Genomic DNA, 72,089 nt, shown 5'->3' on the forward strand with positions numbered 1-72,089 from the left:
CTAATTCCAGGATTTCTAAAATTAACTTCTTTGTTTTTATGATTTCAGGTGTTCATATTCCTTGCCCTAATTGTTTGTGTTGATTTGGCTGATCCTATGCGAATACCTTATCCTCAAAACAATTCCTCTGCAGCAACGACAGAGAGGAGAGAACATGCAGACAGCTAACATTTTGTGGGGTAAGTTGTTATTGCGCTACAAAATTAATTCTTTCTCTGACGTTTTCTACTGGTTTTGTTGTGTGGTGCTAATGTTTGGATCGAAATCCTAGAAGTTGTTGAAGTGTACCTTAGTTGATTTACCTTTGTTAAAAGGACAATGAAAAATTTACTGCAAGTTGATATATAGTCAGAAATTCCAACACAATGTTTCGGGATGATATAAGGAAAAGTAATCAATAAGTTTTTGAAGATTTCCTTTTTTCCAAATTTTAAATCTTTATTTATGACTTATGGCTGACTAGATGGACATAGTTCTCTGAATAGATCATTGTTTGTTACCCTGACAACTTTCGGTTCAAAACTGTTTGTTTTAATTTTCCTTATTTTTAGTTTTAAAGTACTATTTAAGTCAGTGTTAGGATTATCGGCGTCACTGTTAATTAAAAGTATCTGTGTGCTGTTAGGCGTATTTGGGTTTCTATTAACAGAAATCAGACAACAGTACACATGAAGATACAGTCAGATATTTGACAGCGTATATGTTTCATGGATAATAAAGAAATAAAAAAAAGAAATAATGTTCAAGATTGTTCGTCCACATGGTCATTGTTGGTGGGCTCCGATTTACCCGACCTCAGTTTCAGGGCTAAACAATCCACATGGGAAGAACCTATCATACAATCAAATTTTTCATTTTTACTACAGTCTTCCGACAACCCAGAGGACAAGGCCAGACTGATCGCTGCATCGTCCATTGAGGCAGGTGCTTGGCTCAAAGCTTTGCCCTCACGTCCTCTAGGCCTTCACCTGAATGATGAATCTTTTAGAATAGCAATTGCGTTAAGACTGGGAGCAGATATTTGCGAACCCCATAAATGCCAAGCGTGCAAAAATCCTGTTGACAAAAAAGGACTACATGGTCTCTCCTGCGTAAAAAGCACAGGTAGACATCCTCGACACTCGAACTGCAACGACATCATTATGAGAGCACTCATCTCCGCAGGTGTACCGGCAATAAGGGAGCCAAATGGCTGTAGTAGAACAGATGGAAAAAGACCAGACGGGATGTCCTTAATTCCTTGGAAGAAAGGTAAAGCCTTAATTTGGGACTTCACATGCACAGACACTTTTGCACCTTCCAACCTTCCTTTCTCTTCAATCCAGGCGGGCAAGGCAGCAGGTCGGAAAGAGATAGAGAAAAGAAGAAAATACAACAACCTTATGGAAAAATATCAATTCGTACCAGTTTCAGTTGAATCCGGTGGCTCGTGGGGAAGGGAAGGCCTAAACTTCATAAAGGAAGTAGGAAAACGCATCACACAGTTATCCGGTGATGAAAGGGCTACCAGCTTCCTAATTCAAAGAATAAGCATGGCGGTGCAGAGAGGTAATGTAGCTTCAATACTAGGAACCATACCTCCTGGTAAAGCACTGGAGGAGATTTTCTTACTTTAAAAACAAGAGTAATGTGTCCATATTGTTGCATACTAATTATTTTTCATTGTTATTCATTATTGTTTCAACTGCAACAATGTAATTTTAATTTACAACTGATGTATTTGGATGAATCTACTGTCCAGAATACTGTTTCTTATGAAAAAATAAATATTGAATGTGTTAAATAAAAAAAAAACAATATTTTGTGAGGTAAGTTATTATTGCGCTACAAAATTAATTCTTTCTTTGATGTTTTCTACTGGTTTTGTTGTGTGGTGCTAATGTTTGGATAGAAATCCTAGAAGTTGTTGAAGTGTACCTTAGTTGATTTACCTTTGTTAAAAGAACAATGAAAAATTTACTGCAAGTTGATATATAGTCAGAAATTCCAACACAATATTTTTGACACCATCAAAACTTATTTTCGTCGATTTTCTCGAATAATACATACCAAAATTTATCTTCATTTTCTTTTATCAGATTCGACGTTATCTGTCTATTTACATACTTCTCATTTTTTACCAACAGTAATATTATAATCAAATAGAAATTAAAGTTTACTTATTAATCATTTTTTTTTGGCTACATCCCATTAAGCACACGCAATACTCTAGTTTGTCATGTGTATTAATAAAAAGCATAATAAGGATGTGATTCAGTATTAGTTTGATCTTAGAGGTCTCTCGTGGCGAAGAGGCTAGCATACTCGCATTTTGCGTGGGAAACCCCTTTCAATTCCCGGCATGAACTTAAGTGTTTCGTATTCTACGTTGAACTGTAGGTCAACATCTCATATAGCCCAGCTGCTGATAGGACACTAAACTGAAAATCAATCAATGAATTAGTTTGATCTTAATACTTGACTTTCTTAGTGTATAGTATTGCTTTACTGGTGTACAAAATAAATTATTTTTCTCGATCTTTGTTCGAAAATTGTGCTTAAAAATTTACAGTAACCTTTAAACTTTTATTCAGACCAATAAGATCGATTCATTAGTATATATACCGTTAAGCACATTTTCTTGCTACTGAGTTACAGTTCTTGAATGTTGAAAACTTTTAATGCAGCCTGAAAACCCGTACTTCAATTTTTAATTGTTTTACACAGACACAAATATTGTTTATAAATCAGCATTATCTGTCTCTCAAATAAATCTATTGCTCCTATGGAAAATGCACAATGAAATAAAAGTAGAACCATTTGTTCATTCGTAATAGTCGAAATTTTACAATGCAATATTACACTTTTATCTTTCTTAAAATGCAAAATATAACTGAGGCTACAAAACAGCATAAACTGTATTGCTTGGTAAATATCTATTTAGTAAAGTTGTTACAAGAAATATTGGTTAATAGAAAAATATAATTCTACAGTAAATAACAAAAATGAAACCTAAGTCTCATTCAATGTTGATATGAATCCTTTAATATACATATTAGAGTATTTTGAGTACTTTTGTAACTTTTTAAGTTCTAGAGTAATATATTTTATACTATATAGTATATACTGACTATATACTATATATACTAACTACTGACTATATACTATAAAATATATGTATATGGTAGTCGTATCTAAATGCATATAACTTATTTTATTCCAAAAATATATTTTGTAATTTTGATGGTTGCAATCCACGAACAAATAGTTTAATGCTATCTTCTTTCGTTTCAGGATCCCCATGGTTCTGGGCATATACCGTACTAAGTGATTGATAACTTACCATAATGCAAGGGCCAGAGAACTTAAGGATAAAGTATGAGCATGTCTGTGTAGGTTTTATAATCATATAAATGTTTGTTTAGCAAATTCTAGTCATAAAAAATGTTTCTATCCAGAGAATGGAAAATTTCAAAATTACATCTTACTGTACTACTTTCTGTAAGAATTAGATGAGAAAATAAACGCAAGTAATGTAAATTTCTACTTATAAATTATTCATTCACTTTATTTCCTTCCATGTGGAGCTGAGTTGGCGGCTTCATTTTTTCATGCATACATTACCCTTCATCTCGTATGTTTTGGCAGGCCCTCTGAGCCGCGAATACCTACAAAGCTCGTGGATAGTTGAGGGAGTGTTGAAAAGTAATTAGTCCGTGCATCTTTCTTCAATCTGGGGTAGACATTCACCCATCCTTGTTTGTGTGTTGACCGGTATCGAAGGTTTTTGAAAATGTTAAAAATAAAATTAAAAATCAAGACATAGAAGACTAAAAAGTAATAAAAGTGCTAAACAAAAATGCACCTTTTGTTCTCTTGTAGGATGGTGGGGGCCTATCTTTCCCTTTCGATATGATTTCCTTTTTTTTTTTTATTTAAGTTCCAATCCTTCTTTATCCGAAGATATGCGTTTCTGTCGACAGGAATGGTTTCCTTACGTCTACACTCACCATGACCGTGTGAGCTCCACGCTGATCCTATGGTGAAGGAGTGCTTAAGGGATATTCAGAGGAGTAGCATAAGTTATTTCTCTTAAGCTCCCTGGTGTGAAGCTGCGGCGTTCACACACATTAGCTACTTATAAATGCGTATATAATAACTTTTTCCGGATACAAAACATCTTTATTATCAGGACTGAATTTACCCTTTTGTAGAAAGTTCAAAACAAGCTAAAGCGAGGCAAACTCTCAAGTTTTCGATACTGTGGAAAAAAAGTACCCTGACGCATGTAGCTCGATATATTGTAACTAAAGATAAGATGTCCATAGTGCCAATGTTGAATCTAAACGTTTAATATCTATTATGGACTTGCTCCCTTCCCTCATTAGTAAAGTTATAACGCCAGACAAATTAAGGAAGTCAAGAAATTATCGAATGGCATTTTATTGGTGGAAATGGTCTACTAGAAGCAAACAGCAAAAGTACTCAAATTAACCTCCAATAGACCAGTAAACGTGTCAGTAGAACCCCATCGTCTACTAACTGAAAGTCTCTCGCAGTGGGATATTCTAAATGACACCGAGGGGGGAGATTAAATAGAAAATGGCTGTCCAGGCAACATGTTGTACATGTAGCTCTCCTCAAAAGTAAGAAATCAAGTGAACTCGTTCCTATTCAGTCACTTATTCTTTTTTCACTTTGAATATACTTCCGGACTACGTGATGTCTGGTTATTACCGACTTAACGTACGTCCCTATATTCCCAGTCCCCTGCGTTCTTTCAAATGCCAACACCTCGTGCTCACTAGCCCGTTGTGGGGTGCGAGTACTAGTCTTTGTGTGAATTGTGTTTAGGTTAATTATGCGTTTATGTAAGCTGCAAGGGCAAACATTCTGCTTGGTCTCTAAACCGTCCAGCCTTTCAACATAAGAAATGTATCTGAGTGCTGATGGTTGTTAAAAAGAACTGTGTTTTGGATGCTAAGCATACTTTAAAGCGAAGCATGCCTTCTTCGCTTTCTGTGCTCTTTGCTACTGCCACAGGTTTCTGTAAATCTGTGGCAACTCAGACGTTCGACGTTTCTATCCAATCTAGTCTTGGTGCTGACACAAGTCCAGAAATTCCGACGTCAGTCACAACGACAAGTGGGAACTCAAAATCCGTAGTGCTTCTATTAGCGTTGGTCTTCGGCAAACACCAGATCATCGCCTCTCACCATATATGGCCGGCTTAAAATTTAGCCAATATATACGCCAACTCAATGATACGGCCCTTTCCCCGAAAATAATAAAATCTCCATTTGCTCGTCAGCCACAGTAGTATTTGCGTCAGTTCAGGGAACTTTTTGGCCCCTTGGTCCCTGCCTCAGGACCCATGGTCCCTGGCCCGGGGTCAATGACCTACGGGTACCATGGCCCACCCCTTAATTTTGGCAGGGGTACATAGGACCCCCTAGGACCCATGGTCCCTGGCCCGGGTTAATGATCTAGGGGTACTTAGGACCACCCCCTCTAGAATTTGGCAGGGGTACGTAGGACTTCCCCCCCTTAAATTTTGGAATTGCCAAATCTAAAAATTTGGTGTGGTAGCCTAGGACCATAGTATGTACATTTATTAGTATTGAGGGTCTATGTCGTTTCCTTTCATGGGTAAAAAATTGCCAAAAATTTAAATTTCGGAGGTTTTTGACCTAATTTATCCCCTTTGATGAGGTATTATTACCCTATATGGTTATATGTGCATATACAGGAGTTTATTACCTTTCATAAGACATGGGTATATTGGTGCACCCCTTTAAATTTTTGGGAGGTGTACCTTGGCTCACCCCCATTAATTTTGGAAATTGCCCAATTTAAACATTTGGTACAATAGTATAGAACCCTAGTATGTATTACTATAAATTTGGGTGGTCCACTTCGTTTCCTTTCACGGGTACAAAATTGCCAAATTTTAGTACAACCACATGTTTGGTTTTTTGGCTCATTTTATCCCCTTGGATGAGGTCCTATTACCTTATATAGTTATATGGGTGTATACAGGACTTCATTTCCTATTTAAGACATAGGTACATTTGTGCACCCCGGGAGGAGTATCTTGGCCCACCCCTTAAATTTTGGAAATTACCCAATTTAAACAATTGGTATAATAGTATAAAACCCTAATATAGATTACTATAAATTTGGGTGGTCTACCTCGTTCCCTTTTAGGGGTATAAAATTGCCAAAATATAAACCTAAGCAATACGTTGTACCACGTGTTTGGTTTTTGACCTAATTTATTCCAATGGATGAGGTTCTATTACCTTATATGGTTATATGGTCATGTATAGGGGTCCATCCCCTATTATAAGACATAGGTACATTTGTGCACCCCTTGAAATTTTTGGGAATGGTACCTTGTTCCACCCCTTTAATTTTGGAAATTGCCAAATTTAAACATTTGGTATCATAGTACTGGACCCTAATATATATTACTATAAATTTGGGTGGTCAACCTCGTTCCCTTTTAGGGACTATTTTGTTCCGCTTTAGGGGTGAACATGGATACAGTGGTCAACCTCGTTCCCTTTTAGGGGGCATTTTGTTCCGCCTTAGGGGTGAACATGGATACAGTGGTCCACCTCGTTCCCCTTTAGGGGGCATTTTGTTCCGCTTTAGGGGTGAACATGGATACCTTGGAATCGTCCCTAGTTTGATTCTTGGAAATGTTGAATTTAACGTCCCCCGCGAAACGGTGAGAAATGATAGGACGAAACATGAACTTACTTGACTGAGGATTGAAGCAGGGACCTCATACATTAGAGACAAGCGCTAAACGACCGTACACGTGTGTTGATTACTATGCAATGGTCCCGAGTTTGATTCTTGGTGCTAGTGTTAGGAAATTTTCACACCCTTCGAAGCTAATTGAAAGGATGACGATAAGAAATGGTGAAATGAGAAAACATCATAAACCTCACACATCAAAAATAAGAGCAAAGTCACCGTACTCCATTGAGAAGTTCAGTTTGTTGATTACTATGTAATGGTCCCGATTTCGATTTTTTTTGTGTGTATGTGTGTTAGTTTCAGGAAATGTTGAGTTTTACGTCCCCTTGAAACGATGATTAGAAATGATAGGAGGAAACATGAACTTACTTCGTTGTGGATTGAAGCAGGAACCTCACACGTTAGAGACAAGCGCTGAGTCACCGTACTCCATTCAGTGCGAACAGTTTCGCGTATGAAAAGAAGACGAGCAGATTATGTTACATTACACATTTCAGTGCGAGCAGTTTACACTAGGTTTATGTTTCATATAGAAAGATAGAAGATCTGTGTTGTCATCTTTTTACTTCGTGTGCGACTTTGACCTTGAAGAAAACCTTGCTGACTCAGTGCTAAGCATTGGCGTATACACATAATCTTATCGTTTAGTTGGCTGTATTTAGAGATGAATCACACATTTAAGGTTGTTGGTTCGAATCTAGTTGTGTACGCTTGTAACTCAGTGCCTGAGCGATACTTACCGAAATTTTCCAGTGTTGCCAACACTATCAGAATGAATTGATTCATTTAGTCGGAGCAGTTTCGTGACGAAAACTGATTTTTGTTTTGTACACAATTTTTTTTCTGAAACAGAATTTTGTTTGTACATATTTTTTTTTCTGAAATAGAATTTTGGTTGTACATAAAATTTGTTTTCTGAAACAGTTTTTGTTTTGTACACAAAAAATTTCTGAAACAGAATTCTGTTTTCGTACACAAAAAATTTTTTCTGTAAACATTTTTTTTCGTACACAAAAATTTTCTGAATCAGTTTTTGTTTCGTACACTAAACATGTTCTGAAACAGAATTTTATTTTGTACACAATTTTTTTTATTTCGTACACGAAAAAAAAGTTCTAAAAGAAAAGTTTAGTTTGATTTTTTTTCATAAAACATTTTTTAGAAATTTTATTTTATCGGTAAACTGATTCAGAAAAATGAAATTGAAATCGCAGTACATGAAAAGAATTTGATTTTAGGATGTGAAATAAAACACAGAATCATGTTTTTATACATTTATTTTTAGCAAGTGAAATAGAATACAGAATTTCTTTTTTCTTCAAAGGAAGACGTGTTCGTGACGGGTACAAATTCTGTAAAGAGAAAATAAAACATATGAATATGCATGATAATATTTATTTTGTTTCCTGTGAAAGAGGAAAAACAGATTATTAACATCGAACTAACTGATCAAGAGAGAGTGATATGAGAAAAGAAAAGCAAATGAGACGTACCTGAATTCCTTTTTTTTTTCTACACTGGTTTCTGCAAGGTGATGTCATCTGAGTTTTGTCTCCGCTGTGGCCTCGTTGAAGCATGTCCCGTGTTGCGGTTGATGCTTTGCCCCGTCTTTGGGAAGTGATGTTGGTGGGATTAGGGAAAAATATGGCTGTTATTCTGCTCTGGCTTTTTTATACCCATAGGGCAATGTCTCGTATGTGTCTGGTATTAATCGGCGTTTTTTATAGTTGAAACTGTACTTCTTTTCTTCAGGTTTTGTGACAAGATGATGATCGTGGGTTCTGTAAATTTTGTGTGGCGTGCTAATGGAGATTTTTTCACTCGAATGATTTATGATCATTTGCTCCAGACTATTGAAATTTAACTTTTGACTTGCAGTATAATTGAGTGTAAACCCACGAATTTTGCATACATAACTGGTTGATTTCGTGTCGGGATCGTAGATTTCCAAGACGTATTGTTTTGGGCCACCAGACACGAATTTTTTAATGTATGCTTTTGGTCCAATTGATTCCAGTTCATTTGACATTGAACCAAGAAATACTTCTGGTTCTATTGTGGGCTCTGATGGTCGCTGCGTGAATATTACGGAATCTGTATCGAAATATAGTACTCTTTCTTGCAGCAATTCCAAATATTTGTAGAGTTCCAGACGAGCTTGACACGTTGTAAATGCTCCAAGAACAACATTAGCATTGTGATTTTGTACTGGAACATCATCTTCATACTGCCAATAAAGGTATAACAACGAATCATTAACAGGTAAGATTTGGTTGACTTTTATATCTGGAGCAGTTAATTTCTGATACAGTTCTTTGGGGTCGTTAATGATGGTCGTTTGGCTGAAATTGTCTCTTATAGCGAGTCGTCCCCAGAAGGCATTCAAACAGAGCTTTGCAAGACTACGACGTGATGAATTTGTCATTATATTTGTGGCATCCAAAGTTATGCCTTCCCGTTGTTGTACCATTTGAATATACTGCTGCCTTTCTTCTTCGGTGACGCAATTGGCAGGCCATCCAGAAGCTTCCAGCTTCGATTTCAAAAATGTGTTAATGTATTCGCTGAATAATCCGCCAGTCTTGGTTTCTGGATCATATACGGTGATGTCGTAATCCCAAATTTCGTAAATTTCAATGACTTGATACCCAAGTTCAATGGCTTTTTGAATTTCATAGGACACCCACGTTCCTGTTAGACTTCGTTCACTGTCCGAATGTGCACATTCAGAATCTTGATTTAATGCTGTGGCACAGGCAGCATAAAGTGGAAACAACAACTCCTTATTTGAGCGAAATGGCAGCACTGGATGAAACACATTTCTGCTAGGCAAAATCTTCAACTTGACTAATCCGTTGACATCTTGAATGTCGGGCATTTCTGGATCTCCCTGTAGATCTATTCGTGGATGCCCTATTGGATACCGTTCACATTTATTCACATAAGGATACAGGGAAACGATATCCAAGAATTTTATTTCTTCGCCTTCATTTTCATTTGCGACGTGGTACAATTTAATGGCATTAACACGGCCACCATAGAAACTGTCTCTTGGATTTAATGGTGTCTTATTAGTATAAGGATGTGTGCTTAAAGAAGAGGCCAATGCTGGATTGGATTTTAACACTTGACGAAATTCACATTCCCACATTTCATGTACTTTATATCCCATGGATCGTAATAACTTCATTTTACGCCGTGTTCTCTCGTAGCGATAGTTCATCGTTTCTTCAGAGTTCTCATAAATGGGCTGATCACGGCCTGTAGGGACACATAGAGTACAGCCATGAATTCTGCAACCTTGAAACTCATACACGTGTTCCTCTTTAGTGTCAGGATCTTGGTAGTAGCCGTCCAGATGAAAACCAGCAACATAAACTTCTTTTCCTCTCGCAGCATGTAGAATTGGATGACCCTCTTTTTCCTCCATGTAGGCAAGCCACTGCAAAGCAATTCGTGACTGATTGTTTCTGTGACGGTATCCTCGTGCAGGGAGAATGCTAATAGTATTGGGTTTTAAGAAATTTCGTCGAAATACTAAATTGCACGCACTCGCCAAGGTGATAGTCTCCAGGAAAGGATTAACGTGAGTTTCTTGTTCAAAAGTGGTCATGAAAGATATACAAGCCATTCGAAGTACGTTGACGTCCTGGACACAATAGTTCACCAATTCTTCTTGGAAAATAAACGTATCGTTCTGATGTTCGTTGTACCATGTCATGAATTTTTCTCGTTCATCCACTTTCATTTCATCTGCACCATAATAATGGATGTCCGGTAATTTTCCCACATACGTTTGATTTGCAGCAGTATTAAAAAAGTGTGGAAAATATCCTTTGGTCACTGGTAAATGAAATGCCTTGGATAATTTACTTAATGCCATTGGCATGAAATTTAAGGAGTAAATAAACGATAAGTGATTCACTTTCATGCTTAAAATTTTTGCTCCGTTCAAGATTAAGGTAGGTTTCAATTCATGTTCTTCCACTAAAGATTTAAGAATAAAATGACCATCATATCCCTTAGAATTATGTGCCAAAGATACAATAAGTTTGATGTTGGGTCGTGGTTGACGTAAATACGCAAGAAAGGCATTGATCGGATCATCTTCAAAAATATGTTCCGGCTGTCCACAAACTTCACACGGATGATGTATATCTTCATCTTGAACACAGTTGTAACATACTTGTTGGGACTCCAGTAAATTGGGCTTATGAATGAACGTGTCTTCATCGAAGAAAGTATCCTGTGTGGCTTCGATATCATAGAAAACAATCATAGCCTTCTTGGCATGTAACACTGATGGAACTCCAGGCTTTAATTGAGTCGTATCAGGCTTCATGTAGCATTGGTGAGTAGACGTAACGTGTTTATTGCACACATTACAAAAATAATCTGTACAATCATGTTTTCTTTCCCCTGTATGGACAAACGAATAAATGCGTAAACATTTGGAACACTGTTTCACCATCTTGCATATTGGTTTGCCCTTATGATATGGCACAGTCAGATAATTTGTATAGCATGTTTCACCATAAAATTCACGATTGCATTCTGGACACTGTTTCTCCGTGTTGGTCTTACTGCATGGTGGTTTCTGCAAACATTTCTCACACATGGTCGAACAGTTCTTGACGTGTGCAGTGCGATGATCATATTTTTTGTGGCATGCTACACAATAATACACAGTAGAGAAAACGGCCGTTAATGACGTGATGATGTCATAATGAGAATTGATGCACATTAAATTGATTGGAATCTTGTCTTCGCCACCAGGCCCTTCATACAGAATATCTTCTCCGGAAAAGCTGGTGTACACGGTAAGTTTATAATTTGTCAAGTAACGTTGCAATTGTCGCAATTCTTCCACGGATCCCCCATGGTCTAAATTCACTGATGATCTGGATGAAAGTTCATGTACTTCAGGGAGAACAACACACTTGCACTGTTTGCGATATTGATCGTAAACTTTTTTATTTGTATCCTTATATTTCTTCAGTCCAATAGCAATCACAATCGCATAAGCCAAACATTTCTTGTCGGTGTTTTTCACTCGTAAAATGCCTTTCTTGCACTTTAATAATTCGTCGTTTAATAAAAGACCTCGACGCATTCTCCCAAATCCACGGGGCACATCCACATGATGAAAATGTACAATAAAAGGTTCGTTCATGAGAAAACTATCGTTACTTTGAAGGATGCGATCAAAGGAAGCCCATAAAGTTTCCACTGTCAAATTACTTGCACGCCGAAAAGATAAATAAAACGGTTTGTTCTTCTCATCGTGGGATAAAATCGATAATCCAACCATCGATAATTCGTCGACATTTTCCAATAAGTAATCCAACATCTGTTGAAAGGAGGCCTGAACCCATTCAACAATATCGGTGTCACTGGCCGGAGCATTAATTTGAATTTCCAGCATTCGTCCTTCAAGATTAAAACGTCGATAATGTCTATTGATTTCTCGCAAGACAGTAAAGCCAGAAGTAGCCATATTCAAATAGGAAAAAAGATAAGGTAAGCAGAAAAGGGATAGGCAAAGAAAACAAATATCTAAAACGAGAAGAGAAAAAAAGCACGAATTAAAATTGAATTCAGAGATCACTACGTTATCAAAATGACTACACGATCAATCCTAAAAGAATTATCTTATCTCAAATAGTTTTACTGTTAAAAATTTTTATTGTCGTCATACTGGAAATCAAACCCGGGACCAACATGTAACTGACCTAACTTTCTGTAGTAATAAAAAGAATGAATGAAATTGTTTTTCTAACGTGCTAAGAGAATCATTGTAGTAAGCATTTTTCCTCTGACACTAAATTTTAAAACGTATAACGAACATGAAACGAAAACAAAAATCTCATGCGCTTGCTTTTCTCGAGCTAAGAAAGACTCGAATTCGTTTCTCGGCGGGAGATCAGATCCCACATTAAACTGCAAGTCCACGTCTCACGTTGTAGGGAACAAAATCGTGCGTAGTTTCTTTGTTTACGTGAATGGTAACTTTCAGAAACTGAGCTAAGTGGTTAGCGTACCGCACCTCTGGCCCGGGTTCAACACCCAGTATGCGCTCAAATTCAACATTAAGCTGTATTCCTAGCCTCACTACTGAAGGGACGCTGAACCAAAATCAACAAATTTCTCGTGCTTACTTCTAATGTGTGGATGTGGATCGGGTTCAATACCCAGTATGCGCTCAGATTCAACATTAAGCTGTATTCCTAGCACCCAGACTACTGAAGGGACGCTAAACTAAAATCAACAAATTTCTCGTCCTTACTTCTAATGTGTGGGATTCCTAATTCGATCCCCGGTCAAGTAAGTGAGGGTTATTCTTCCATTTGCTAAATATTTCATGCTAAAATAAAAACAGTGATAACAATGTTATCCTCATGCAAAAGCACTCCATTGATATTAAGAAAACGCGGTTGATACTTACCTCAAATTCAAGGAACGGAGTAAAGTCACGCTGTCACTAGAGGTACACCTACGTTCATTCACGATCTTCGTGGAAGTAGAACTTCAAAATGAAATTAAGAATTTTATTTAGGTCTGAAACGTGTTCAAGTATAAAGTAACAACACTATCAGCCAATCAGAAATGAGGAAAATGAATCAGTGACATCACGGAGAACCAATGAAAATACAGCTTTCACCATGTATCATGAGCCGAAACGGGATGTAAGAAGCAATCTGATTGGTTGTGACATTATTCACGTTTTTTCTCCTTACACATCAATCGTTACGACATCTAGTATCGCAATTTTGATCATGACATCATACCGTTGACTCGTTTGTTTCTTACGACATTCAATTAACACATCTAAAATGTGATTCATTTTCCTTAAACTTAATTAAAAAATGTAACACTCATCGATATGTTACGAAACTGTCTTTGACATGAATCTAAAGTTGCGCTTTAAAAGTCCGTCAGCTGAGAAAAAAAATGCTGGTGTAGTATAAGCAGATTCTGCAATTTCACAATAACAAACTTCTATGCGTAACAAAAAGCAGAAATGTGTAGTAATGTAACATAATCTGTCCATGTTCTTTTCATACGCGAAACTGTTCGCACTGAATGGAGTACGGTGACTCAGCGCTTGTCTCTAACGTGTGAGGTTCCTGCTTCAATCCACAACGAAGTAAGTTCATGTTTCCTCCTATCATTTCTAATCATCGTTTCAAGGGGACGTAAAACTCAACATTTCCTGAAACTAACACACATACACACAAAAAAAATCGAAATCGGGACCATTACATAGTAATCAACAAACTGAACTTCTCAATGGAGTACGGTGACTTTGCTCTTATTTTTGATGTGTGAGGTTTATGATGTTTTCTCATTTCACCATTTCTTATCGTCATCCTTTCAATTAGCTTCGAAGGGTGTGAAAATTTCCTAACACTAGCACCAAGAATCAAACTCGGGACCATTGCATAGTAATCAACACACGTGTACGGTCGTTTAGCGCTTGTCTCTAATGTATGAGGTCCCTGCTTCAATCCTCAGTCAAGTAAGTTCATGTTTCGTCCTATCATTTCTCACCGTTTCGCGGGGGACGTTAAATTCAACATTTCCAAGAATCAAACTAGGGACGATTCACCCCTAAAGCGGAACAAAATGCCCCCTAAAGGGGAACGAGGTGGACCACTGTATCCATGTTCACCCCTAAGGCGGAACAAAATGCCCCCTAAAAGGGAACGAGGTTGACCACTGTATCCATGTTCACCCCTAAAGCGGAACAAAATAGCCCTTAAAAGGGAACAAGGTGGACCACCCAAATTTATAGTAATATATATTAGTCCAGTCCTATGATACCAAATGTTTAAATTTGGCAATTTCCAAAATTAAACTGGTGGAACAAGGTACCATTCCCAAAAATTTCAAGGGGTGCACAAATGTACCTATGTCTTATAATAGGGGATGGACCCCTATACATGACCATATAACCATATAAGGTAATAGAACCTCATCCATTGGAATAAATTAGGTCAAAAACCAAACACGTGGTACAACGTATTGCTTACGTTTATATTTTGGCAATTTTATACCCCTAAAAGGGAACGAGGTAGACCACCCAAATTTATAGTAATCTATATTAGGGTTTTATACTATTATACCAATTGTTTAAATTGGGTAATTTCCAAAATTTAAGGGGTGGGCCAAGGCAACCCTCCCGGGGTGCACAAATGTACCTATGTCTTACAATAGGAAATGAACACCTGTATACACCCATATAACTATATAAGGTAATAGGACCTCATCCAAGGGGATAAAATGAGCCAAAAAACCAAACATGTGGTTGTACTAAAATTTGGCAATTTTGTACCCGTGAAAGGAAACGAAGTGGACCACCCAAATTTATAGTAATACATACTAGGGTTCTATACTATTGTACCAAATGTTTAAATTGGGCAATTTCCAAAATTAATGGGGGTGGGCCAAGGTACACCTCCCAAAAATTTAAAGGGGTGCACCAATATACCCATGTCTTATTAATGGTAATAAACTCCTGTATATGCACATATAACCATATAGGGTAATAATACCTCATCAAAGGGGATAAATTAGGTCAAAAAACTCCGAAATTTAAATTTTTGGCAATTTTTTACCCATGAAAGGAAACGACATAGACCCCCAATACTAATAAAGGTACATACTATGGTCCTAGGCTACCACACCAAATTTTTAGATTTGGCAATTTCCAAAATTTAAGGGGGGGAGGTCCTACGTACCAATGCCAAATTCTAGAGGGGGTGGTCCTAAGTACCCCTAGATCATTAACCCGGGCAAGGGACCATGGGTCCTATGTACCCCTGCCAAAATTAAGGGGTGGGCCATGGTACCCGTAGGTCATTGACCCCGGGCCAGGGACCATGGGTCCTGAGGCAGGTACCCAGGGGCCAAAAAGTTTCCTGAAATGACGCAAATACTACTGCCACCTTTAGTTTCTTTGAAGTCTGCTTAAATGGAAGGCAATATACTGAGTGAACGGTAGTAGGTCCACTTGGAAAGGTTTGGCTCAAACGTTGATTTTCGATATTTCATTGTCATTTTACTATTGTTGTCATTATAAATTTCATTAACATTACTATTATTAGCGTTTACTCTTATTATCATACAATTTCTCTATTGTTACTACTATTAGGCCAACTATTTATTGTTATATATATCACGGAATTAACAACATGTGACACTTCTGTCCTTTACAGCATGCCCGGGAATTCCTCCGTTCCTTTGTGGAATCCCAAGAGCACGAATCGGGGCGTTTTCAAACATGCACTTTTCAATAAGGTAGGTATGACTTCCTAAGTGACGTTTTTAACCACACTCTCTACGGTGTATTGTTTTTGAGCTATTGGCCTCTGAAATTTATGTTCCCACGCTTTTGACACGCTGTCACTCCTAAACAGGACGGAAATTCCCCAAGTTCACTACGACTTTTTTGCTTCTTTTTGGATGTACTATCACCCCTCCAGGCTTGTTTACGTAGCTGTTCTCATTTGACGGGGACAAATAACCTTGGTGTTCCTTCTAAATCTTGAAGAGATAGTACTAGGTAATCCTCAATTAGCAATCGATCAATTTATATGGGCTGTCTTAGTTTTGCGGTATGACTGGGTATTTTGTAACCAAGTTACTATCAAGAATACGATGTTCGGAATACTAAAACGATGAAAATTGCAGTAGATTATTATCGTGAAATAAAGAAAAGTATTTCAAAGAAACTACTAAAGAGTGAAAAAAATAATTTTCACCTAGAACATTTCAAAATTTATTGCTCCCTCTATTACGCAACTAAGTTTGAATTTTGTTTTATTGAGCGATTTGAAATTTGATTGCAGGCATACATATTTTGGATAAACAGTAGAGATAACACTGTTCTTACGTCAGAAAAATGTATCTACTACACTACAAGAATTCTGTAGCTGATAAGAGGATGTGAGGCGATAAAGTGTAGCGAGTGGTAATGATTGTGTTTTATTTTAGTCAAAAACAAAGAGTGCAGTAAAGTAGAGGAAAGTAAAAGAGCCATAACAATATGTTTTAAAAAGACAAACGAAGTGCTTGGTTCAAAATTGCAATGCACTTGGGTGCAGGCCCGTAGCCAGCCCAAAAATTTAGGGGGGGCGGTAGAAGTTAGGGGAAGCCCGACCCAATCATATTATACTTCATCACCATATTATAGTTCATTTGCAAGCCTACCGTGAAATTTTATAGGGGCATCCAAAATTTAGGGGGGGCCCGGCCCCCTCTTGCCCCCCCCCCGTGGATATGGGCCTGCTTGGGTGCAGTGCACAACAATGTTTTCAAGAACCTCATGCCAACATTTTCGCCCAATATCCAGGAACCCTTTTCCGGGAACCACTACGATACAAGATAAGCTATTATCCGTGCCATATGGTGGTCCCTACGAAACAGCGACAAAAACTGATGCACTGAAGGTATAGGACGCGTTCCACGCATGTGGTCAGAAGGTAATAGACATGGGAGATGATTACATTGAAAGAGTGTTGACAGATGTTCTTCTTTGCATAAAGCCAGGGACGAACTATAACAATGCTGCCATTATATTTTATTATCCCTTATATGTAAGTTACTATGCCAGTTGCTGAATAGTTTAGCAAAGAAATATTGTAAGGTGTAATAAAAAGTAAAACAAACAATGCACCTTATATGGGAAGTATTATTCTTTACTTTTGTGTACTACATGTATTATGTGCTTATACTGACGATTGTTTGAATCAAATATTTTTAAAAAAACTGAAATTAATACGTAATTGTACAGTAAAACAAATACTTTTACATATAATTTAGGAAAGGTAGAGGTGAGGGAAAGGTGCAAACTAACATCTCCACCATAACTTCAATTTTTTTCTGGGGGGTAGCATTAATACACCTATTTAGGTCCCATAAAAAAGTTGTTTTTCTAATTCCTTGGCCCCTCTTTCCATCTTTCTCTTGCCCTTTATGGACCATTAGTTACGCGTCTGCGGGACCGTTAGTTACGCACCTTGGACCGTTCCATACATGACAAATTAATTAAGGGGACAATATTGACATATCTCAAAAGCATAGGAATAAATATTATTTCTAGGGCCCCTAATAGTAGACACTGTTTTTACCGAAATGGTCCGACGACTCACTTTTGTTTTAACTATCTTTTGGTGCTGTTTTGTTTATGTAATATTGTGAACCTTTTGACGTTTCATTTATAATTTCATGTTCGTACCGTATATGGAGTAAGAAAATTTTGTCTTAAAATCGGTCCCCTTCGAAAGTCGAGAAGCTTTCCTGAGAAGGGGGTGTAGTTACACACTTCCCCCCACAAGTTACGGCCCTGACTGGCATTTTTTGCTACTGTGAGGGGATCGTTGATCTCCAAATTTTTGATCAGAAGTCTTTAAAATTTAATAAAGTACATATAGTTATAAATGTCAAATAAAAATTATACTATTATTTCAGGTTACATTTTTTAAAAAAGTCTTTATATTATACATATGCTTAAAATCATATGAGATTGTATACAGAATACCCCCTTCTTTCAGGTACGTAATTTGTGGCGTGTAGTAGTTCTCAAACCTCAAATAAATTCCAAGCAGTCTAATTTGGGTGCAATAATGAACACAATGTTGTCCATTTAAACTTTAAAAAATGGAAATGTATAATAATAACACACACACACACACACACACACACACACACACATATATATATATATATATATATATATATATATATATATAGGGTGTTTCAAAACAACACCAACAACAACGTTTGGGAGATGCTTCCTGACACCAAGATAAGACAAAAAGTATAGACAACTTTGGTGCACAAATGCTTCCATTCAGAGTTATAGGCTGCAGAAAACATGACAAAAATAACTGTAAAGATCCAAAGCTCCAAACTATGGGACCTACTGTAGCCGAGTCAAGACTTCACTTAGGAACTAATAGGTGCGCTATCCAAAAATGCATAGTATGATAAATACATGTTTCAGAATCCTAAGGTACTCACGTAATAATTTTTATAGAGGGAGTTAAGCTACGGGCATATAATTTGAAATACTCTCCAAGTACCTCTATAATAGTTGTTGCGAAAGTACAAGAAGATTCTGAAACTTGGATACTAGTTCCTAAGTGAAGTCTTCACTTGACTACAGTAGGGCCCAAAGTTTCGGAGCTATGAATTTTTAAAGTTCATTTCTTCATGTTTTCGGCAACCTATAACTCCGAAAGGAAGCATTTATGCATCCAGGATGGTCTATACTTTTTATCTTACCTTGGTGTCAGCAATCACTTCCCAAACGTTGTCGGTGTCGTTTTGAAACACCCTGTACATTAGACAATAATAATATAAAATTACATAGCTATTTGAAGCAATTTAAAGCGTGATTCTCTATTAAATGTACTATGTACTAAATTATAATTTGGATGCATAGAGTTGATTGGAAATTTAAAATATAAATGGAATGATATCTTCTACAATTTAAAAAAATGTAGATTATATCACGAATACTTTTTTTTCCAGTCGCCATGAATAATGTACAGAACCAGCAATGCCAAAAAGTCTGCTTTCAGCATAAACTACAGGGTGGCCCGGAAGTAGGCGTACCCTCCTCCCTTTAGTTTGAACAGTATAGTGTTAATTACGGAAGAATGTATGTACAAAGTTACCTTGAGTCTTAAGAATCCTAAGAGTCATAAATATCAATATGTTCACCATCCATATCGTAACACAGCTGAATTCTGCGCCAAGTTCTGGTAGATGTTTGCGGAAATACTCCTAAGTTACGAGGGTGAAGGCGTGTTTCACAGTTGCTTGTAATTCCTGCGTTTTGTGATATCGAGTGTTCCTTGGTCTCCAAGAAGTCCCGATCTGACGACACCAGACAATGCTCTCTGGGCTTTCATAAAGCAACAAGTAAGAAACATTCAGTATCATACAATGCAGAAATTACGAGCAGCTGTGGAACACGCCTTCACCCTCGTGACTCCGGAGTATCTCCGCAAAACATCTGCGAGAACTTGGCACATAATTCAGCGGTGTTAAGACATGGATCGTGACCATACTGATGTTTATGACTCTGAGGACTTCAAGGTAACTGTGTACATACATAATTCCCTAACTAACAATGTACTATTGAAATTAAAGAGGGTATGCCCATTTCCGGACCTCCCTATATATGTAAAATTTGATAAGTTTTCATTCAAATATTTTTTCTATATGTTGTTGTTTTCGTACTTACATCAGATTTCTACTAATTCTTCAACCCAGTATATTATACAGGAATGAGAAACGTGGCATTTATTTTGCAAGATAGCAAATTTCAACTTTATGAATAAAATCAATACAAACATGGCAAAATTTAAAATGTCACTTTTTCTAATTTTCCGATTTCTAAAAAAAAAAAAAAAAAAAAATCTTTCTCTGATAGTTGATCATACTGTGAAAAAGGGTTATAATAGCTTAATTAAACCATTTCGTTTTCAATAATGAACTCTCATTATCAATATTTTAAATTTAATTTATAAGGTTGTAATTTGCTTGCAAGCACAAACGTATATATATATATATATAGTGGCGGATCCAGGATATGATCAAAAGAGGGGCTAAAACAGGATTGAAGTCCATTTTATCCAGTGTATACCTGAGGGTCAAGGGAGGGGCTATAGCCCCCCCTTGGATACACCCTTGTATATATATTATATTATATTTCTTACGGCACCAAAATTATACTGCTTCAGTAGGTTTGAGAACTACCTTTAAGGAGGGGTATAATGTGTATAACCTCATATGATTTTAAGCATATATCTAACTGAAAGACAAATTTTTCTTTTTTTTAAAAAAAAATAACCTCAAGTTAAAGTGTAATACATTGAGAAAATAATTGTATGTGGCATACGTAAAATCGTATGTTACATTTGTAAATGCTGTAGATTTGGACTTAACGTACAGCAAACGTATAACTGAAAACGCATGTTTTAGAGTACTTTCTGTATAAGTGTTCCACCTGTACGTACTTTTCGTATGAAACAATATAGGCGGTCAGGATCTCACATACAAATGGACGTATATAACATATAGCTGACGAAGGTAACATACGAGTATATGCATGTATATGCATGTGATATACGGAAAACTGTTAGATGTCAGTCATGCTGCAACGGCATGATGTAACATCTAAGTGCAGTGCCTATATATGCTCCGTACTGATTTCAGCAGTAAGCAAGATGATTCCCTATATTTACACAATACACCGCTCTCCCGAGAACGGATTTTTCTCAGTATATTCGTTTGACATTTATAAATACCCTTGTCATTGGAAACACTTACATACAAAGGACAAATAATTTATAATGTTTTATTTGCAATCTCTGAGGTAAAGCTGGTAATGGTAAATGATCTACCATCAAACAAATGATCTAAACAGCATCACTAACTTTGTTGAACGCCAATATGAAATTTTAATTTTCATCTTTGATTACTGAAGAGAGAGATGTATCGGACCGGGAACTTCCCAACTTCGAAAGCATATCGAAAAGATTTGTTTTCAATAAAGATGCACAACATAGTGGGTTATTTCCTGAGTTATCAAAAAATGAAATCACACTTTTAATTTTTCCTAAAAATTTACTCCCTTTTCCCTATTAAGTAATTTTTTTTGAACCGTTATACACTGCAAGAGGTAGGATGCACTTAACCGGTTGCATGATGGGCCAGTTGGACCAATATATTAAAGAACGCATATTTTTCTATGTCATATATTAAATTTTATAAACTTCTAATCAAAAATGTAGAGATCAACATACCCTTAGCTGTAACAAGCGAATGTCAGTTTCCACCCCTCCCCCGTCTCCCGCACCAAACCATGCGTAAACAAATCTTTTTTACAATATAACTACATATTTCTTTCAGATTAAAGAAAAATATTTGATTTAAACAATGTTCAGTACAAACACTGAAATGAAATGAAATGGACTATTTGAGTTTTACGTCGCACGCTTATGCCGGTTAGCCTAAAGGAGATGGTGATAATGAGTAATTAATTTAGTGGAATGAAGAAAGTGGGAATAAACGGGAAAACCCCGAGGAAACCCACGCACCCGGTATTTGTCCACCACAAGCACAAACACTGAATATTACATACAAGTAAAGTATACTTCCCATGTAAGGTGCATTATTTGTTTCTTTAATTTTTACTATGCCTTGTAATGTAGCTATCTTAACTATACTATTAAGCAACTGGCATAGTAACTTACCTAAATGGGAAGATAACATTACTGACAACATTCTTATAATTTCTAGCTGTCCCCTCCATGAAGCGTCGGGGAGGAAAGGGGATGGATCTGAGAGGGCGGCTTAATTTTTTCCATCCACATTTCACCCTTCATCCAGATGTTCTCGCATACCCGCACAGCCTCGAACATCGCAACCGGATTTGGATAGTTGTCTTGGGAACTAGGTGTCCGTGGACGTCTTCCTCAATCTGGGGTGCACATGCACCCATTCAAGTTTTGCTGTTGTGCTCCAGTGGTTGGGTTTTCCGGTATCCAAGTCTTTGTAAATATGAAAAGAAAGCAAAATATAGAAAAGTAAAAATAAAGTAATAAAAGCTCAGCACAAAACATCCGCACCTTTTGTTTTCTTGTTGACTGATAGGATATATCTTTCTCGTTCGATAGTTTTATTGTTAGAGGAAAGTATATAAATATGGAATACAATCTACTTATTAAGTAATTACTCGTCACCAAACTGAAAATATCAGCAAAATATACTTTGAAAGGTAAAGTAGAATGTTTACTACAGCACTATGGAGTTACAATCATCACATGAATAAGACTAAGATAGATATTAATGATTTACTGAAAACATGCGATTTTTTCTGTTTACGTAAATGGGTCTAAATATGGAATACTTGTAATAATCTATTTACAAAACTCACAAATATAACAACATCCTCGGTCATATCCAAAACATTGTACGTGGCACCATAATTCACACGTAAAACACATTATTCGTGAGAATTTTCCACCGCAAGAGACATTCGGCATCAGGACTATTGGGATAACTTCATCGTTTGGCTGAGAAAAGTCTAAAGACGAGTCTTCGAAATTGATTTCACATTCTTTTGATGAATTGGAAGAGCTCTCTCTGTGTCGTTTTAGACGTTTGTTACTTCGTTCACGATATCTTGAGGTAGCTGTGGACTCATTTGTACTGTTCTCCTTGTCCTATACGTGTATTGTTTATTATCTGGGTTTTCATTTTCTGTTTGTTGTCTGTTGGGTTTCTTTTCTCCTGCTGCTGAGGAGCATTCTTATATGGTGAAGATGTCAAAACTGCAGCTAGTTCTGGTTTTCTTCCGATGCTGCCCAAATGCTTTCTAGGATTTCGAACTGGTATTACTTCCTCAGGACTAGTCAGACATTTATTTTTAGACCTCTTCTGCCATATTCTTAGTGTTGTCTTCGTGAAGAACTAATTTTTTCCATTAGTAATAAATATTCCACTAATTTAAATTAGCGGATTTTCCAACTCTATAGGTAATACAGTTTTGCGTCCAAATATTGTTTTGGCAACTTCCTAAAGTATAAAGTGCGGATTTTAATTTACAAACCTAAATAGATTAGATCTGGGAACATAATATTTGGTTACTTCTGACCTAGAAGATGGCTGCTTGCCCATTGTTTTTGATGACACTCTTTCTTTTTGGATGAAGGAATGTATGTATGATACAAAATAAAGAGGAAAAATGAAAGAAAATAGTGAGAGATACAATTATGGAATACTATTCCATATTTATCACTCCATTGGTATTCCATATTTGTATCCTTGTCTCCTTGGAATGTCACATTATGTAGCAATGTACAAAACACTTCAACTCTTTTCTGCTTTGTACGAAAATGATCGTTGACATTTGTCGAAATTCAGACTGCAAAGTGACAACAATTTAACTCTATTAAGAATAAGATTTACTCCACTGAAAACTTACCTACAGAACACTCAGTAACCAGAAAAAAGTATCAACAGCTGTATCACACTGGTTCTTTCGTCTAACACTTTCTACTCAGGTGTGGCGTAATATCCGTAGCTCTATAACAGTCTGCACCTATCACACCTACGCGGTAGCACCATATATCCGCTATAGGTCGGTATTCCATATTAGTAGTACTATTCCATATTTGTATCCTTTACTCTATGTTTTATAAAGTTCCAATTGTTATTTTTCTGGTGCCACACGTTTCTGTCGACGGGAATACGTTTTTTCTTTCTCCATTCCTCGCGTCGGTCCCATGCTACTCCTACTGTGAGAGCGTGCTTATGGGATAACCACGGATGCAGTGTTAGTTCTCCTGGCATGCGCCCCAGTGTGAAGTTGCGTAGTTCCTTTTACATTTGTAAATGTGTACAGTATTTAATATCAATTTTCTTTAAAATCGAGTCCCGGTTCAGTCTCTTCTATAAAGCCCAGAACAAGCGAGAACGAGACAAACTCTGAAGTTGTAGGTAGTGAGGAAAAGACAAGTATCTAGACGCCTGTAGTCCAATATCTTGTAATTAAGGGTAAATATACTGGTATTGGCAATTCTGAAACTTACCGTCCGAGTACTATTAACGGCTTGTTCCCTTTCCTCATTAGTAAGGTTATTACTTACAACTCTGAACAGGTGAAAGATATGAACAATTACGGAATGGAACTTTATTGTTGGAAACTGTTGACGAGAAGCATTCGCCAAAACTACAAAAATTATCGTCCATTGGACCAGTATGAGTCTGTAGAATTCCATTGTCTCTAAATATCACTCACGATGTGATAGCATGTTGTGAACTCCTAAATGGCACCGAGAAGGAGATAAAATTAGAATTTGGTATTCAATTATTGAAATATTCATGGCCGAAGATTTTTCACTCTGTAGAGTTGATTTGAAATATTATTATTCTTTTATTTTATGAAAATAATCTACTTTGGATGCCATCGTTTTATTAACCCGAGAACTGGACTTTTGATAGTATTTCGTTACGAAATATCCAGTCATATTATGAAAGGAACATACATAAATTTAAAGCAACAGTGCGATTAATTGTTCGAAATCCAATGAAAGAAATATTTATAAATAGAAATTTACTGTAATTGCATTTATTTTCTCATCTACTTGTTACAAAAGAAGTACATTAAAATATAATTTTTACATTTTCCTATTCTCTAAATAGAAACAATTTTTATGACTAGAATTTTCTAAACAAACATTTATATAGTTATAAACCGTACACAGCCATGTTCATAGTTTCCCTTAACTTGTTTCTCTCTTGCAGTATTTTAAGTTGTCGTTTAGTTTATCCCCAGAACCATGGGAATCCTGAAACGAAAAAAAGTAACTTTAAAATACCTGTGCGAGCGTTTGAAGCATTAAGAAGACAAGGCAATTAAATACATTTTTACAATAAAATATATGTATATATTTGGTCTAGGAATTAATTCGTGCGGGTGGACAAGAGATGGCGCAACGAACGGAGTGTCCCACAGTTCCGTGTATCCACACATGTGTTGCAAACCCCTGTCATCGCGTATCGTTCGTAGTATAGGGCAGTGGATTAAAGCGTCAACAACACCAGTTTGTAGTTAAGTGAACATGGCGCAATTTGTGCCTGATAAAGTGTTTTTGCGGGATGTCCTGCTGCATTACTTTAACATGCAGAAAAGTGCGACTGAAAGTCATCGTATTTTGGTGGAAGTGTATGGTGACCATGCTCTAGCTGAGCGAACGTGTCAGAAGTGGTTTGCACGGTTTAGAAGTGGTGATTTCGGCTTGGCAGACCAAGAGCGAGCTGGACAGCCAAAAAAATTTCAAGACGAAGAATTGACAGCATTGCTCGAGCAGGATTCGTGTCAAACGCAGGAACAACTTGCAGCAGCATTAGGCGTTGATCAAACAACAGTCTCCAAACGCTTGAAAGCCATGGGAATGATTCAAAAGATGTCACATTGGGTTCCACATGAATTGAAAGACAGAGACGTTGAAAGACGAAAAACCATTTGCGAATTGCTGCTTCAACGACAGAGCAGAAAGGGGTTTCTGCATCGAATTATTACGGGTGATGAGAAGTGGATCCATTACGAGAACCCTAAACGAAAAAAGGCCTGGGTGAAACCAGGTGAACCAGGTCCATCACAACCAAAACGAGATATTCACTGTGCAAAGGTTATGCTGTGTATATGGTGGGATATGAAAGGTGTGGTGTACTATGAGCTGCTGCAACCGGGTGAAACTATGAATGGAGAACGTTATCGACGACAATTAATGCGTTTGAAGCAAGCTCTGGCCAGAACACGACCAGAATGGGAGAACAGACATGATAAACTTATTGATCAACATGATAACGCTGGCCCACTGTCGCAAAACCGGTCAAAACCTATTTAGAAATGTCTTATGGGAAGTTTTACCCCACCCGCCGTATTCACCAGACGTTGCTCCTTCGGACTACTACTTGTTCGATTGCATGAACAACGATTTGATTGGACAGCTTTTTACTTCTTCAGAAGATATCGAAACATGGGTCTCTGAATGCATCGCTTCCAAGGATGAGGACTTCTTTCGCCACGGAATCCGTACATTGCCTGACAGATGGGCGAAAGTGGTGGCTAGCGATGGACAATATTTTTCTTAAGGTATTTATGTATTTTGTGTTTGTACTACAGCTTCAATGTGTGCGTACCAACCGCACGAATTGATTCCTAGACCAAATAGATAAAACTCTCATTTAGTGAGGTTATTTTAGAAGTAAAGAGATAGATCACGCAAATATCACGATAAAAATCACGCAAAATACAGTGCTATGAATGCTAAATGATTCATATCAGCATCAAATGAGCCTTAGGATTAATTTTTCTTTTTTACTTTAGGATTATTAACTGAAGTTGTATTATTAACCAATAATGTCGTTACAACTTTAAAGAATAGGTATTCACGCAAACATTACAATTCATACTTGTTTTCTGTTATATTTTAACTTTTAAGAAAGACAACAGTGCAATGTTATGTTGTAAAATATCACGAATGAAGAAATTGTTTTACTAGTATTTCATTGTGAGTTTTCCAGAAAATAAATAGTTTTCTTCAAGAGACAGATAATTCTGACCAATAAACAAAGTTTGTGTCTCTCTGGAACAACTGAAAATTGAAGTTCACATTCAGGTTTCGTTAAAAATATTTTACATTCAAGAACTGTAACCAAATACCAAGAAAATATTTTTAACGAAAAGATAACGATATAATTGATGATACGAAATGAAATAATGATATAATAATGATGCTAATTGATAGACCTCATTGGTCTTGGTAAAATGATATGGTTAGTGTAAATGGTCAAGCGTAATTTCGAAAAAGAATTGAGGAACAACATTTATTTTGTAAACCAGTAAAGTGACATTCTACAAGAAGCAAGTCACCTATTGATATCAAACTAATTCATTGATTTATTATCAGTTTAGCGTCACTTTCAGCAGCGAGACTATATGAGTCATGAGCCTACAGCTTCATGTGGGATGCGAACACATGAGCTCCTGCTGGGAATCGAACCCGGTTTCCCACGTACGCTAACAGCTTAGCCACGAGATAGCTATAAGGTCAAACTAGTACTGAATCATAACCTTATAATGCTCTTATTAAGACACTTGAAAAATTATAGTATTTAGTAGACCTTATGAGATATAGCCAAAAATTTTAACTAATTTTTAAACTATTTTGTTTATATAATAAAAGTATTGACAAAACATGAAAAATATCTGAATTGACAAATAACATGGAATATGATGAAAACATGACATAGGGGTAAATTTTCGTGCATAGTCTTTGAGAGAAAATCGATGAAACCGAATTTTAATCCCATTAAAAATAAGTCCTTTGTTGTCAACGAATTTCATTCAAAGTTTTAGTTGCATTTGAATATTTGTTTATATTATTTATGTACTAAATATGAAAAAGACACACTGTAAAGTACCTGATGGAATCAACATGTGTACTGTCATTTCACTTCTCTTAACAGTTAACCATATACTATTAACAGCGAGACACTTTCAACAGTGACACAGATAATACTAACTCTGACTTAAATATTAATTGTAAAACTAGCAACAAGAACATGCAAATCAAATGCGTCTGAACCTAAGTTGTCAAAGGAAGAAACAATAATATATACACAGAGAACTACCTTCATTTAGTCACTAGTAACACATAAATAAATTTTAATCTTTATTTATGTGTTTAATTTTCCTTATAGCATCTAAAGACTGTATACCAATTCTTGACTACATGTCAACTTGCAATGAATTTTAATTTCTTATATTTCAGAGTTCTTTTACCAAAGATGAAATGAAGTGAGGTGAACTTCAACAACTTCTAGAAAGCAACAATAGCGCCGACCTTCAAGAACTTCTAGGAAACAACTATCCTAGCAACAATTGCACCGGATAACAAAACCACTAGAAAACAGAAGAGGATTAATTAATTTTGTAGACAATCATGACTCACCCCACATCATGTTAGCTGTCTGCATATTCTCTCCTCTCTGTTGTTGTTGCAGAGGAATTCTTTGAGGATAAGGCATTGGCATAGGAACAGCCAATGCAACACAAACAATCAGGGCAAGGAATATGAACACCTGAAACAGGGATACAATGAAATTAATTTTAGAAAACCAGGAGTTATGGACGGTTGATACTTTTTATCTAGTCTTTACCTTTTGAATTTGCTTTGTTAATAGGTTATTTGTGTATATTTAAGGACAAATGTACTATTAACATAATGAATAAAACGAACGAAACTGTACATTGTTACCAGATATATTCTTGTATTGAATTTTGAATCAGCATTTCTACCGTAAAAGATGATACTATGAAATCATTATACGAACATATATTTTATATGGTTGTTCAGTGACTACGGCTCATGTTTTTGGTGTGCGTTCTTCCAGGTAGTGAAGAAAGGTAGTTGTTTGGTTTCCAATATAAAGAATATGTCTCGACTCATGCTCTGTACAACATGCTTAGAAGGAGTTGCATTCTAACCAAGGGATAAGTGTAACCAAATATGTCGAATAGTTGTCTTATAGACCTCTAAATTATTCTAAAAGGCTTCTACTTTTTAGAGAGTTAGGTAGCAAAAGTAGAACTGGTACTTTGATATATTTTTTGTTTTTATAATTTTCTAAATGACGTTTTTTCTTAAAATTTAATAGAAATGAATTTAATGTTGTTTATTAGTTTGAAGTTAATTAATTCCTAAATTGAAATCATTAGACATTATATTTTTTGAAAGAATGTGAGTATAAAGCTTGTAAATGTCTTTTACTCTTATTTTGATTAATAATTTGAATGTACACCCTTGTCCAAAATAAATGAAGCATATCTACAACTGTCTTTTTGTAAGAATATAATTCGATAATGATTTTGCAGGATACTTTTAATACTGATACTATGTGTTTAATCGGGCGATGTATATTTGTGGTAAATTTCATAGGAAAAGAATCATAAATACGAAAATTATAATGAGTAAAACAAAATGTTGCTAAATGGACAAAACCATTTAATTTTCCTTTTATTGTTCTTATTTACTGCTCTTTTGATGTGAAATTTGCCACTTACATATCTTTGCCCATTATACACACACTACATGTTAACAAAATGCCAATCGAATTCGTTATCAAATTATATTCCTACAACAACATATTTATTGAAATGCGACAATAATTTTGGACATGAGTGTAGATACTATTAGTTTACTTTTTAGTTTAAGAGATTATAGTTACCTTGGAAAACATTTTCTTACGTATGTTGATCTACCTTGTAATAAGACTGTAAGTAAACTTCGGAACATAACAGAATTTATACATACGTTAAACCTTGGAAAATTAACAGTTGATCAATTTTTCGTTTATATTATCCTCTTCATTGTGCTTACCTACTAATTATATTGTTTAATATATTCATTAAAGTGAGAATATACGAAATATTCAAGGCCAATTGTAAGAAACAAACAGAAGTTTCAGGTTCAATTATCATAAATAATACATATCATTTGTATGTTATTCCTTAGTGAATGTAACATAAACAAATATGAAATAATTTAAACTCCCTTCTGTCATAATAAACGTAGAAGGGTAGATAACAAAATTATGATGTAAAACAAATAATAGTTCGTTCAATAGTTACTAAGTTCAGAAGTTTTCATATTACTACATTAGATTTTTTACGTACGTCAACGAACGTTCTGCTCTAGAAATAATAATAATAATAATAATAATAATAATAATAATAATAATAATAATAATAATAATAATAATAATAATTTATAATAGTGGTAGTAGTAGTATTGGTATTAACTCCAATATGTTGATTATTTTATCATTATTTGAACTTCTAACTGATTACAAAAGATTAAATTTTGTACGACGGAAATATAGCATTAACTATTAACTATTAATGAGGTGATATTGCAACATATTTGAAATAATGTCTACCTCCTAATATTCCAATCATAAAAAATCAGCGTTTTCTACTGATAACTTTAAATATTTAAAGAGGGTATCAAGTTCAATGGTCCACTCTCCATATAAATCAAGATGACCTTGTCCGTCTCATCTTTACAAGAAAAAAGCTTAAGTCGTTTAAAGTGAATTTATGAACATAGTTAATACCTACTTGGAAAAGATATTCTATCATGTTTTTCTCAATTCAATGGTTATCTTATCCTTGGTTCCAGTTAGAAATATGAAACTTGGTGAACAAACTCCAAATTAAAATATTTAGACAATGTATTCGAATGTTTTAATAAAATGATCTTCCAAGGAATAAAGAGATCATATTTCCTGCAATTTATTTTCTATATTCAAATCGATGCTGTCTATCTCATCATCAGTGGAAAATGGCTGAATCATTTGTTGTACGTTTTTGAAGACAGCAATTGACCCGAGTCGATAAATTTTCCCCGAAATCTACTAACATTTGGTCATATGCAAAACTGTAAGTATATCGCTGTTACTTCTAAATAATGTTTACCTTTGTCAAGCAGATAACGTAAGGAAATTTCATATTATTAGAAGTTGAAAAACATAATCTTTTAGATTTGAACGTTAAAGCAATAATTCATGTTTTTTTTTTTTTTTTTTTTTGTAATTTTGTTTCTGCGTGAATTGAAGATGATATGTAGGAACATTTTTTTTTAAAAAAAAATCTCTTGGTTAGCATGCGAATACGCAACTTTTTCGCACTATTAGAATTTCATATTGAAAAAAGGGCTTTTAGTCGAGACTAGCTGAAAGAAAAATGGGAATGAAGAAATAATGAATGTTCTCAGTGCGAGAAATTAATCTCATATTGAAATAATGATCATCCTCACCGAATAATGTTCAACTCGCATATGTCATTCGTGAGCAGACAATGTCTCTCCACTATTGCTTTCCTCCGAGTATGACATTGTTTTGGTCGTACGCATCAAAAGAGATACATTTGTGGGAAAACTACATCCGTGCTTAGGTTTTGGACATCAGTGTAGATAAATTGGATAACGCTATATATATTCGCGAGTTCAGGTCGTTTAATGGATGTATCAAGTGTTTTATAAAACAGAAGTAATGGTCCTCATCCCACCTTAAACAATACATCTGTCTCATATAATCTAAGTATTGCCTACACAATTAAACTGTAATCAATCGTGAACTCCAACAATGTTTCTTGTTCCTTTTCTGTTGAATTTATCTTATTTATTCCCATATGCGACCAGATCAGTGTCGGATTTACGCATCAGCTAAACAAGCTATAGCTTAGGGCCCAAAAAATTCAAGGAAAAAAGAACTGGTTGTATATTTCCAATACACAAGATTGCAAAAACAAATAAAACCTACCTATAGAAACAGTAATATCCGTTCTGTAAAGTTTCTTCTGATATAAGCAGCAGGTCACCCGTCTATTAGCCTGCTCTCTAAAATATTACTCGTTTGCTCATTTCTATAAAATAGGGGCCTTAAATTCTGAACAAACTGGTTGCATAGCTGGATATATGAAAGGCCCATTACCTTCAATAGCTTAGGGCCCCATCAATCTTAAATCCGTCTCTGGACCAGATAATGCAGTAAGAGTGTATTCAATCGGACTGAAATTCAAATTTTGTGATTTCCCATCGTTCATACGTTACATTCTTCTTTGACTTATGTGTTTACCACAGAAAACCACGCAGATTATCTTCATGCTGTTCAGCTCCTATCAATGTATGGAAGTATAAGTATATATGGAATCTCATAAATGGATGATCATGGAAGTATAAAGCTGTACAGCCAGGGCCGGATTTCCCAATAGGCCCGGTAGGCGCGGGCCTATGGGCGCAAGATCCCAGGGGGCGCACGGCCGAGAGAAGAAAAAATAGAAAAATATCTAGAAATAAAAATAAATAGCCTTAACAACATATTTTTCGAATTGATTAAAAAAATCAGGCTAATAAATCATTCTGATTTTGAAGTTCATTGGAACAAATAATTGTTGGTTCACCAATCTTTTGTTAATACATTAACGGTAATTTGTTAAGCCCAGAACCAAGTAAATTCCTCAAAAAGCCTGCAATGATAAAATTGCATCGTGGAGTGGCGTTTAAGCAGTTCAAATATAGGCCTGATTTTTTTTAAATAGAGGTTTTTAGGAAAGTAACTTTAACGAGACTAGGGGGCGGAAAAAATATTGGGCTTAGGGGCGTCAAAATGCTAAATCCGGCCCTGTGTACAGCACCTTAGACTTTTCGGAAATGAAAAGAAAAAACTATACATTCTACTTTCGTGTATCTCTTCCGAAATACAACTCCTGAATTAAAGATGAACATTAAAGATAGTACCGAGTAAATACGTAGTATGAGAATACATTTCCTTATTTCATGAATGTGTAAAAGTATGTTTAACAATGAAGTAATACTAATGAAATTGTTTCTTTTTTTATTATTGTTTATTTATTTTGGCAGAAGTGAAACGTCTCTTTGAAATTCTGCAAACCAGGAAACTATTTTTCAATCATAGATTATAGCAATGGTTCCCAACCATTTCTGACAGGCGGCACACTTTATTACTTTGGATAACTTGATAAGAAAGCAACAGGCAGGAGAAACTACACTGTAGTTAATGTTCAGTTTATAATACGAGAAAAACAAGAAAAACTAGCGAGAAAAAGTTATTAGGGAAGTATAATGAATGAAATTTTCAATTTCTGAATTTACCACTAATTAAGAATATATTCGGTAAAATTTAATCATAGGACACTTATTTCTAAAGTCTTTGTGGCCCCGCGTAGCGTAGTCGCTAACGCTCTCACCTTCGATGCGAGCAGTCCAGGGTTCGATTCCCGGTGGGGTCTCTCGGTCGAAAAGGTTTTAAAAATCTTTTTCAAGCTAGCTATCTTAAATGAGGTTTTCCTGGGTTTTCCTCATTCACACCAGGTAAATGACTGGGTTGTACCTAACTTATATGTTCCAGGTCGCTTTCTTCCTCAATCCTTTCTTCCTTCCCTTTTCCCGGATAGTGTGCTTGCCCTGGGAAGTCATCCCTCATACTTGACTTGTTCAATAGCCTTAGATGCCGAAATTCCAGAAATCTAAATCCTGAATCCAACGTTAAATAAAATACCTCAAAACTCCTTTCAGTAATACTGTTATATGTATTAAAAGAGAAAATTAAAATGAATGTCACATATTTACGTAATAACACATTACTTTGTTTTATTTTACCTTGAAATTTACGCATCTTCGCACCTCAATGAATCAAGTAAATATTATTAGCGGCTATGTTACAAAACAGTAGCATGATTGAGCAGTCCCTCGGGCGTTACTTTATCAAGGTTTAGCTTATGTATAAATTCTCGTGTGTCAATATACCAGCATACAGTCTTATCTTACGTAGAAAGAAAGACAAATACTTCAAGCACTATGTTTACTAAGGTAAGTCATATTAGTTCATTTACTTAAGAAAACACATACTCTCAAAAATTTGAATTTATGTGTTTCTTCAAATCATATCAAATAATTTTATTCATTGATACTTTAAAATATCAGATAATACTCCCAATAAAGTTGGCATTTTCACAAATCTATGTTCAACATTGACAGGCCAAAATCATTTCCGTTAAGGAAACAATTGTATACTTAAAGCAGGATATTTGTGTTGTTAGTGCATTGTATACCTAAAGCAGGGAATTTGTTTTGTTACTGAGTCCAAATTCATATGTGTTCGCGAATCCTGCAAATGAATATGAACCTTAATATATTAAAAAAAGTGTCTGTTGTTTTGAGTTGCTGCTAACATGGTCAATTTCTTTGAGGAAAAATCGAAAACTGATACTATTTGAAAATAAAATCCGCAATCGAATATTTGGACCCAAAACTTCATAGTGAGAAACTACATAATTTCTACCGCGCACCTAGCATGATTAGGGTCATTAAGTATAGGCGACTCAGTGAGCGGGTCATATAGCCAATATGGAAGAAAATAAGAATGCTTTTAAAATTTTGACTGGAATCCTAATAGAACAAGAAACAACGTTAGGAAGACTTAGGTGGAGATAAGAGGTTAATATTAACATTGAACTCGTAGTTACACAAAGTGACACTGTATACAAAGTTAAAACTGAATTAAGGGCAGAAGTCAACCAAGAGTGTTGTGAACGCACCTTTGAACCTTTGGGTTTCATAGGCCATACAGTTAGTTAGTGATTATTATCCGTCATTCAATTATGAATTAATGTATGCTTAAACTGCCATGGATACTACATATTTCTATAGAAAATTAGAGACAATTCAACAATTAATTTTTAAATAGGTAGTTTGAATGACATGAATTATCCAATAACATTTAATCTATATTGTTTTTAATAAAAATTAAAGTTATTTGATTATATCTTCCAGGATTATTAAAAGTAAGTTACAATATTAATTGTTATATTCAATGGAGAAACTAATTTCAGAATGATACGATAATTCCGTGATTCTATTTTCCAAAATTTCAAAAATACTTTTTTAAAAACACGGAATGTAAAATTATATTTAAATCCTGCACTTTGATTGATGTTCATCAACAGGATATATGTGAACAAACACAATGTACAGTATATGAGCGGCTAGGGAGAACATATTGCTAAGTGGCACTTCCGGCTAAATTGAGTTATTAGGTGAAATGGGCTGGCATTAAACCACAGAACAGTTTGTAGATAGTTTAATATCGGAATTATACCAGCAGATGGCAGGATAAGATTGTCTGGTATGCGTCATAGCATAGAATTGCATGAGAAAATCTAATCTGTTTTTTGTTCACTTGAAAGATAGAAAATATAATATACCATTAGTTCTCCCGAGCCCATCATATATAAACTCATGTAGAGTTTATACGTGATGTAGATACATGATAACAACATGTAGAGTTTAAACATAATTTGATATTCCATCCGGCCTATGTTAAATCTTTTACATTAACCTCGTTATTTTTCTGCTTCAGGTCTTTGTATTTCTTGCCCTAATCGTTTGTGTGGCTTTAGCTGTTCCTATGCCAATGCCTTACCCTCAGAGAATTCCTCTGCAGCAACAACAAAGAGGAGAGAATATGCAGACAGCTAACATGATGTGGGGTAAGTCATTACTGTATTTTCTACAGACTTTATTTTTGGGGTATAATTCTGTATATTTGAAGCATGAGGTTAGTCTTCGTAGACAACAAAGTCAACGTCAATCCACACTTAATTAACCCTTCTGCTATTTCAGTTCATTTAATATACCATGTAAATGAGGAGTTCAATTTATTATTTTTATTTTATGTACATCACAGTTTTATGATCAGAATATAACAGATAAATATCAAGCTTTTTCTATAGTCCAGAAGGTATAACGTCGTTGGCTTAAGACGCTTGGACCTGCTCGTCACCGGAGGTGTGGTAAGAGGGTAGCCAACCACTACCAACCATCTCCTGCGCTCAGCGAGCCACGAGTAAGCAAACTGTTCACTCCCCATAAACGCTACTACACCTTTTCGCGGGAAGCCAACGACGTTATACCTTCCGTACTATAAGTTATGTTTCACAACCATCTGCCCGTTCTTCAAATTTCACTAAACAAAATTTTGTATTGTAGGCACTTTCCTCTCAGAAATAATAATTTTTCAAAATGTTTTCCGTTTTAAGTGTATATTTCTGTTTTTTTTTTTTTTTCAGGTTTTATATTTCCTTAAGTAAACACTGAAGCTTAGAAATAGTGATAAATTAACAAAATAATCTGGTTCAAAATATATTGATTTCTATTTTCCTTTTCCAAATATATCGAACGAAATTCAGAAATAAATTATTATAACAATGTAATTTTATCATATCATGAAATTTACTTAAGAGCCTGACTTACTAAAAATAATACAATATTTACAATTTTTCTTTTGCTTGTTTATTCATAAGTGAAAGGAGATAATAAAATGCAACATAATACAATCATAAATAATGTTATTCTGCAACAAAAAGTACGAACCTGAAGAATTTTCACTGTTGCCATCCATAGAAATTATAATGTTGTCAGAATAACATTTCTCCCAAACTCTAAGTTAAGGCAGCGACTAGAAGAACGAATCCAACTGCGTTTAGTTACGTGTCATGTTGTTTTGGTTTCCTGTGAACTACTATTTAAATAATAGTTGTATTTAGTTTGTAATAAACAAAATAGTTGGAACATAGAATATTAAAAGTAAATAATAATGTTATCTAATAAGTAGTTCTACGGAAGCCAAAAGCGATACGTAACCAAATGCAGTTGAGTTCGTTCCTCTAGTCGCTGCCTTAACTTAGATTTTGGGAGAAATGTTATTCTAGCAACACTATACTATGGATGGCAACACTGAAAATTCTTCAGATTTATATTTCCTGTTGTAGAATATCATTATCTATGGTTTGTGGTAAGTTGCATTATCTCCTTTCACTTATGAAAAACGAGTAAAGAAAAATGTTAAATTTTGTATTATTTTTAGTAAGGCCGTCTCTTAAGAATCATACATTATATATTAACAATCAAATCTTTCTGTACGATGACATTGTTATCACTTTTCTTATCCACATAAATTATTGTATTACTTAGATATTTTTGACTTTACTCTTTTTTCTTCAGTATGTGATTGAAATAAACATGTGTCGCTTATAGCCAACCAAACGTATTCCGTAAAAAAAAAAAAAAAAAGAAATGTTTCTAATGAATTCAAATGCAATTATTTAATGCCAGAAACTTTAGAAAAGTAATCGAGATTACAATACCTGTCGACAGGACCTCTCATGTCACGGAAATATACGCAATTCTGTGACCTAATTTAAAAAATAATTTCATGGATATGAAAATTAAATAATATAAAGCTGAAAATATTATTTCGTACAAGAAACATCTCAAAATATAACCAAGCACAAATACTAAAATTTGGAAACAAAAATATAGATATCGTCTCCATATGATAATGAAACAATAACTTATTGTATTTTCAATTCTCATTTAATAACAGTAACCTAAGTCAAAGATTTAATTGAAATTATACATTTTCCAATATGTTTTTATATGTTGGAGCCTCTAGATACTTAAAATTATAATTTTTGGTTTCAGGTTTCCCATGGTTCTGGGGATAAATCACCATAGAGGAAAAGGACATTATGCAATGGACAAATGGTTAAATAATAGGACGTACATTTATTTTAAAATTTAAGATTTCATGTCTATATACATTGAAATGATTTTTAAACTATTTTAGTCTACAATATTGAAAATATAGTTTGTTTCATTTAAAAACTCAAAATTCTGTTTCTTTATACTGCTGCTTGAAATGTATGTAACAAATAAAGATCTGTTAAATGCATTTACTGAATTCTATCAATTTGAGTTTGCATTTAAAAGTAATTCCTTGTTTCAACTGTATGTTTTCAACTACATCTATGCATTTTAATATATAATCGTGAATATTATGAACAAGAGCAACCTTTTTAGCAAAAGAAAAAAGTGGAAATTAATATCTTTATTACATACAACAGAGATTCACAATCGTATTCATCTGAGTAAATCCTACATACTTCACACAACATTTCTTCTTGCTTTTGTCCATTCGTAATTTTATGTGTGACCTGCCGGCGATTTCAATTCAAGATTGACAGTAGCGTGATTTCAGATTTCAGATTTTGGCGGAGGAGGAGCAGGGGTAAAACTGGATCTGAAAAGGTAGGATCACGCAGTCCCCCGTGCCTATCTTTGCCTATTGTAATATTTTAGAAAACATGGGGACGCCACAGATATTTTCTGAAGCTTGGGGACAACGTCCCCCTGACTTTTACCCCTAGAGAGGGGGCAAGATGTTCCATGGACATAAGAATTTCACGTTTTGTTTTAAAATTATAGACCTCTTAAATTTAGTGCGAATGTAGCCCCTATGCCCTCGCAAATATCATCTCAGGCATTGAGCTCTCAAATATTCAATAACAATAATAATAAATCTCCCAAGATTGAATCATATTAATTTCCTGTAAACCTTCTGCATATCATTTACTTCCTATGTTACTTCTACACAGCCCTGTAGCCAGCCCAAAACTGTAGGGGGACGGCTGAAGTTAGGGGTAGGACGATCCAACCATATTATAGTTCACCATATTGTAGTTCATTTGCCAGCCTACCGTGAAAGTTTTAGGGAGGGCAACCAAAATTTAGGGGGGCCTAGCCTCCCTAGACCCCCCTGGATACGGGCCTGCTCCTATACATCTTTGTTCTAATCGAACTAAAACACTTCCTTAATAGTTATTTTATATTTATACGGTACTTAATTTAACGTCTCTTTCATACAATATTAATAATATTTACAAGTTAAATAATCGTAAGAAACAAGGTAATCTGGTATTACATTCTTGAGTTCTTATAAATCACCTGTACATTGTTTAATTGCCTGTTTTATAATTTTTTCAGTATTTACAATAATACCGACATTTCCGCAATAAAAAGAAAGCTCAGGACAAAACGTAACTCCATTAAAATAAGGAGTTACTGTGAATACTAAAGTGATGTTGGAAGTTGCTTATTTGTCACGTTATATGAGCTGAGAAATACAGTGTTACAGAAAACGCATTACCTTATAAAAAGCAAGACAGCATCTATGTAAAAAATACTTTTATTGAATGAATATAACCATCACCTAAAATTAAACAATAGAAATAATGCAAATGATATTTAAAAATTTACAACATTAAATCGAATAGTATAGTGGTCGGGGGTCATTATCAAGTAGTCTGTAATTGATAACTCTCGTGCGTTCTCACGTGTTTATGAAGTCCCTTTTACACTATAATTGGTCATGTAACTATTATAAGCACTGAGCATACCCACAAGCTAAAGAGTTCCTCAATGGTCGTCGGCTTCAACTGAGACATATTGTAGGCACTGGAAGACGGTACCGTAGAAGAATGATGTGAATCGAATGTTCACAAACTGCACTGTTGATGAACGTCGATCGAATGATGATTTATCGTTCGAAATGCTAGTTCTTATACTGTTACGGAAATTATTTTGTTTTTTTGGGAAAGTTCTTGTTTTACACTTGTTTTCAATAAAGAGTAAAATGTGTTTTCGTTTTTCCTTTAAAATGATCACCTTGAAATTGTTTATATAACATATTTTTGATTATTATTGGAAAAGCCATTTACGGTTTGGTCAAAGGACTTGTTTTTGCTTTTGGGTCAGTTTTAAAAAAATGTGTTCGCTGATGAAACATCTCAAAATGCACGTGAGTATTTTATTATTATTATTATTATTATTATTATTATTATTATTATTATTATTATTATTATTATTATTATTATTATTATTATTATTATTATTATTATTATTGTGAAGATATGTGTATTTGGACATATGGAAAAGTTTCTTATTTTGAACAATGGGACATTTTATTTTAAAAGAACATTTCAGTCAAAAGCATCATCATTCATTTTAAGTTAAATCACCTATCGACTTTTTTTTTTCTAAGTTCATTTGCCTTTGCTGTCTGTCATTTACTTCTTACGTTTGTAATTTCTTAATTAATAAAATAACAGATTGCTTCCCCGTCAGCATTCCTATCATCACCTTACCTTGGTTAATCTACGAGCATGCACTTTCTTCATTGAGACGCAAATCAGAGTGAATAACCCAGCACATGAACCCGGAAAGAACGCCATACAAAATCAATTGAGAGACTTTTGGAAGGGACAGTCGACATGGAGCGAGAGACGAGTTAGAGTGTAGACCGCGAGCTTCTTTTTGAAATTTACGATTGATAGCCTTGCTCTGTCCTATAGAGCACCTTTGATTCAACGACGATGTATTACTTTTTAAGAAGAAGTTTTAAGTTTATCTAAAATTGCGGTCTTCGTAAAGTCGGTTTCTCAGTCCGGGTTTCGCCGACCCTTAACCTTGGTTATTTGGAAGAACGGACAGCCAAATAGAGAGATGAACGGACATCAGCCCGCTGGAGGAAACGTCGAGAAGACAACGATCAGACCTGCAAGTAAGTGCGAGTAGATTAACCCTATCCTGAAAGTTATTCCCTTCTTTATTTAAATGCAACCCAGGTTAGATCCCGTACCTCATGTTTTGTTAAGTTCTATATTTACAAAACCCTGGGCGCAACTTGTCGGTTCTGGCATCCCCAATTACGTTGTTTATGAGTACATTATCTGAGCTTTCAGACCGACAAGGGGCGACTGCACATGGCGGAGATGTGGTTTTAACTTGTGTGGATGCACACATATCAGCGACCCTCGATTCATTTTGCATTAGTTTGTTTGCCGCCCACCGTTAGAATTTGATGAAATTCTATTTGCTTTACCACCCTCCCTCCACCCTCTCAATTTGTTGTATTATTTTGTTTTATGTGCTTTTAGTTATATTATTTAGAGATATTTAGAGAAAATGGTGAATACTAACATTATGGCACAAGCTCGTCTTACGTCTCTAGATTCTATTGTGCGCCCCACATTTTTTCACGGCAAGTATGGGGAAGACGTCATTCGTTTTTTTGAGTATTTCGAATCTTACTGCGTCATTTATGAGTTCAATGCAGTAAAGAAGCGTCATTTGCTTCCATATCTATTACGGGACGGAGCCTTAGCGTGGTTTCTAGCGTTAACTAGGACAGACGAATTTGTGAATCTGTCGTATGTAGATATAAAGAGACGAATGATCACATTATTTGGTGGTTTTGTAGTTGAGAAGGTGACGGAACACACCATTCGTTCTAGAGATCAAAAAGAAGGGGAACCTATCATGTCATATATTTATGAGAAGCTAGATCTCATACTTAGTTTCGATAAAGCCATGCCTATTCAACAACAAATTAATTTCCTTATTGAAGGGTTATTGCCTCAGTATTTTAAGCTTACATGCAACAAATCGTTTCCATCCGTTGATGCGCTATGTGAGTTTTTATTACAAGAACAGTCAGCTGAGTTAATAGTAAATTACAAGACGCTCATTAAATCCAATTCGAAAGAACGAATCTTGCAGTTTAGTACACCGGAATTTATCGCTAAGATAGCTGATGTTTCATTGCGCGATAATTCTCATGTTTCATTTCCTCTCGAAGAACAACAGGGAAAAAAAGAAATGCTTGCACGTTTGCATTATGATATCTTATCCGCTGAGAAAGAATGCGGTGATCAACAGTCAGTAGATCCTATTCCGTCTCATCAACAGAAATGTAACTCTTTTTTTTCTTTTTGTTCCTCTGAATGTAAAAGTGCCGAGAATAATAATAATAATATGCATGATAGAATGGGCTCTGCGACGAATACCTCTGTTATGGTTAAGAACGAACAGAACAAGCGCAAACAGAATCATAGTACGTCTCACGTGAATAATAAAATACACTGTCCGGCCAAAGCATTAGAGTGCAACATGGTGCAAGTCAGGAGAAGTAATAATTGTAATGTTTTACATAGCGGAAATAGTTCAGGGAATGGTGAAAGACCTGTTTTTAAGACCCACACGATTACTACGCCTATTGTTAGGGATAGGATTCTGCCTTGCATCAGAATTACTATTGGAAATAAAGAGTATAAAGCATTGTTGGACTCTGGGAGTCAAATTTCAATTTGCACTAGGGAACTCCTTCCTCCGAACACTAGACTTGTTAAAAGACGTACTATCATCCGTGGCATCTCGGGTAAAGGACTTGAAACTAACACGTTAGCTGTGCTGAAGTTCAAAATTGACGGCTATTCATTTACGCATACTTTTAGAGTTGTTGACAAATTTGCATCTTCTGTTTTGTTGGGGAACGATTGGTTACTCCCTCAACATGTCACTATTAACCAGGATATTCACGTAGTTCATATAGTTAGGTTTGGGAAACCTACTGATCACGCTTTACCTGAAAGTCATGCGATAGGCACAGTTTCCGAACAAACAGCGAACCTTATGCAAGCGTATTTCATAACGGCGAAATCTGTTACTTTACCACCAAATTCCAGTGTTTCAGTACCTGTTCGTAAAATTAATGATTTAGTGGGACTTAAAAATGTTTTGCAACCCAATGAGAAAATCTGTTCTAAAGCCGAAATTTTTGTTAATGAGTCTAGAGTGGATCCTGTTAATCCTGTCATTAGAGTAGTCAACCCAACCAACAAAAAGTTGTGTTTAGAGAAAAATCTTCATTTAGGTGAAGCTATTGACATTAGGCCGGGTGCACATTATCCAAATGATACAGATAGTGTTCAAAATCATGGTTTAGCCAGTAAACAAGACAACAATAACTTTCCTGCTGGTTTTGATGTCAAGCGTGTGGACATTAACCCTCAACTTTCGGACGATCAGAAGCAAATGTTTTATTCTGTTATAGAGGAATATAAGGATTGTTTTTCTTGGTCAGAGGATGATTTTGGAGTGGCCAAGGGTTACGTACATGAAATTAAAATGCTAGATAACGTCCCAGTTCACACCAATCAGTTTCCTATCCCCTTCCACTTAAGAGAAGAAGTTAAAAAACAGATTGATACTTTGCTTAAACAAAAGGTTATTAGGAGGTGCATCTCGAGTTATAACTCGCCTATTCTTCTCGTGAAAAAGAAGTCTGGATCTAATAGATTTTGTTTGGATTGTAGAGCGATCAATTTACACATTGCACCAGACAGTTTTCCTGTACCGTCGATAGAAGACATTCTTTCGCGTCTTAGTAAGTGTCGCTACCTGTGCTGCTCGGACTTGCTCAGTGGTTTTTTTCAAGTGAAAATCGCGGAAGAATACCAACACGTCACTTCCTTTTCAATCCCAGGAGCGGGTTCTTTTTGTTTTACAGCACTTCCTCAAGGCCTTATCACTAGTTCCGCTGGTTTAAACAGATTAGTGAAAATGACATTGGAAGGATTAGAATCTGAACAAATTTTCGGGTACCTTGATGATTTTTTTGGGGGTGGGAACACTTTTGAGGATGTTATCAATCTCACCAAGAAGTTATTTCAACGAATTAGAGAACGTGGTCTTAAACTTGCACCAGAAAAAACGAAATTGGCTTATTTTTCATTAACAGTTTTGGGACACGATATTTCGTACGATGGCTTGCGAATTTCCAAGAAAATAACTGACTCCATTAGTAATTATGAACGTCCGAAGACGAAAAAACATGTGAAAAGTTTTCTAGGATTAGCTAGCTTTGTAAGACGATTCTTACCTAATTTTTCTGAAATTGCGGAACCTTTGAACTCACTTCTCAGAAAGGATGTACCGTTTAAGTGGACACAAAAACAACAAGATGCTTTTGAGAAAATTAAAGACCTTATCATAAAATCGCCATATTTGATGCATTATAATCCGAAACACCCTGTATACTTGTTCTGTGATGCATCAACTCGCGGTCTGGCTGCCGTGCTCAAACAACCTATATGCTCTCCAGATGACCCAGAGTTAGCACCCATTGCTTATTGTAGCCGTAGCTTAAATAAAAGCGAGAAGTCTAGACATCCCTATGAACTTGAACTTTTGAGTATTATGTATGCCTTTAGATCCTTTCGTTACTTTTTACTAGGACGTCATTTTTTTTTTTGAAAACCGATTGTAAGAGTCTTTTGTTTTTAAAGCAGACAAAAAATGTAGGCAAATTTGCTAGGTGGCTTAGTTTTATTGAACAGTATAACTTTACTGTGACACACATTTCTGGGGTATCTAACGTAGAAGCCGATGCACTTTCACGTTTTTCTCGTGCCCCCAGGGACATTTCTGATGAGCAACAAAATGAGGAAGACCCTCGAGTATTTTCTTCCACTGTTACTGAGTGTAACAATATGCTAAGTGACGAGCCTTCTCTCAGAGATGAACAAATGAAGGACCCGTTTTATAAGGATATTTTTGATTGGTTAGAAAACAAGGAAAAGAAAAACCCCAAAATTGAAAGACAGGCATTTTATTTCACGGTTAAAGAAGGAATTTTGTATAGAAAACAAAAAACATCTAGTGGTATGAAATTTTTAGTTGCTGTACCTGTTTCATTACGCTATAAAGTTTTTGATGCGGCTCATACTTCTGCCATTGGTTCAAGTCACGGAGGTTTTTCTAAGACATATGATCTTTTAGTGAAATCTGTGTATTTCCCTAATATGAAACAATATATTTATCAGAAATGCAAAGAATGTTTAATTTGCCAGTCCAGCAAAAATAAACCTGGTTCTGCTTATGGTACATTACAAACGTATCCTCAAGTGCCGCCCTTCTATCGCATTTTTGTGGACATTGGAGGGGTGTACTCCTCGAGTAATATTTTGAGACACAAGTATTTGATTGTTGTAGTCGATGCAGCTACTCGCTATACTATTTGTGGTTCATTAGCAGATATAACAGCGTCTTCTGTAAGTAGTTTTCTCTATGAAAATGTAATTTTGAAATACGGTATTTTCAAAGAATTAGTCACAGACAAAGGTCCATGTTTTACAAGTAATCTATTCAAGGAGTTGTGTGCTATGATTGGGGCTAAGATTCGATTTGTTAATGTTCAAGCTCATTACGCTAACGGGACTGCTGAGATAGCTATCCGAAACATTGAACAGAGACTGAAATCTGCGTTGTGTAATAAAGATCAAGGAAAATGGGTCGAACTGCTTCCATCTATTGTGTTAGCCCACAATTTAACTGTTAACTTATCCTCTGGATACAGCCCCTTTGAACTTTTGCATGGATTCAGATGTAGAATGCTACACGAAGCAATTTTGGACACCCCCTGTCAATTTCAGGACAATGCTGAACGTTTACAGCAACTTGGAGAAATACGAGACAAAGCCCATGATAAATGGTTCCAGAGACATAAGACGGCAACGAAATTTTATGACAAACGTCATTCGAAACCGAATTTCAAAGTCGGAGACAAGGTATGGATTTTGGACAGCACCATGAAGAAAGGATCCACCAGAGCTTTCAGTGGACGTTATTTTGGTCCAGGAATCATTCAGGATATTGACCATCCAAATTCCTATTTTGTTAAGTTCAAGACTGCACGAGGAAGATTCAAGGATGATTCGATTGCAGTACAGAGATTGAAGAAGTACTATGAGAAACAGGAGAAGGAAAACGAGGAAGAGGAAGAAGAAGATAACATTGATTTAGATGTGCAAGATGTTGAGGATGCTACTGCGAATGCATGCTGTGCCGAAGAACAGGAAGAAATACAGAACAGAGGGAAAGAAAAAGAAGAACACTATGAGATTATTTTTAACCCTGCGGTGAACATGATAGAAAAAGAAGAAAATATTCCATCTGTGAATCTTCGTGAAGTTGTGATTGCCAACCGATTACCTACTTGGGCTGAAACAGGGAAGAATTGTTCTCGTTTGAAACCGAAGTTTGGTGCCAATTCTGCAATCAACAAGAAAATCAGTGTTTTTCGAGGAGATATCGCTATGATTAAAGCTGACGCTGTTGTCAACCCCACGAATGAATTACTTATTCCATTAGGAGGAGCAGACAGAAGTATCCAAGAAGCTGCAGGAGAAGAATTTCGTAAAGATTGCGAGAAAATACGTTCTTTGAAGCCAGGACAAGTGAAGATCGCTCCAGGTTATAATCTCCCCGCTGATTATGTATTATTGACATGTGGTCCCAGAGATGCGAACAAGAAGACTTTGGAGAATTGTTATAACAATTGTTTTGATTTTGTATTGAAAAATCAGTTTGCAACTGTGGCTTTTCCTTGCATCGCTGCTGGTGCATTTCATTTCCCTAAGGAACCTGCTGCGAGAATTGCATTGTTGAGTACACGAAAATTTTTAGAGGATCATGTGGACAACGTAGACCGTATTGTATTGTGTATTTTCGACAAGGAGAATTGGGATCTCTATCAGCGTCTTTTACCTGTGTATTTTCCCTTGGAAGAAGGAAAAGGAGTGGAAGCTGTTTCTCTGCAATGAAGTTAAAAAAAAAGAGGAAAAAAGAAGACGGTTCTCAAAGGAAGATTTGATGGATTAGGAACATCTGTGAAGTTGGTAACGAATTTTGTTTTGACACTGGCCATGTCATTATGGAATTTGTTTTGATTTGTTTGTATTTTTAAGTCTTGCCGGCAATAACAATTACAACGAAGATAAGGAGAAAAAGGAGTACTCATATAGACATCATTGTTTTTTCAGTTACTTAGAACTGTTGGTTAACTTTGTAGAACACGTTCTTTTTCTTGGTCATCTTATCAACAGCTTTTAAATTGTATAAATTAGTATCTAGGCGCCAGATCAACATCTTATTGATACATTTTGTTTTGCAGAAGAAAACTAGGGAGATAGACGCAACTGTGATTTGATATGTATTTGCTATCTATGTTATGATAGTGATGAAGAAGGAATTCTTACGTTTTTTGCATTTTTCAAGATGCATTTTATGATATAAATGTGGATGTAAAGAAGAATGCAGTTTTCTTTCCCTGGATTTTTGATTTGATCCTACGACTTGTTATTAGTTATTGGGAATATAATCAGTCAATGTATTCTTTTAAAAGGAATATACACTGTTACAACCTCTTGCATGATTTTAGTAATCTTTTTGAATGATCAATTTTTCATCGCCTGCAGTGTATATAGTAAACTTGTGTATTTCATCATGAAGATGACTTGGGATTCATGTATGAGAAGATTTGTACTTATTTGATATATACTTTTGTATATTTGAAGATTTGACTTGATTCCACATTTTCCTGTGGGTATACGTACTTTTACTTTCATATAAGAAGAAAGAAGTTTCTTTTCTTTTAGCGCATAATTAGTTAGGGATTTAGGAATATGTTTGGTGATAGTCTGTCATGTTGATTTTTTCTTTAAGGTTTTAATAGCCAGTGCAGAGGGCTATAACTCTGCCAACACGTCGGTCATTGTGGAACTAAATTCTCCACAATTCGTTTTTCTAAAACCTGAAATCAACATTCTTTTGTGTTGTTTTATCTATTCTTTCTATGGGTAGCTAGATTAATTTTTCTTCTACCGCGTAATGATTATTTTGATTATAGAGTTACAATTTTATTGGAATTGAAGTTTTTATTTACTATGTATAGATATATACGTATGGATTATGATTTAGTTATTACTTTTGCATTTTTCCCCCAGAATTTTCGTCGATTTTTTTTTATTCATTCCATTATTTTTTCCAATTATTGTTCCTATTCTCATATCTTACGTGTTTTGGGCAGTCATTGACTGTATCCCCTAAATTTTTTGATGTTACTATTACATACCTGTCTACCCTACTCCTATAATCTACTTGTACTGAATGAACTTTCCAGTTGTGTGATGTGTAAGGACATTGTACCTGTGATTTCCAGATCTACATTTTGTGCTTAGTGATGCTGTGTTTACAACATTGACGTTGCTGTGCTTACGTCATTTGGCATTGACTGTTCTGCTGTCAACTGTGTTAGTGTGTGAACATTTTTGCTGTACTCATCATTTCTTATCATATGATTCTTTCCAGACTATATTTGCTGCTGTGTTTTTATCATGAACATTGAATGAAACTACAAAGATGCTTAAGTTTTTTTTTTTTTAAAAAAAAAAAAAACAGAAATTCTAAAAAGTTATTTTTTTTGTTTGTCTCCGAAATGTTTTCATTCGGGACTTTGATTTCAGGGGGGGGGGGATGTGAAGATATGTGTATTTGGACATATGGAAAAGTTTCTTATTTTGAACAATGGGACATTTTATTTTAAAAGAACATTTCAGTCAAAAGCATCATCATTCATTTTAAGTTAAATCACCTTTCGACTTTTTTTTTTTCTAAGTTCATTTGCCTTTGCTGTCTGTCATTTACTTCTTACGTTTGTAATTTCTTAATTAATAAAATAACAGATTGCTTCCCCGTCAGCATTCCTATCATCACCTTACCTTGGTTAATCTACAAGCATGCACTTTCTTCATTGAGACGCAAATCAGAGTGAATAACCCAGGACATGAACCCGGAAAGAAGGCCAGACAAAATCGATTGAGAGACTATTGGAAGGGACAGTCGACATGGAGCGAGAGACGAGTTAGAGTGTAGACCGCGAGCTTCTTTTTGAAATTTACGATTGATAGCCTTGCTCTGTCTTATAGAGCACCTTTGATTCAACGACGATGTATTACTTTTTAAGAAGAAGTTTTAAGTTTATCTAAAATTGCGGTCTTCGTAAAGTCGGTTTCTCAGTCCGGGTTTCGCCGACCCTTAACCTTGGTTATTTGGAAGAACGGACAGCCAAATAGAGAGATGAATGGACATCAGCCCGCTGGAGGAAACGTCGAGAAGACAACGATCAGACCTGCAAGTAAGTGCGAGTAGATTAACCCTATCCTGAAAGTTATTCCCTTCTTACCCCTTTTCATCCCCTTTTACATCACAGTCTGTTTCTTTTGTACGCGTTGGATTTTATTTAAATGCAACCCAGGTTAGATCCCGTACCTCATGTTTTGTTAAGTTCTATATTTACAAAACCCTGGGCTCAACTTGTCGGTTCTGGCATCCCCAATTACGTTGTTTATGAGTACATTATCTGAGCTTTCAGACCGACAAGGGGCGACTGCACATTATTATTATTATTACTATTATTATTTGTTTCATTCCTCATGTTGATGGGAACATGATAATACAGAAAGCGTGCACTTTAGTATTTACTTTCGACACTGTTAACAAATAATACAATCGTATAAAAAGCCTATACTAGTTTGAAACTAATCATTGACTTATCGATAATGGGCTATTCCTATTCTGTTTTTTAAAGAATGACGCCATCCTGATTCCGAATGCTATACACGACCATAGGCGAATATATAGGGCTTATATATTCCAACCTCGGGGGATTGGAGGGATATACCGCACAGTTGAGTATATACACACAAGCTGAAATTTTGGTTTTTCGCACGGAGAAAATAGGTTTATATTGTACCCCTTCCTTTCCTTAGAATACGCATTAGACATGAACTTGCATTTAACGGCATCGTCAGTGTCACTATTCATCTAATGGATTGGACACTAGTAACGATCGTTCTCATTTTTTTTTCACATGCTGCCTTTTCCCACTCCAGCCCATACCGACGAGGTCTACACTTGGAATTCAATGGTGTCGGGTATGTTACTAAAAATCTCAGCAAACCAAACAAAACTATGGATTAGACACTAGTATTAGTCTTTAGTCCAGGATCAAAGGGGGGTTGAGCATGCATGAAAAACCTAATGCAATTTTATTTCTGATTATTGTTATAGTCATTATAGTGATTGTGAAAGCCGATGTCTTCGACAACTTTGGGGCGGGGGAAAGGGGGTGGGGCGCAGAAAATCGTAGGCTTTCACGTTGGTGGTCCTAGTAGCCCTCCTAATTTTCACAGGGACATGAATAATACCTCGTTGGAAAGCTTATAGAACACAGATTTCAGCAAAGTAACTTTTTTGCCCCGGTGCCCAAACGTAAAAGAAAAAGAAGAAGAAAGTAAAAATTGGAAGAAAAACACATTTTTGTAAATTTTGTGGGACGCTGGCAACATTGTTGTTTGTCGTACGCAGGAAAAAATAACCTCACATCTACACCATACATTGGCGACATATAAAGAAATGAAGGATGTAGGTACAGTAGCAACACATACAATTTCGGAACTTCGTATCTCCGATGGTCACTCTGTACATAGCTTTCGATGTACTTTCATCACATTGGCAGCCCTAGCGATGCTCATAATTTTCACAGGGACATGAACTATATACTTCTTTGGTAAGCTTATGGGACACAGATTTCAGAGACGAAATTTTCTGCCCCCGTCCTCGGTACGACAAATAACCGTGTTGCCAGAGTTCCACAAAATTAAAATTATTTTTTTTCAAATTTTTAAATTCCTTCCTCTTCTTCTTTTATAAGTCGGGCATGGGGGCACAAAAGTTACCTAGTTGGGTCTGTGTCTTATAAGTTTTCCAACGAGGTATGGTTCATGTTCCTGTAACTAGAGCTGCCAGACAACGTGAAGGTAGACGCCAAATATACAAGGAGAGTGGAGAGTGGTACGAGCTTCCGAATTTTTATCGCCCTTCTATTCCACCTACGCCCTTAGTTTCTTTTTAGATTACTGTTCCCGATGTCTGGCGTACGTGTGAGATTTTGTTCCTGCGTACGACAAACAACAGTGTTGCCAGCATTCCTCAAAGTTCAAATATGTATCTTTCTTTTATAAGAAAATATACACTGGAGAAATGCAGAAATGTAATACCTCATTTACCCCTCGTAAGCTCAATGATCAAGTAAAGGCTATCAATAGTTAGTATAAATGTAAGAAAGAAAGTTCTGTCGCTTGTTGTGCAAGTCTGTGTTCCATTGGACCCCACACTATGAGTTGAATGGTAATGGAGATGGTAATGGTAAGGCGAAGGTCAGTTGTTGGTGTGGGTATATCCAACATACTATGCGGTTTTGGCAATTCACTTACACTGCGAACTTTCGTAAGGACAGAGTGAATATGAACCTCCACAGAGCGTCGTATGCTGTAGAGTTCGAACTGGGGTCAAACGGTGTTGTAGCGGGGCGGAAGATATGCCAGGAGTTTGGCGAGGATGTCGTAACTACGCGGACAGTGCAGCGGTGGTTTAACAAGTTTTAAGGACTGTGACGAAACACTCGAAGACGCACCACGTGCCGGAAGACCAAGCCATGTCCAAAATGAAGATCTTCAGGCAGTAATTGAGCCGAACATTGGGCAGTCATGTGAGGAACAGACTACAATTCAGAGTGAGTGGAGAAACCATTTGACAGCACCTCCGTCAACTTGGGAAGCACTACAACTTGCTTCGATAGGTCCCACATGAATTGACTCTGGGCCAGAAGGCAGCGCGAGCAGGCACTTGTGATTCTTTGCTGTCTCGTCTGAGAAAGAAGCCATTTCTGGATAGGGTGTTGACATGTGATGAGAAGTGAGTCCTGCACGAATCTCTACGGCGCCGTTATCACTGGTTAGCATTCCACGAATAGGTTCCGAAACAGCTGAAACCAGCACTGCACAAGAAGAAAGTCCTTCTGTGTGTTTGGTGGACTACTCGAGGCATCGTGCATCAGTAACTGCTACCAGCTGATCACAGCATCATTGCAACTGTGTGCTGTCAGCAGTTGAGCCGTGTTCAAGAAAAACTGAAAACTCTGGAGCTAGCACTTCTGAATCGCAAAGGGATCCTCCTGTTACACGGCAACGCAAAGCCGCACGTGGCTAGGATGACCTGGGACACCATTTTACGTCTTGGATGGTAAACACTATTGCATCCCCCATATTCCCCGGACACTGTACCGTCAGATTATTACCTGTTCTATTCCTTGGACCAACACCTTAGTGGACGCTAGTTCAAATCCTTATTACAAGTGGAAAATTCACTTGATACCTTCTTCGCTTCACTGCCTACTAACAGTAAGTTCTACCGCGATGAAATCCATGGTCTTCTATAACGTTGACAGAAGGCCGTCGATGCTGATGGAAACTATTTTTTATCTTCGAGGCACGTCTTAGGTGTCATATCGATTTTCGAATGCGGTGGGTGAAAAAGCGACAGAATTTTCTTGGTTACTTTATATATTCATTTATATATATTGATACCAATTTTTATGCTTGTAGCTTCTTTGGAATATGTTTAAAGAAAATTTGAGTTTGGTATGAATAACGTTTTTTGAAATGCATCTTTGGTTGTAAAACCATTATTATATTGTTAATAAATGTAACTGAAATAAAAAATATATTATTAGTATTTACTTGCACTTGCCTTCATTTGTTGAACATTCGTGTTCCTGATATTAATTCAGCCAATTTCCAGTGACAAATAATGCCCACATCTTTACGTGTTTAATAACACTTCTTCATTTCACAAACGAACAGTTCTTGATTTTCAAAATTTCTACTTTTTTTTAACTAAACATGAATTACTTGAGGCCTAACGTATCGTACCTCTTGCTTTGAAGTTTGCATAAAAATTTAAAAAATAAACCTAATATTAATGGTTTGTTCTTCTTGATTATTGCAATTTGGTATAATTTACTTAGTTACTATCGACTTCTTCGCAGTAATATTTTGTCACAGGATTTTTGCAATTGTCCGTAGAAGCATAATACCTGCAGCAAGACGACTTACTTACAAAACACCTGCAAGCAGTCGTTCAACAAATGAAGGTAATTGTAAATAAAGTTGTTGTAATACTAATATTATATTTTTATTTCAATTACATTTATTAACAATATGATAATAACTTTACAACTAAAGATGCGTTTACAAAATGTTACAGTATCCAACTCAAATTATCGTTAAACTTATCCCAAACGAGCAACAAAGGTAAAAAATATATATATATATATATCAATATAAATAAATGAATATTCTAGCCAGTGTTACCCTGTATTTGGTCATTGGGCTTACGAGGGGTAAATGATAAGTATTGAATTTGTCCATTCTCCAGTGTATATTTTCTTATAAAAGAAAGCTATATATTTGAACTTGCGGAACGCTGACAACACTGTTATTTGTCGTACGCAGGAACAAAATCTCATATGGGCGCCAGACATTGGATATAGTCATATAAAAACAACGAAGGGCGTAGGTACAATAGAAGATAGATAAAAATTCGGAAGCTCGTACCACTTCGACTCTCCTTGTATATTTGTCGTCTACTTTCACGTTGCCTGGCAGCCCTAACGTCGCCCCTATTTGTCACAAGGACATGAACCATATCTTGTTGGAACGTTTATAGAACACATATTTCATCTAGATAACTTTTGTGCCTCCATGCCCAACTTGTAGAAAAACAAGAAGAGAATTTGAAAAAAAAAATATTTTTATGAAACTCCGGCAACACTGTTCTTTTGCGTACGCAGAAGGGAAGGCACAAAAGTTACCTCTCTAAAATCTGCGTTCCATAGGCTTTCCAAAGAGGTATAGTTCTTATCTCTGTGATAATTAGGGACGTCTCTAGTGCTGCCAACGTGACAACAGTACATCAAAAATTTGTACAAAGTGACCATCGGAGATACGAAAGTCCGAAATTTTATCTGTGTTGCTATTGTATCTACACACTTCATTTTTATATGATTGTTGCCTATGTACGGCGTACATGTGAGATTATATTTTCCTGCGTACGACAAACAACAATGTTGCCAGTGTCCCACAAATTTTACAAAAACATGTTTTTCTTCCAATTTCCAATTTTTTAATTTTCTTGTTCTTCTTTTACGTGTTGGGCACAGGGAGCAGAAAAGTTATCTCGTTATTGGCATTTGTGTTCTATACGCTTTCCAACGGGGTATAGTTCATGTCTCTGTGACAATTAGAAGGGCTACTAGGACCACCAACGTGAGTCTACGGTTTTCCGCGCCCCACCCCTTTCCCCCCAAGTTGTCGACCACGCCTGGGGTCGACGACATCGGTTTTCACAAACGCTATAGTGCCTATAACAATAATCAGAAATAAGATTGCGTAAAGCTTTACATAGTTGCTCAACCTACAGCGATATATCCCTATATATCCCTATTATAATTAATCTGTACCTATATTATCAACATTGATCAGAGGCGCAATAATTAAGCATATAGCTTATATATAAAATTAAAAGAAAGAACGTTGTTATTGACATGACATGTTGTCATGAGTAAGATTATTAGTTTGTTATTGATAGGACATGTTGTCATAGAAAAGATTATTATGGACGTATACACAAAATGAACGAATATAGATGGAATATGTTTGTGTAAATAAAAGGAATAAATCGATGTTAGTTGGTATGTATAATGTTTTGACATATTAATGTGAAGTTGATAGGTTTATTGTAATAACTTGATATATCTGCGAATCAGGGCTAAAGTGATTTATTTCGCTTTATCTGGTGCCGAAGACACGGGAATACTATACTATTTAGTTCCGAAGAATAGTAAGAACTGAGTTTATGTGCATACGTATATATACCTTTTATGAGTTTCACTATTTTGAGAAGTGGGAAGAGAATACAAAGAATTGCTAATATGCAGGATTCCGAGATTGAAGAAGTACCCAGTGTTTCAAATGAAACCATATCTGGAAATGCCGTAACTCTGTCTGAACATTCCTATTCTAATCTTATTGATATGTTTAGTCAACTACTTGATACTAAATTGGATCAACAACAAAAATTGTACGATGAAAAGCTAGATGAAAAGCTAGATAAAAAGTTAGAACAGAAATTTGATCAACAACAAAAACTGAACGATGAAAAGCTAGAACAGATACTAGTGCAGCATAAATCTCTTGCAGATAAAGTACAAGGTGTGCAAGAAAATTTTGACCGCTTGCAACACAATTTGAAAGAAAATTTGCAAGTATTAGCTGATGAAGTTACCATCAAAATTACAAATGATATGACACGAGAAGTTGATACCAGGTTTCAACAATTTAGTAATAAATGGCAAGATAGACAGGATCAACTAACTCTAGAAACCGAGTCGATAAAGAAAGTCGTTGAAGCCGTGGAATTGACGACAGCCCAACAAAAAAGTCAGATAGCGAATATTACTGCCCAGGTCAATGCACATAGCATACTGATATCCAACATACAAGAGGAAATCAGATCGTTACAAGAGAGGGAATGTGACTATAATAATCCTATGTATAAGGAGGCTTTGGGTACTCCCAATCAACAGGAAACATCGCATCATCAACAGGAAACATTGCATCTTCAACAGGAAGCATTGCATCACTGCCCGAGAACTCCATTAATAGAAACTGACGGGATATCTTCTTCTAAGAGTTCTACTGATGATGGTTTAGTTGTGGAAAACCACAGAAGGCGATTCCAAAGTCCAGATCGCAAAAGAAGAAAGGGGATAAATAAGTGCGAAAGGGTTCCAGACCATTATCAACGCCAACAAAAGCATAACTATAGTAAGATAAATGTTAAGGTCAGTGAAATTAAGGCCATGACTAAATTCAGCGGTAAGTGTGACGAAACCGCAAGCTCGTTTCTAGAAAAATTTGAAGCAGAATGTGAAATTATGGGTGTAGATCAATCTAAATTTATGAAGTTGTTACCACATCTGTTACTTCCTCCTTGTTCCTTGTGGTTTAAGGCTATTCGCGACCATATAAAATCCTACGAAGAATTCAAACGGGCCCTGTTGGCTAATTACGAGAATGATTTCTTGTTAGCTAACCGCGATGCGATGGTGCGAACTCGACACTATTCACCTCGGGTCGATAAATCTCTTACGGATTTTACAATCAATGCATATAATGAACTTAAACTCGTCAATCCGTTTCAGCCCGAATCCAGAATAATCGCTTCCGTACGCATTTTATTGCCGTATAAATTACAACAGATTCTGTTGTCTGCTCAATGCGTAAACTTCAATCATCTGATAATTTTAGTTCAAAACTTCGAGAATCAATTTCCGAATCCTAATGGGAGTAATCGTAATCCATCGAATCCGATTGCCGTCAGAAACTTGAGTATAACTAATGAAAATACCGAAAATCTTCGCAGCGATGAGAGATCACGTGACAATACTGGCATTGGAGTTAGTGAGAGATCTGTTATACGTACTGGAACTGGAGCTAATGGAAGATTCAATTCTAGCGGTAGAAATGGAACGAATTATAATAATCCGAGGAATAGTTGGACGAACGGAAGAAACCTTCATGGAAGACGTAATTACAATAACAATGTCATGCATACCAGTGTGACCCAAAACAGATGCAATTGGAGACCCCGAGATGGCAGGAACAGTCGGAATAGGACCGAAGTAATAAATCAAACGGGAAATGGATTAAGAGAAAATAACCAAGATTGTGGTGTTCAATGTACTTTGATTGACCCATTTGTTAATCATAATTTAAACTAAAACCCGTTGATATGGTTGGGGTTAATCTCATACCAGCCGAAGGTTCCCACGGTTATTCAACGCAAAATTCGTCTATTAATTTATTTGTGAATAATATTGATGATAAATATAATTTAGATATGAAAAGCTAGAGCAGGTAAACGGCTAAAGCTGGTTAAAATTTCAACCCTGATCTGTTAACTAAATTAAACTTGGATAACAATTCTTAATTTATTCTCTCAGATGTTATGAGTTGTGTTATGAATACTTCATTTGGACTTTATGTTTGTGCAACATGTTATCATGTGATTGATTTATCTTATCTTTGTATTAACTTTGAGTGTTATGTTTACCTTTATTTTACTTTACATGTTCAAAAGAGATTTGATTATGTTAACTTGAAATCTATAACATTGATTTTAAATTGAAGCCTTTAAATGTAATTATTGCCTTCTGATCTTGTTGTTGTTTTGATAAGATGACGATCTTAATTATTAATAATGTCGTTTCTATATGGATGTTATCGTTCAATGTAAAAGAGGAACAACTAACTAGTAACCCTGCGTAAGTCACCGATTAGTTATAATTTTTGAATAGACCCATAAATGATATTTGTAATGAATCGACGTTTTATGATACATAATTAGTAATAAAAGAAAAATGTTGTTATAAATGAATTGATATATATATATATATGGAGAAAGAAGAGAAAAGAAAAATATTTATATTGATGTAATAATAATAATTAATACGAGGATTGATGTGATAATAATTAGTACGAGGGCTATTCAAAAGGTGAGTGTTTTGAAAATATCCAGGGTTCTTTCCTCCACTGTAATACCGTTACGGAATTCCCGTTCTGGGCGACATTTTTACAGCGATATATCCCTATATATCCCTATTATAATTAATCTGTACCTATATTATCAACATTGATCAGAGGCGCAATAATTAAGCATATAGCTTATATATAAAATTAAAAGAAAGAACGTTGTTATTGACATGACATGTTGTCATGAGTAAGATTATTAGTTTGTTATTGATAGGACATGTTGTCATAGAAAAGATTATTATGGACGTATACACAAAATGAACGAATATAGATGGAATATGTTTGTGTAAATAAAAGGAATAAATCGATGTTAGTTGGTATGTATAATGTTTTGACATATTAATGTGAAGTTGATAGGTTTATTGTAATAACTTGATATATCTGCGAATCAGGGCTAAAGTGATTTATTTCGCTTTAAACCCCTTTCTGATCCCGACCTACTTTTCCGAATATCGTTTCCTGATGTCTTCGCGAACCCTTGAAAATGTACTAAAACCTTACTTATCCCTTCAGCACTCGCGTACAGACCGTCACGCGAGAACTCGCACGCGGTCGAAACGACCGCGCTGTAAAATCTGACGTTAAGGAATGAATTACATAATTTTAAATGAATTGTATACTTTTTAATAGTTAAATAAAACATTTTTCTCACAAAATGTGTTACAGTACATAGTATCATGTACGTCCATGTTCACGGTGTAGTACCTGATTGACAGATTCCTCTTTTTCTACATTCAGAAGCAATTTTTTAATCCTTTCTTCTTTTGAATCCATATTTCATTCAAATCATAACTAGAACACTCACTAAAATACTAAGTTAATCGTATGTGTTATATTTGCAGTATATCTCAAAAAAATATGAATAAACAAATTTGAAAGAAAAATATTAAGATAAAAAAATCAAATACGTGAGCACTCGCGCGCGGAAGAAAAGACCGCAATAAGCCTAAAGGTCCAGTTGACAGAGCACACAAAGCACTGGGCACCAACTAACGCCAAAAGCGGTGGCGTGTTTCAACAATATAGCCTGGGGAAGTTTGCTCAAAGTCACTAAACAAAATCAAAGAATATTTATAGGTGCGGTCGAAAAGACCGCGCTGCGACTTCTCAACGGTTAAGCCAGATGCCACTCATGTACAAAATCTTCAAAATTGGTATAGCAGTCTACGAGCAGTTAGCTGCCAAACATATTTTTACGTGTCCTATCTCTCATCCTTCACCTCATTGACAAAATTTATAAAAATAGATGTCAGAATTCTGTACTACAGCAATTAATAACATCAAATACCAAGATTCTCGGAAGTCAGGTTTTGAGATAACACAATAATATAAATATTTTATTTTAATAATACATAAATACCCGTTTCTCTTTCATAATATTGGAGCATATGCTAATCATACTCAACTATTGTGTGTTGTATCAAACAGAGTTTATTCTAATTTTACGGTTCTAAATGAAAACCAAGTTCTTATATTCAAGGTTAAACATAATGAGTTTAAAGGTATGAACTCCTAATTTAATAATAAAAACAGTTTGGTGATGCTTTGGGAGTGCATATTCTCAAATGCAATATTCGAGTCACTGAAAAGCCATTGTTCCTGTCATTTATGTTTCAGGCCGTTATTCTGACCTAAGAAGTTAATTTTGTTGTGCTGTGACACCATTTCATTCATTTTTCATTATCACCGACTCCTTTAGCCTTGGCGGTATAACCGTGGGACCTAAAACTCAAAAATTTCATTTCATTTCATTTTAATTTTCAATGTTACAAAGCCTTTGTAACTTCTCGTGGATTCAACTAAAATGGTGGGTTTCAGTTCCAAAAGAAGATTATATAATGAAGATCAAAATGACCCATCACCATATTTTAATATTCCACTGTAAATGTACTTGAAATACTAAGTGAATAATATTTTATGAATTTGTTAAGGCCAATGCATTAACAAATTCATAAAATATTATTCACTTAGTATTTCAAGTACGTTTACAGTAGAATATTAAAATATGGTGATGGGTCATTTTGACCCATCCGGTCCTTCTAGTGTTAAGTTATAGTTTTACGTTCATTGAGAAAGATGGTATTCAACTACTGAAGTGGAATGTGTGTCATACTAACTTTAGCAATGATGCTTTTCGCCCTCACTGGAACGAAATTTGTCAACAGTACATTCAGTGCTCAAGACAAATCTGAAGACAGTTTTAATTGTCGAAAGGAACTCGCTGAAACGTATAAAGTTGACTGGCCTGGAAATTTTTACGAGCAATATAAGTAAAAGGGGTGGAAACATCATATGGACTTTCACTTCTAATAGCTGAAGATAAAAAAAAAAGGGTATCATAGTATAAGTGTGGTCCTTTTCACACTTTGTATACTTAAGGCAACCAAAATTGTACTTTGTAAAGAAAACCAGAAAGAGAATGACAAAATATCGCTTTCAGAAAGTCTGTGAAACGCAGAATTAATGAAATGCCCTTGGATTTAAAATCTCAGATAGTTGGTAGGCAACAAAATATTAATAATTAAATATAAATCTAAATCCCTATTCTTTGCCCTGCAGTGTGACGCATCTCATGATTGCCACAGATGAAAAGAGGTTATTTAAGAATGTTTTTAAAAGAAAATATGGAGATATTATCCTAAGGTTTTGATATATATATACAGGTTAGTCAAAATAAGTGTTACAAGCCAATATGTGGCGAACTATACATCATATAAGAAAAATATTAAGGGACAATGTACAATACGGAAGGTCCTAATAAACGAGTCAAACATTAGGTTTCCCCCACTCCCAACTTTGGGGGGAGGGGGTGAACGTGAAATTTTTAAATGGGAACATAGGTCGAGTGATACCTCTTTCGAAAGAGCTTGAAAAATGGAACAATTTTTGTAGGAAACAATTTTTGATATGGGGCACCGTTTATAAGATGGGCCCCAAAAATGGTCCTGTATCCGATAAAATGTCCAGTACTTATAAATAAGTGTTACAAGCCAATATCTCGCGAACTATACATCATATAAGAAAAATATTAAGAGACAATGTACAATACGGAAGGGCCTAAGAAATGAGTCAACATTAGGTTTTCCCCACCCCCCATTTTGGGGGGAGGGGGGTGAACGAGAATTTTTTAAATGGAAACGTATGTCAAGTGATACCTCGTTCGAAAGAGCTTGAAAACTGGAACAAATTTTGTAGGAAACAATGTTTGATATGGGGCACCGTTTTCAAGATGGGCCCCAAAAATGGTCCTGTATTCGATAAAATTTCTAGTACTTATAAATAAGTGTTACAAGCCAACATCTCGCGAACTATACATCATATAAGAAAAATATTAAGAGACAATGTACAATACAGAGGGTCCTAAGAAATGAGTCAAACGATAGGTTTCCCCCGCCCCCGTTTTGGGGTGAGGGGGTGAACGTGAAATTTTCAAATGGGAACATAGGCCGAGTGATACCTCGTTCGAAAGAGCTTGAAAAATGGAACAATTTTTGTAGGAAACAATTTTTGATATGGGGCACCGTTTTTAAGATGGACTCCAAAAATGGTCCTGTATCCGATAAAATGTCCAGTACTTATAAATAAGTGTGACAAGCCAATATCTCGCGAACTATACATCATATAAGAAAAATATTAAGAGACAATGTACAATACGGAAGGGCCTAAGAAATGAGTCAACATTAGGTTTTCCCCACCCCCCATTTTGGGGGGAGGGGGGTGAATGTGAAATTTTTAAATGGAAACGTAGGTCGAGTGATACCTCGTTCGAAAGAGCTTGAAAAATGGAACAAATTTTGTAGGAAACAATGTTTGATATGGGGCACCGTTTTCAAGATGGGCCCCAAAAATGGTCCTGTATCCGATAAAATTTCCAGTACTTATAAATAAGTGTTACAAGCCAATATCTCGCGAACTATACATCATATAAGAAAAATATTAAGAGACAATTTACAATACAGAGGGGCCTAAGAAATGAGTCAAACGTTAGGTTTCCCCCGCCCCCATTTTGGGGTGAGGGGGTTAACGTGAAATTTTCAAATGGGAACATAGGTCGAGTGATACCTCGTTCGAAAGAGCTTGAAAAATGGAACAATTTTTGTAGGAAACAATTTTTGATATGGGGCACCGTTTTCAAGATGGGCCCCAAAAATGGTCCTGTATCCGATAAAATTTATAGTACTTATAAATCGGAAACGTATGAGTAGGAAACGATTAAACAAAAAATGAAAAACGAAAACATCATAGGCAATGTGGAATGATGTTGTTTTGTCCCCAGGGCCCTAATCATGCTGCTCCGGGACCAATTTCAAAATTTCAAATGGAAATACACTTGTAGGTTGAGTGATACCTTATTTGATAGATCGTGAAAAGCTAAACAGCTTCGTACAAAATTTATTTTCATTTTGGGCAAGCCTGTCACAACAGCATTACCACAAAATTTAATATCTTGTAAAGTAGTAGAATAACGTTTAGTAATTCTACGAGTATTTGCAATTTTAAAAATTGTAATTTCTATCACTGTAAAGCAAATAATTTCAACACTTACCATGTTACAGATGATGCTCGATATGTCCTCCATCCAGCTCACACACCTCCGTAAGCGGCGGCATAGGGATGTTCGTACATCATGTAGCATCTCTGGAGTGATAGATGCACACACACCTTGGATACGCGCCTTCATATCATCAGTAGTTGTTGGTACGTTGGACATTACCCGATCCTTAACATAACCCCAGAGGAAAAAATCAAGTGGGGTTAGGTCAGGAGATCGTGGAGGCCAGTGAATAGGACCTCGACGCCCAATGCATTTATTCGCCATACGGTGGTCCAATAAGGCTCTGACCTGGCGTGCGTTGTGTGCTGGAGCACCATCATGTTGATACCACATTGTTATACGTTCAGCGAAAGGAATATTCTCTAACAACTCCGGGTATAGTACATCACTGATAAATGCGGCATAGGTATCACCAGTAAGACGTCCATCAAAAAAATATGGCCCAATGATATGGTTACCAAGGATGCCACACCATACATTAAGAGATCACCGATGCTGATGAGCAACTTGTCTCTGCCATAGTAGATTTTCCCTAGCCTTATGTCGGTTTATGTGTCCTGTGTTTGTAAATGTAGCTTCATCGCTAAACAAGATGGTGGATATGAAGTTGCGCTGTCTGTTTTCCATACCTTCCAACCGTAGACAAAATTGCAATCTGGCATGAAAATCATTGCCAGATAGTTCCTGATGTAAGATGATATGATACGGATGAAACATGTACTCGTGCAAAATACGCACTACAGATCTTTGGCTAACTCCAATGTCCTGAGCGAGGTGTCTAGTGGTAACAAGTGGGTCTACATGCACTGCTGCCAATATTCCTGTTCCACGTTCTTCATTGGTTGCAGAGCGGTAACGACCCCTACCTCGTCCCCGGACAAGACTACCATGTTGCCGCAAACGTCTCTCCAATCGCAGAAATGCCATGTGAGATGTTTGTTGGCGTTGGGGATAGCGCATTGCATACATTAGTACCGCGTTACGATAGTTTCTTCTACATTCGCCCAACACCAGCAACATATCTACACAATGATCAAACACCGCCATTGCTCTATTCAAACGCGACCCAAACTAATAATATTAATGCGATAGTGTTCGTTTCCTTGTACGGAAAACTTATCACCAAAGTTGATATCCCGTTCTTTCTACGCGTTTGAACCGTTCAACACACAATTACAGCCCCTACCTACAATATCCATACTGCCACTTCCCTTTAAGTCACTAACACTATCACTAACAGCTAGGCAATGTAACATCAATGATGATTTTAAGTTGAACACTACTACTCAACAAGAAAAAATAATACCATACTATTCACACTGCATGAACAAACAACACACAGGTACAGTCAAATGTTCTCAGTAGAACAATGAAAATCACATTCCCCGTCCCCTGTGTGATCGGATAGGTGCTGATTGCCACGGATGCTGACTGCCACAGCCAATTATTGGTGCTGACTGCCACGACTGTCGCTGATTGCAAATATGAAGGTGCTGACTGCCACAACGGCGTGCTGACTGCCACGAGCCTGGGAGAAACTGTATTTGGAAAGAGAGGAATTAATCTCTCATACTAAATTTATGATTATTAATTAATTTAGTAGGGATTAATTTAGTAACCATCACAGCAAATCTATGTGGCATCCTATAAGTTACAAAATTGCTCACTAAGTGGAACGACATACACTTGGATGTTTATAAAGGGATTGTCTTTTCTGTTATATGTACAATTTACACATTTCATTGTTTATATTAATTGTTTTATTGTATTATTTAATGGATATGACGGTCTGAAGCCAGCTGACAAGGGAAGTTTGGGAGAAGCACTCGCCTGCAGAGAAATAAGCATGTCATTTGAAGTACCAATTCATGCTGATTACAACAGGTAATAAAACTCCTGTACGTTGAGAACTGTTCGAGATATTCAGCTTGGAAATTTATATGAGAAAATGAGTGGATGCACGTTTCAATGCGTTAAGTATTCTCACCCATGGCGAAGAATGATGGTTTGAACTTGCTATTGCTTGATCACTTGGGTCCATTCACAGACAAATTGTCCATTACAAGTTGCATGACGGATGGCAAAGACCTAATGGTTGAGAAGATACCAAAGAATTGCACACGATTTGTGCAACCAGTTGATGTGTTTCGATTCCGATCAATCAAAGATTATGGCAGGAGATTTGTACATAGTATGAATCTTCTTCATCTGGACGTTATAATGTACCAACGAAACAATCAAATAAAGTTCGTGTCCATACGAGTTACTTCCGATCACCGCGATACATTGCATTGTTTCAGTTTGCGTTCTGCAAGGCAGGTTACGAACAAATTATAGGCCTATAACTTTTAAGTCACTTGTCGAATTTGCTTTTTGCTTTGGTTCTGCGAACTATTCTCTTGACGAATGCAACACAATTGCACATATAAAATGTTCATGGTGCAAGGAAGTATTTTGCCTGCGTCATTTCTTCATAAAACAGAAGAACAACAGTGATCAATTTTCATCTTTAACCTATGATTTTTGTGAACAATGTAATGACTAATTGTGTCTAACAAACCCATTAGTTATTGCGAAACACTTTTGTTCTGTTAATTCCGATAGCTTTCAATTCGCATGTCAATATTCGTTACTAATTATGTTGTACTTAACGCGTATAAATGCGTTTATCCTCATTTTGTAATATAAACTTCCAAGTTGAATATCTCGAACCGTTCTCAACCGTACAGAAATTTTATTTGCTTGTTATAATCAGCATGAATTGGGACTTCAAATGGCATGCTTAGTTTCTCTGCAGGCGAGTGCTTTCTCCTGAACTTCCCTTGTGAGGTACAGCCAGCAGCGCTTTATTGATTGAACTTTCAAGCGCTGCTCGAAACAATTTGCACAGCTGTACACAGTTCATGCTGACATAGGGAGTTTAAGTGAGAATACATAAATCGTACCAATTTTGTACGCACCGCTCCCTGACAAAACTGAAAGTACACTCATGTCCAAAATTATTGTCGCATATCTATAACTGTCTTCTTGTAAGAATATAATTTGATAATTTTGCAGAGTACTTTTTAAGACTTATATTATGCGTATAATCAGGAAATTTATATTTGTGATAAATTTCATAGGAAAAAAATTATAAATACGAAAATCATAATGAGTAAAATAAAATGTAACTAAATGGACAAGAAAATTTTATTTTCGTTTTGTTGTTCTTATTTACTGCTCTTTTGACATGAGATTTACCACATACTTGTCTTTGCCGATTATACACATACTAACATTATAAAAATACCGGGCGAATTCGTTATCAAATTATATTACTAGAACAACATATTTATAATCATGTGACAATAACTTTGGACATGAGTGTACATACAGAGACCTGTTTACCTTTGTTAGGTGTTGGTCTGAACAACACGATCCTAAGGATCATCTAGTTTCTTTCATGCTTCTTTGCGTCTGGTAATGTTACGTCTAGCAACTTTCTCTCAGGCTCGTGGCAGTCAGCACGCCATCGTGGCAGTCAGCACCTTGATATTGGCAATCAACGCCAGTCGTGGCAATCAGCACCAAAAATTGGCTGTGGCAGTCAGCACCCCACCGTGTGATCGGCTCTATTGACACTTGTGTATACCAATCATTATTAAGGAGGTAGAGTACTAGCTATTGCTACGTTTCTAATGTCTATTTTCGGGTTTCCGGCACCAATTTATAATACGTTAAAATGTCTATTTTCTGGAGTTGAGACACCACTAATTTTACTACATTTATTTCTACGTAGTATCTAGATTGTATCCCGGTTCTTAAACTGCGTGACAAACACAATTTACAATTTTCTTAAATTGGTTTTAATACTTAATCTTGAGAAGCGTTTATATTCCACATTGACATATTTAACAAGATGTCTGCACACTTACACTTACATTTATTACGTATCCATAGCGATTACATTAATAGTTGACCATCCATAATAATCTAAAGATATTTCTTTGCAACTTTCTTTTCTGTGTATAAAACGGCTCAAATAATTCGCCTTTGATCCTCTTTTTTATAAGATGGTACAGATTGTTAATGCAATATACAACGTTATCGTTGTACTATGTTCCGAAGGCCATCGGTTCCATTCCCCAGGCAATGACGTTGACGGGCTTTCCTTACTCTAACTGGGCACATGTTGAGATGTTGCCTACAAGTAGGGCCTAATAGGTACCTTCCTGTCCCTTTCTCATAGGATTGTAGTGATAGAGAAACAACGTCTCTAGTAGTATTATTCATTGTCTTATTATTTTCATTCATATTATTATTGTTATTACTAGTTTTATTATTATTTTTCGTAGTAGTATCCTTCTTCTTCTTCTTCTTCTTCTTCTTCTTATTATTATTATTATTATTATTATTATTATTATTATTATTATTATTATTATTATTATTATTATTATTATTATTATTATTATTATTATTACGTTAACCCTTATAGGTCGATTTTGCCCCCGAACATTCTACTTGTTATTCACTTACAGTATGATGATGGAACCTCGTGTTCGACATATTTTTGGGAATGTTTGTATTGTACATTGACTCTTAACACCTTTTATTTGATGCAATAATTCGCGGGATATTGGCTTGTGACACTCAGTTTGAACACTGCACTTTCTATCTGAATGTGGAACCATTTCCGGTGGCCATTTTGAAACAGGCTTGCCCGAAATCATTTTTTTTAAATAAGCTGTTTGGTTTTCCATAATCTATCAAACAAAGTATCACTCTACCTATATTCAGATTTGAAATTTTAAAATTGGTCCCGGGGCCCCATGACGGGGCCCTCGGGCACGACAACAACACCATTCCACGTTGCCTATGGCATTTACCTTTTTCATTTTTTGCTTCATGTTTTTCTACTTAGCCGTTTCCGATTTATAAGTACTGGAAATTTTATCGGATACAGGACCATTTTTGGGGCCCATCTTGAAAACGGTGCCCCATATCAAAAATTGTTTCCTCCAAAAATTGTTCCATTTTTCAAGCTCTTTCGAACGAGGTATCACTCGACCTATGTTCCTATTTGAAAATTTCACGTTCACCCCCTCCCTACAAAATTGATGGCGGGGGAAACCTAATGTTTGACTCATTTCTTAGGCCTCTCTGTATTGTACATTGTCCCTTAATATTTTTCTTATATGATGTATAGTTCGCGAGATTTTGGCTTGTAACACTTATTTTGACTTACCCTGTATATATATATATATATATATATATATATATATATATATATATATATATATGTATAGATAGATAGATAGATAGATAGATAGATATATAGATAGATAGATAGATAGGTAGTTGGATAGATAGATAGATATACACCATAGGTGTAAGCACTTTTTTAATGAAAATTATTTGTTTTGGATCAGAGTTAAAGATGTAAATAATGATGGATTCCAGCAATATTAAGTTTTCGCCTTGATTTATGACGCTGACAAAGGACATAAATTCTATGAATATTTTTTAACCTGCTTAATCCTAAAGCAAGTCTTAGCGGCGAAAACTTTATCAGAAAACCGGAAGACGTTAGCACTGTGTATTAAAGGTGCAATTTTGTAAAGTCTAGTGCTCTGAATTCTCGCGTTTTTAACCCTTATCCGGGTAATCGTGGCCTCCCAGGCCCAGTAGCTTCATATTTTTTTCTCTCGAATTTCTTAACAACCATAAATATTTCGATGACATAAAAGTTCTGAATTCTTCTATTTATAGCAAAAGTTAAAGTCATGAACATATCGAGTTGATAAGGCCAATAGAATTGGTAAGGCGCCAGTTGCCGTCTACGTTACAAAAATAGCTTGCCCGGACATGGGTTAAGCCTTCATATGGTGATACTGGGACATGGATGAAGGGGACTTGTCCCTTCCAATCATGGAACTGGGAGGGGAATGTCCACCCAATAATCCGATTTGAAATGTGTTTTGGGGGGAGAAAGTGATTCGTGTCCGATTGCCACAAAAGAAAGTGGGATGAAATTGAGGTCAACCGAGAATAAGCCTCAAAACTGTCCGCTCCCACTGCTGAAGATAACTCTGTTCCCCTAATCCTCCACAGCGCTGGTTTTCAACTTCATAAATATATTGAACACCACTTAAAAAATATTATAGGAATGGTCTTATGCTTCCCCCAATGTTGAAGACAGATTTGCGCCGCTGATGACATGTATGCATTTTCTCTTCCATATCATGCAGACAGTCTGCAGCAGACTTTTGTGAAATATTAAATAATCTCCACCTCAAATCTTGTGATGTGAAAACTTTCATAGAGTAGATCCTGCTACGTGAACTTCATCTGAGATACTGGCGTCGTTAGCTTGGGGGGCATGTGCGCCGATCCTGGGAGAACCATGGCGCCCCGGACCCCCAAAGCTCATATGGGCCCCCTATTATATTTATGAATATACAATATTTGCAGAACCAGAATGCAATTTGTCTTAAAATCCTCATAAATGTATACCTTCTGCACCTCAATGGGCCCCCCAAATTTAAAGAGAAATCGCCGCCCTTGGGGGGTGAATGAATCGAAATCAAAATTATCTTTCCGGCAAAAGTTATGTATACAAAGTAGTTTAATTTCTTTAAATATATTTGACTGAGGGGGTGACGCGTCCCCCAGAACCCGCCCCCACTAGTAACGCCAGTCTCTGAGCGATCCATCATAAAATTTGTTATAATTTCCTCTACTTTAAGAACTCAAATGGGCAAAACACCCATTTCTTTAGAGAATGTTGATAGATACCGATATAAGTAGTGGTAATTAGTTCCAGTAAGGTTAGTTCAATTTGGAGCCTCTGGCGTAGGAAAATTATTAAGAGAGCTAAAACTAAAAAAGTTCCAACAAACCAGGATTTCGTGGAAATCTTTATTTTGATGTCTGTATGTCCTGGAAGTATCTCTTAATTTGCTATACTTACTTTCGTGTCAGTTGACAGTAACATGAAGCTAATTCTAGTTCTTTTCAGTCATTTGGGAGTAGATCAGTCAGCAGTTTCTTTGCAGTAAAGGGGTATTAGCAGTAGTAGTTTGTAAATGTCATAGGAAAAATGCTCTTTAATCATTTACGTAAGATCAGTCGTTTTTGAGTGAAGGCCACGAAAAAGTTACATGTATATTTTTTTAAGTACGTAAGATTTCTTTTCCCCAACACCTTAGAGATAGAGTGACGAATAGGTTTATTTATTTATCTGCTTTTAAATGTGGATTACCGGTATCCCTAAGCAACATCGAAATACAACATAATCCAATCAAAATATGCTGTTTCTTCCTCCAGAACGATTTCCATTTGAACTTTCTTATCTCCCAACTTTCCAATCTTTCTATGACTGCATCAATACTTTCATCCGTTGATTCTGTCATTTTTGGAACTATGAAAGCCATTTGATCTACCTCTGTATCGATATCTATATTATTTTATCTTTCTTTGACATCATCTCAGTAATTCCAAAAACTATGTATTCGATGCTAACATCACTCGTTCTCGATTATTTTGACGTCACATCTTTCTTACCCCTTTCGGTGCCAGTGGTATCTTATCCACACCGTTAGCGTTACTACTAATCGCTATAAAAAATACGTTTTCAAGACTAGTTTCATCTTTCTAACATGAGGAGTTTCTGAGACACACCATTTTTGAAATAGATCTTAAACCACGTTTTCCCCTTTAAACCCATCTGTTCTTCCCGTAAGAACAAATTTTAAATAGCCTACGATCTCAACCAGACTTTGTTCTCTTCGATACAGTTACTTACAAGTTTGCCAAACGATGTGAGTTTGTATACCGCAGAAACAAAGAAACGAACATGTATTTTTATATATAAGCCTAGCGTCAATTATTCGCTTCGGTTGGATAAAATAAGCGCTCTCAAATGGATAGAAACAAATAAAATATAATGACAACCAGAAACTAATAAGAAATCTATATAAATAAAAATTAAATATTACCTTTTTTGGGCAGAATTTCAATTTAAAGTGCATCGGAAGTATCACTGTTCATCTAAGCGACCCAGAAAACTATGGATTCGACGGTAATATCGGGCATTTTCGATAATTTTTATATCTGCCGCTGCCCATCCTATAAGTTCTATCGTCAAAGTGAAATAATAAAAAAAACAATTGAGGCCAGAACTTTATCTCTGTTGAAAATTCTATCAAGATTGATCGGGTGATTCAAGAGTTACTAAGTCACAAACATAGTAACTGTCATTTTTGGATCAAGAGATCCAATATATTTTAGTCAAACAATTTCTTGTAGGCCTTATATCTGGAGCGCTACATATAATGTCGGCAAACCCAAACTACTAGTTAACTCAGTATTATGTGGTTATTCCGCAAATAAAATACGGAAACTGCTTTTGAAGGCCGTTCAAAAATTTTGTGGCCACTGATCCAAAAACTAACTATTGGTCAAGATCGCAATCTTTTGATGCATTTCTATGACCATTCCAAAAATTATTTTGATTTATATAGAAGATAGATAAACCACATGTTCTCATTTATGTCCCCTTACTTTCCCTGTAGGACACATATGAAGAAAATATTTAAATAGAATTATAGTCTGTTAAAGTTACTTAGAAGTATCCCAAGCAAAACAGCACACAGACAAACAAACGGAGCAATACTCGCCTTTATAAATACTGTATAAAATGACTACCAGAAATGATAATCTTTGTATGGGAAGAATAATGTTTATCCGCAATACTTGAAAATAAAGTACCGAGATGAATAAATAATGAATATCGATGAATTTAGTCTTACTCTTGTCAGAAAAATGAATATTCTACGGGAGTATATATATTCTAAGGGTGCTCATCCATCCCCTTGAACATGGCTGAATTCAACACTGAATGCATACTTCTTTTTAGAAATTAGTTTACGTAAAGTGCTTCATGTTTCTAACATGAACAATTCGTTGTTATACTCTACGCTTACATAAATTTTAAGCCTTGTCTTCTGTTTTGAAACCCATCTTCCTTTCTTTGAATACTAACCAAAAAGTTCTATATAGTCTATAAGGTACTGGTATGTGTGTATATATGTTGAGGAATTAGAATTAAATGAATTTATATTTTAAAATCTATAATAATTGGCTCAAATAGAGACAAATAAATGTAACAAAATTAAAGACAAAATTAAAGATAAAATTGAAGATAAGAAATTACAAAACGCAAAATTAAGTAAAAGAAAATACATTTCAAAATTATGATGAGATTGTAGTTTTGTAGAAATTATTGTTTTGGTTTTATGTAATATGTAAATACAGACGTGTGAATGTGCAATGTTTTGACGACGAAGGGCAACGAAGAAGTAATGCAGAGTAAGAAATATTGTGAGAGTCGTTGTAAAACTTATTTTGTTATTTTTTAATTGTTAACATCAACACAAATTTTAGGATGTGACAAAACTGTCAGATTACGGAGATAGACGTCTGGAGATTTAGTCTATTTGATGATCATTGCAGAAATGTGAATTTCGGCAATGAGATAAGCAAACACGCAAGGTGGCAGTTTGGAAATTGATGTGTTCGAACTAAATGTCCTACCAAGATTGGAAGATCATTCGAAGAAGAGCATTCTAAGACGTTCATTAGAGGCATAGTTTTCTAAGGATTATTATTCAACGAGATTTATTTAGAGAGTAAGTCGTCAGAGAATAGTCACTAGCCATGGTGAACTAGTCTTTAGTATTATTTCTACAACAATTTAACGTTCTAAAATCTTCGTAGTATCATCATTACAAGTGGTTTGGAGTTAGCTCTGCTGCACCTTGCTTCCTGAGGACCATCATCAACATCGAGTCAGAAGGTATGTGTTTGCTATCCGATCATTGTTGTCAAATAGAGAAAATAGTCAGACTTCGCGGGTTGTGATCTGATAATGTTTTGTACATTCTCTACACAACACAGTACACTTTAGTAACGAAGTTCTTTACTGAAAATACAAATGTTTATTAATGAAACTTGGCATGTGTTTATTTTTATGAAATTAGTTACTGACTTTTCCCGGACATTATAGAGAATGTTCGGAGGACAATCTCCCTGCGTTTTGAGCTACGCAATTGCTATAGAAGGCACACTAAGAGGGTTCACATGGTTTAGGCGTTCTTTGGTTCGATTGTTAGTTGTGAAATTTGTTAAATTACCCACCAATGACATGGTGGACGCGACCTTTCGTTCGATTCCCGATCGGTTCATTGCTTTGGATTACTAACTTACCCACCAATGATATGGTGAATGCAGCCCTTGGTTTGATTCCCGGAAGAATTAGAAGAATAAGTTAGGTTAAAATGATACATTGAAATATATTAGAGATATTTTTTATTTTTAGAATATTAGAATTATTAGACGAGGTTAAGATTGATTATTATTATGTGGCGTTATTATCCTTTTAGAATAGTAAGATATTATAAGTTATATGCGGAAAATAGGTAGTATTATAATAAATGAGTTAAGGAATTATTAAAACTCGTGCACAAAAAACTAATAAAGGAATACCATTAGAAGTAGAAAATTTATTTGATATTAGAACTCCGGAGAGAAGGAGATAAGATAAAACTGTAACACAAAGCATAGAAAGTC

General features: G+C 35.8%; 2 long non-coding RNA genes across 2 annotated transcripts; one reads left to right on the forward strand and one right to left on the reverse strand.

Moving 5' to 3' along the window:
• Window positions 1-24,926: 24,926 nt before the first annotated feature.
• Window positions 24,927-29,591, reverse strand: LOC145691636 (uncharacterized). Its single transcript, XR_014132449.1, has 3 exons — window positions 29,563-29,591; window positions 28,287-28,416; window positions 24,927-25,115 (listed from the first exon to the last, which is right to left on the reverse strand). It is a non-coding gene; the product is annotated as an uncharacterized LOC145691636 (long non-coding RNA).
• A 4,069-nt stretch (window positions 29,592-33,660) lies between these two features.
• LOC145691637 (uncharacterized) lies at window positions 33,661-37,656 on the forward strand. The gene is made up of 3 exons (XR_014132450.1): window positions 33,661-33,725; window positions 35,275-35,404; window positions 37,398-37,656. It is a non-coding gene; the product is annotated as an uncharacterized LOC145691637 (long non-coding RNA).
• The last annotated feature ends 34,433 nt before the right edge of the window (window positions 37,657-72,089 follow it).

Source organism: Thermobia domestica, chromosome 8 (genome assembly GCF_964235325.1).
Source record: "Thermobia domestica chromosome 8, izTheDome1.hap1.1, whole genome shotgun sequence".
In the NCBI taxonomy this organism is placed as follows: Eukaryota; Metazoa; Arthropoda; class Insecta; order Zygentoma; family Lepismatidae; genus Thermobia; species Thermobia domestica.